The 61307-nt window shown below is 42.6% G+C and overlaps 1 protein-coding gene across 2 annotated transcripts; it reads left to right on the top strand.

Moving 5' to 3' along the window:
* Nucleotides 1-40676: 40676 nt before the first annotated feature.
* Sftpd (surfactant protein D) lies at nucleotides 40677-54684 on the top strand. 2 transcript variants are annotated; one of them, XM_051206826.1, is made up of 10 exons: nucleotides 40677-40861; nucleotides 41040-41116; nucleotides 42399-42541; nucleotides 45603-45801; nucleotides 49249-49365; nucleotides 49606-49722; nucleotides 49914-50030; nucleotides 50426-50542; nucleotides 51485-51568; nucleotides 53456-54684. In XM_051206826.1, the coding sequence occupies exons 4-10, from the start codon at nucleotides 45606-45608 to the stop codon at nucleotides 53830-53832; spliced, it is 1125 nt and encodes a 374-aa protein (XP_051062783.1). In that variant the 5' UTR covers nucleotides 40677-40861; nucleotides 41040-41116; nucleotides 42399-42541; nucleotides 45603-45605; the 3' UTR covers nucleotides 53833-54684. The 2 variants fall into 2 exon arrangements, with proteins under 2 accessions (XP_051062783.1, XP_051062784.1); XM_051206827.1 differs by lacking the exon at nucleotides 42399-42541 and having other exon boundaries at nucleotides 40678-40861.
* Nucleotides 54685-61307: the final 6623 nt, after the last annotated feature.

Here is a 61307-nt window from a genome sequence, read left to right on the forward strand (position 1 = left end):
TTGTAGTGACAAAAAAGGAACATTAAGCACGTCACCTGGTCTATGCAGTACTTCTCTAGCTTGGGTCCTACCTGTTCTCAGGTATGGTGAACCCTTCTGTTCTTTGGGGATCGAGAATGTGGGAGTAAGGCAAGGGAAGGTTAATCAGGGAAGTGGAGTGTGTATTGTAGAATGAAGCACAGTGATTGGGTAGTTCTCCTAAAATCCCACCAGCCCTAATTGAATAGCAATCTATACTTCAGAAGGGATTCATTTTCAGAGTGTGTACAGGGACACTGCAGTAAGTATGATGATGTGGATGGTTGTGCTGGCACAAAGGATGTAGGGACTGATCCAAGCAACAAGGACAGAGGTTTACAAGGTGTCACTTAAGGGAAGCGAACTTGTCTTTCCTGACAGGAGGCCAAACATTGGAGTAAGTGGAAGGCAATCAGGAATAGGGAAAATGGTGGGGCAGAGGAATGGTGGAGTGGAAAGAAATTGAATGGCATATTGGGTGTTTGATAACATAAAAGACAGCAAAGACCTTCCTGAGGCCAGCCATTTCATTCATCTGTAGTCCTTGTCCTGCTCTTAAGAAGGAGAAATTCACAGCCTTTCTGGCTTGAAATATAGAAGGTGGTATTGGGTTAATGGAGAGTTGGATTGTATGGGTTGAAGTCAAATGGAAGTCATGTGGCAATGGTTGTGATTGTGTCTGTGTCAGATGAAACTAGGCACTTGAGAATCCTAAAGACTGGTGCCAGCCTATGATTTTCCTGCAATGTCTTGATTTGTGCCCAGAGTGGATGTGAAGACATACAAGCACAGTAGGGAGAACAGATGGAGTAGACATATGGTGGAGGCAGATTTAGTCTATGACAACCCTACCTAGGAAATGGGAGGGTTTCATGTATAGAGGGCACTCTATTTCCTCAGCCTGTTTGACCTTCTGTTTGATAAACCTGGGCTGCAGCTTTGAGGGAAACACGATCACATTGGAAGGACATGATTAGAGAAGAAATGCTAGTGCTTTGGGTTCTTGGAAATATCCATTAGGAGGGGAAAGTCATGTACTCACCTATTAGCTGTTCTTGTGGTCCCTGTTTCTCTGGTGAATAAAACCTAAAAGGTTGGAGGCTGAACAAGGGCATGGGGCAGCTGTTCTTGGTCTTGGGGAGGGATTGGATGGTAAGGAATTTAAGTTCACAAATTTTCAAAGTAATTTGAGATTTCTTATTCTTGGGATAGAGTGAGGTAGGTAGGTTAGTTGCTTGGCATAGCAATTTTAGGGTGGTGAAAGGAGTAAATGGGAAACTTTCTGAACATTTTGTGGGAGGAGTATGCACTTAGCAGGCTGCCTGTCAATGGGAGCGCACGGACTTTGGTTAAGGAGTTATGGTAGTAGAAGGGATTCCTATTGATGGCTGAGTACTTGGAGATTCATAGATCAGTGCTCTCCCTACCATTTCTTGTATGACCATGGACATTTGCAGAATATGGATTTATGAGAGTGGACATTGCAGATTTGGAAGTCTCTTCTTAGTAAAGAACAGTGGGAAGAGGGTTTATGAAAGGAAACCAAGGGAGCCTGCAGGCTTCAATTTCATGTTGCAAACTTGCTTTCCATGATGTCATGGTCTGCAGATGAGAAAAACACAAGCCACCTGATTTTGCATCGTGGCACATTGAAAAGGGAGGGCTGGAATGGGAGGGATGTGATGGCCGCAAAAGGTTGGTTAGGAACCTCGTCTGAGCTGAGAGACTTCCCTATATGCAGGTTGTTCTATTCTTTTCAGGTCTGTTGAGACTTTCATGATGCTGGGGACCATTTAGGTGGGAGTAAGGAAGGGAATATTAATCAAGGAAAGGAAATGTGTATTGTGGAATATAGCCCAAAGATTGGGCTGTTCTACTTAGATCCCACCAGTGCCTTCTTTGAGTAGAAACCTACATCTGAGCAGTAATTGTAGTTTCAGAGCTGCTACAGGGACAATACAGGCAGACTGGGGATCTGGAAGGAAGTGCTGTCAATGGGAAGGGAATTGGGGAACTTAAACAAGGCAACAAGAATGGGGTTAGGGAGAGAGTCCTGGTAAAGGGGAATTTGGCTGGGTGGTTGGGGGACTGAGATTTTGGAGGGTTGGTTGGGGGTATGGCAGATTGGGAGGAAGTACGTGGTAGTAAGGGAATGTATAAAGAAAATGTTTTGTTATTTTTAGGGGATTACTCTGTAACTAAGAACGTTGTCTGTACATGGGAGGGCACAGACCTGGGAATATGTATATGATGGCAGACATGATTCCTGATGGGGGCTGTGTGCTGGGAGATCCATATCTTTGAGAGGATGGCTTTGGTGTTCTGACTCCCTGATTTTACTGACCATGGAGCTGCACATTAGAAGCTGGTGTCCATAGGAAGGAGTCTGGGGGTGAATATGGCAGAGAGGGCAGTGCAAACTTGGCAAAGGGTGGTGGGAATACGGTTTAGAGAAGGGAATCAAGGGAGTTGGAAAATTTTATTCTCAGGATTGAAACTGCTCTCCAGGTGTAATGTACTGCAATTCAACAGGACACATCCCACTTGAGTTTGGACACTGAAGAGGGATGCTTGGACAAGGAGAGTTATGCTGACAAATAAGGGACATTAGGAACCTCACCTGGTGTATGAGACACTTCCCTAGGTGGGTTTCCTGCCAGTTCTCAAGTCTAGTGAGCCCCTCTATTCTTTGGTGATCATGTATGTGGGCATGAATGAAGGAAGATTAATCGAAGCAGGGGGATGTGTTTTGGAATGTAGTCCAGTGATTAAAAAGTTCTTCTAAGATTCCACCAGCTCTAATTTGAGTAGAAATATGTAACAGAGAAGGGATTATATTTTAAGAGCTTGTAAAGGGACAAAACAATAAGGACAGAGGATGTGGATTGTTGTGCTGGCCCAAAGGATAGGAGAACTGAACCAAGGCAACATGGGTAGAGGTGTATGAGAGGATCACTGCTGGGAGGCACACCTGTCTTTCCTAATGAGAGGGCCTACATGGGAGCACTGATGGCCAGTCGGGAGTGGGGGAAGTGATAGGGTAGTAGGATTGTGGGATGGAGGGAAACTGAGTGATTTACAAGGTGTATGATAACCTAAAAAAGGGTAAAGCTAGCCATCCCATTTTTCTGTGCGTAATATTCTGCTCTTAAGAAGGAGAAACCTAGCTTTGTCCTGCTGGGCACACTGCTCTGGGTGTGCATTGGGCCAGAGTACATGTCCAACAACCCCTCCCCTGGGTCTGCTCTGAGCACACTAAACCTGCCTATCCAAGGAGGATCACCTTGAGGCTGCACTCTCCCGATCTTTGAACCCCTTCACCGGCCTTCTGTTGGAGGTGAGTCTGGGACCAGTTCAGACCAAATCCCCCCATATCCTTCCCTGGGAACCTCCTGAGTTAGCTCAGCACCTAACTTCCCCCTATATCCTGGCCCTAGTTAATACATCCCTGGTACTCTGCTAAATACACCACCCAGATCCTGCTTTCCCCTCACCCTTTGTCCTGCTGGCCCACTGCTCAGGGTGAACATTGTGCCACAGTGTGGATCCAACAACCCCTCTACATCCATGGAACCTCCTGGGTCTGCTCTGAGCACACTGGATCTACCTATCCATGGGGGGCCACCTTGAGGCCTCACTCACCTGATGTTTGGACCCCATCGCTGGCCCTCTGCTTGAGGTGATTCTGAGATAATTTCAGGCTGAATCTCCCCCACATCCTACCCAGGGAGCTCCCTGGGTTAGCTCCACATTCACTCCCCCCCCACCCCATATCCTGGCCCTGGATACTACAGTCCTGGTACTCTGCTCAATACACCACCCAGAGCCTGCCTTCCCCTCACCCTTTACCCTGCTGGGACCACTGCTCTGAGTGAGCATTGGGCCACAATGCGGGTCCAACAACCCCTCTACATCCCTGGAACCTCTTGGGTCTACTCTGAACACACTGGATCTGCCTATCCATGCGGAACCACCTTGAGGTTGCATTCACCTAATCTTTTGACCCCCATCGCTGGCTCTCTGCTGGAGGTGAGTCTAGGATAATTTCAGGCTGAATCCACCCCCCACATCCTTCCCTGGGAGCTCTCTGGGTTAGCTCCATATATTGCTCCCCCCATATCTTGGTCCTGGATAGTACCATCGTGGTACTCTTCTCCTTCCTTCCACTCAACATTTGTCTTGCTGGGTCCACTGCTCCAGGTGAGTTTGGGTACAACAACCTCTCTACCTCCATGGAACTTCCTGGGTCTGCTCTGAGCACACTGGATGGCCTGTCCATGCGGGATCTGCTCTGAGCACTCTGGATGGCCTGTCCATGCGGGACCACCTTGAGGCCACACTAGCCTGATCTTTGGATCCCATCGGCACCTGTACTCTACCAGAGGTGAGTCTGGGACAAGTTCAGGCTGAATCCCCTAATATCCCTCCCTGGGAACTCCCTAAGTTAGCTCTGCACCTTGCATCCCCCTGTATCCTGGTCTTAGATAGTACAGTTCTGATGCTGTGCTCCATACATGACCCAGAGCATGCCTTCCCCCCAACCATTTGTCATGCTGGCCTGCTGCTCTGGTTGAGAATTGGGCCTGAATACAAGTCCAACAACACCACACACACACACACACACACACACACACACACACAAACACACATCTCTGAAACTTCTTGGGTTTACTCTAGAAACACTGAAACTGCCTATCTGCGCAGGTCTACCTTGAGGCCCCACTCAACTGATCTTTGGACCCCATTTCCTGCAGGAGGAGAGACATCCAAGAGAACTTGGATCTTCCCCAGTTGCAGAAATCGAACTCCTGACCCAACTACACCCAACAGGAGATCAGGGCAGAGAAAGAGAGACTCCTACTTCACCTACTAGAAGAAGAAATGGGAAGATGGCAATACAAGAAAACACCCAATAATAATTAAAAAAAAAAAAAAAAACCTGTATGACACCACCAGAATCTAGGGACTCTACATCAACTAGACATGAAAATTCCAAAGCAGATGAAGCAGAAGAGAACAATCAAAGTTCTCAAAGATGAGAATATCCCTTAAAGAAATGTAAGAAAAAAAACAACCAAAAAATTGCAAGAAATGCAGGAAAAGACCAAGCAACAAATGCAAGAAATGAACAAATCTCTTTTAACAAAAGTAAGGAAAGCCAAGAAAAAATAGTCAAATAGATGAAGGAAACACTTCAAACAGTTCATGACCTAAAAACTGAAATAGAGACAATAAAGAAAACACAAACCAAGGGTATGCTGAGAATAGAAAAACTGGGTAAATGATCAGGAACTACAGATGTAAGCATAACCATCAGAATACAAGAGATCCAAGAGAGAATCTCAGGCACTGAAGATAAACTAGAGTAATCAACCAAAGAAAATCTTAAATCCAACAAATCCTTAAAACCAAACATCCAGGAAAAATGGGATGCCAAGAAAAGACCACACCTAAGAATAGTAGGCATAGAGGAAGGCAAAGAAACTCAGCTGAAAGGTGCAGAAAACATATTCAATAAAATTATTTAAAAAAAAGTTTCCCAATCTGAAGGACATGCCTATGAAAGTACAAGAAGCATACCAAACAACAAATAGACTCTACCCCCCCCAAAATAAAAAGATAAAGTCCCTCGCCACATCAAAACACCTAACATACAGAATAAAGAAAGACTATTAAGATCAGCAAAGGAAAATGGCCAGAGATCATGTAAAGGCATACCTATCAAAGTTACACATCACTTCACCATCAAAACTCTCAAGGCCAGAAGGTCCTGGATAGATGTTCTACAAATCCTAAAAGTCCATGGATGACAGCCCAATCTACTATAGCCAGCAAAACTCTCAATTACTATAGACGGAGAAAACAAGATACTCAATGCCAAAGCCAGGTATTCACAGTACATATTTACAAATCCAGCCTACAGAATGGTCTGGAAGGAAAACTCCACCCCAAGGAAGTTAACTACACTCTTTAATACATAGGCAATAGATAATGCCAATTTACCAGAACATAAAAGAAAAAGTGGGGCAAATATACTCACAATAACACCAACAACAACAAATCTAAAACAAACAAGGATTAACATTCAATTGTCCTTACTTTCCCTCAACGTTAATGCTCTTAACTTGCCTATAAAAAGACACAGGCTAACAGAATTGATACAAAGACAGAATCCATCCTTCTGCTGCGTACAAGAAATACATCTAAGCTTCAAAGACAGACATTTTCCTCAGAGTAAAGGGCTGGGAAAAGACCTTCCAATCAAATGAACCCAAAAGCAAGCAGGTGTAGCTATCCTAATATGTAACAAGTTATTTCAAACCAAAATCAATCAAAAGAGATGAAGAAGGTCATTTCATATCTGTGACAAAAGAAATCCATCAGTACAAGGTCTCCAAATTAAAAGGCACACACATTCATAAAATAGATTACTAAACATCAAAGCTCACATAAAACCTCACACACTCAAAGTGGGAGACTTCAACACCCCACTCTCAACACTAGACAAGACTGCCAGCAGAATCTAAACGATGAAACAAAAGAACTAAGAGAAGTTATGTCCCAATTGGGTTTAACAGACATCTATAGAACATTCCATCCAAACACAAAAGAATATGCCTTCTTCTTAGCTCCACATGGAACCTTCTCTTCTCTAAAATTGACCACATACTAGGAAACAACAAACCTCATGAGATACAAAAATAAATTTAGACTAGCCCCCTATATTTTATCAGGCCACCATGCTTTAAAGTTCAACAATAACACAAATTGCAGAAACCCTACAAATTCATGAAAACTGAATAATGCACAATTGTACCATTCCTGGGTCAAGGAATAAATAAATAAATTAAAGATTTCCTAGAATTCAATGAGAATGAAGACACAACACATCCGGACTTACGGGGCACTTTGAAAGCAGTTAAAGGAAAAGTTCATTGCACTATGTGCCTCTATGAATAAAACAGAGGATAGTCACATTAGAGAATTAACAGCAAAACTGAAAGCTCTAGAACAAAAGAAGCAAATTCACCCTGGAGGAGTATATGCCAGAAAATAATCAATTTGAGGGCTGAAATCAATAAAGCAGAAACTAGGAAAGCAATACAAAAAATCAATGTCACAAAAAGTTGGTTTTTTGAGAAAATCAACAGCATAGAAAAACCTTTACCCAAACTAACCAAAAACCAGAGAGAGAGAACATGGAAATCAACAAAATCAGAAATGAAAAGGGGGACATAACAACAGACACTGAGGAAATCCAGACAATTCTCGGGACATACATTGAAAACCTGTACTCCACAAAATTTAAAATTAATAGGAAATGAACAAATTTCTAGATAGCTATCACTTACCAAAATTAAATCAAGAACATGTATGCAACTTAAATAGACCTATAACCCCTAATGTAATAGAAGCAATCATCAAAAATCTCTCAACCAAAAAAAAAAAAAAATCCCACAGCCAGCCAGATGCCTACAGTGTAGAATATTACCAGAAATTCAAAGAAGAGCTAATACCAATATTCCTGAAATTGTTCCACACAATAGAAGCAGAAGCTTCATTACCAAAAGCTTTTTATGAGGCTATAACTACCTTGGTATCCAAGCTGCAAAAAGACACAGCTAAGAGAACATTAGACCAATATCCCTCATGAATGTTGATGCAAAAATATTCAATAAAATATTGACAAATCGAATCCAAGAACATATCAGAGAAATGATCTAGCATGACCAAGTAAGCTTCATCCCAGGGATGCAGGGATGTGTGTTCTACACACAAAAACCTATCAATGTGATCCACAATATAAACAAACTGAAAAAAAAAAAACATGATCATCTCACTAGATGCTGAAAAAGCCTTTGACAAAATCCAACACTACTTCATGATGAAGTTCTTGGAGGTATCAGGGATAACAGGTACAAACCTAAACTATAAAAGCAATATATAGTAATCCAACAACCAACATCAAACTGAATAGAGCTTAAGGCAATTCCTCTAAAATTAGGAACAAGTCAACGCTGCCCACTCTCTCCTCAACTCTTCAATATTGTACTTGAAGTTCTAGCTAAAGCAATAAGACAACAAAAGGAGATCAAGGGGGATACAAATTGGAAAGGAAGAAGTCAAACTGTGGCTATTGGCAGATGATATGATAGTTTACATAAGTGGCCCAAAAAAACTCTACCAGGGAACTCCTACAACTGATAAACATGTTCAGGATACAAGATTAACTCAAAAAGATCAGTAACCCTACTTTATACAGACTATAAAAGGGCTGAGAAAGAAATAAGAGAAACATAGCCCTTCACAATAGCCACAAACAACATAAAGTATTTTGGGGTAAGGATTACCAAACAAGTGAAAGACTTACATAGCAAAAACTTTGTGTATTTAAAAAAATAAGTTAAAGAAAATGGAAAGACCTCCCATGCTCTTAACAGGAAGGATGAACAGAGTAAAAATGGCACTCTTGCTAAAAGCAATCTACAGATTCAATGCAATCCTCATCAAAACCCCAGCACAATTTTTCACTGACCTTGAAAAGATAATATTCAACTTTATATGGAAAGACAAAAGACCCAGGATAGCCAAAACAACTCTGTCCAATAAAGGGACTTCAGGAGGCATCAACATCCCTGACTTCGATCTCTACTATAGAGGTATTCTCTTGAAAACAACTTGGTTTGGCACAAAAAATAGACAGGTAGACCAATGGAATCGAAGAGAAAATCCTGATAATAAGCCTCACACCTACAAACGCCTGATTTTTGACAGAACGGCTAATGCTATACAATGGAAGGAGGAAAGCATCTTCAGCAAATGGTGCTGGCACAATTGGATGATGTTATGTACAAGATTGGAGATAGACTCATGTTTGTTACCATGCACAAAACTTAAGTCCAAATGGATCAAAGACCTCAACATAAATCCAGCCACACTGAACCTCTTGGAAGAAAAAGTGGAAGGTACCCTTGAACAAATTAGTAAGAAGACTGTTTCCTGAACATTACTCCAGTAGCACAGACACTGAGATTAACAATTAATAAATGTGACCTCCTGAAACTGAGAAACTTCTGTAAGGCAAAGGATACAGTAGACAATATCAAACAGCAGCCCACAGAGTGGGAAAAGGTCTTCACCAACCCCATATCTGACAAAGGGCTGATCTCCAAAATATAAGAACTCATGAAACTAGTCACTAAAACACCAAATAACTCTATTTAAGAAGTGGGGTACTGAACTGAATAGATCATTCTCAATAGAGGAATGAAAAATTGCTGAAAGCCACTTAAGAAAATGATCAAAATCCTTAGCTATCAGGAAAAGGCAAATCAAAACAAATCTGAGATACCATCTTACTCCTGTCAGAATGGCTAAAATTAGAAACACCAATAACAGTTCATGTTGGAGAGGATGAGGAGAAAGGGGAACACTCCTCCCACTGCTGGTGAGAGTACAAACTTGTACAGCTATTTTGGGTATCAGTATGGAAGTTCTTCAGGAAAATGGGAATCAGTCTACCACAGGACCTGGCAATCCCCCTCTTAGGCATATACCCAAATTATCCACATCCATGCCACAAAGACATGTGCTCAACTATGGTCTTAGCAGCACTATTTGTAATAGAAAGAACCTGGAAGCAACCTAGATGCCCCTCAACTCAAGAATGGAGAAAGAAGATGTGGCACATGTACACAATGGAATACTACTCTGCATAAAAAAAAAAAAAAACAATGGAATCTTGAAATTCATAGGCAAATGGATGAAACTTGAAGAAACCAGCCTGAGTGAGGTAACCCAGTCACAAAAAGAGGAACATGGTATGTACTCACTCATACATGGATTTTAGCAAGGGATCACCAGCCTATAATTCACATTGCCAGAGAAACTAGGATACAAGGAGGAACCTAAGAGATTCATACAAGGCTCCTCACAGTAAGGGAAAGGAACATGATCTTCTGAGTATATTTGGAGAGGGGGGTGCAGTGAGTGGAGAGGGAGTAAAGAGAAATAGAAAGGGAGGAGAGGAGAACATGTGGGACTAGGAAGGTTGAGGGGGGGATGAATAGATGACAGCAAAAAATAAAAATAAAAATGTGATACCATAATAGAGGGAGCCATTATAGGTTGGAAGAGAAACTGACTCTAGAGAAATGTCCAGGGACCCCAACTAACAATCTGAGCAACAATGGAAAGGCTACCTTAAATGTCTTTCCCTGGTAATGAGATTGATAACTAACTTAAATGCCATCATAGAGCTCTCGTCTAGTAGCTGATGAAAGCAGAAGCAGACACCAACAGCTAAACACTGAGCCGAACTCCTGGAATCCTGTTGCAGAGAGGGAGGAATGATGAGCAAAGGGTTCAAGACCATGCAGGAGAAACCCACAGAAACAGCTGACATGACAAGGGGAAGCTCATGGACCCCAGACTGACAGCTTGGAAACCAGCATAGGAAGAAAGCAGGCTCCCTGCATGTGGATGTCAGTCAAGAGTCATGGACAGTCTATGGGAGCCATGGTAATGGGACAGCATTTATGCATACTGTACAAATGAATCTTAGTAGCCCATTCCCAATAGAGGGGTTGTCTTTAAGCCTAGACACATGGAGGAGTTCCTGATTCTTGCCCCAAATGATATGATAGACTTTGATGAAACCCCATAGAAGGCCTCACCCTTTCTATGGAAAGCAGAGGGATGGGGTGGGGGTCATGTTCTGTGAGCAGTGGTCTGCTCTTGAGTAAGAGACACCCACAGGCTCTCTGGCTTGGAGAGTAGCAAAGGGATGTTGTGTTGAGGGAGAGTTGGATTGCATGGGATTGAATCTCTTTGGAACTGAACATAGGGAATTGAAAATAACAGCATGGGTGGGTGTCTTACCTCTTCTTTCTTCTTGGGAGGCCTGCAAATGTTCACTGAGTATATCACTACAATGGACTGGACCTGTAATTTGTAGTAATGGGTGGCAGGTCCAGTTTGTGTTTGGGGAAAGAGTCAGTCAGAGGGAGCCCTCTGAGCTCCCTGGAGAGTCTAGTAACTCCTTGTATTAAGTGGCCTCAGGAGAGGGTGATGGCAATTGGAATGCATGTGGCAGTGATGGTGATTGGGACTTTGCATGTGAAAGCAAGTCACTGGGAGAGTAGTGCAGGCCTATGTTTTCTTTTGTAAGTCCTGAATCTGAGCAGGGGGTTTTTATCCAATGCAATGTAAAGACATGGTAGCATCACAGGGACAGGAGATGGGAAGAAAGTTGTGGCATGTGAGATCCAAACTTTGGTTTGTGGGAGGAGGGCTCTGGCTGGCTCCTTCTATTTCTTGGTCTTTATGGCCTTCTGTTAGCCAATTCTGGGCTGACCAGTACAGGGAGTAACCTGACCAGTAGGGAAGTACATCTTGAGGACAGTTTTGCTGCTTGATTTGATCTTTTATTACTAACCAAATGGAGGGCTAGAGTTCCACGGGATAGACAGCTGTTTCCTTAATACTGTATGTTTTACCCGCAAAGTATATATTTACTGATTGGAGTGGGGGCCATGGTGTGGGTCAGTTGACCTTGTGTAGGGAAGGAATGGAGGGCAGTGGATTCTGTTTGGGAAACATTCAAAAGGAGTGAGAGTTTGGGAAAGGTCACCTGTTTCTTTTGAGGGAGGAATCTGCACTTAAGATATTTTCCTTGGGAGGGCACAGACCATGGTATTGGGGGATTTGGTGGTGAAGTCATGGTGGTGGCTTGGTGCTTGGCTAATCACTGCTAAGGTTGGGAGGCATCTATCCCCAGCCCCCTCCCTTTCTTGTTTGATGAAGGAGCTGCACTTGAGCAAGTAATGTTGGCTGGGTATATGACACAGATAGTGGTTTGTACTTGACGCAGAGTAGTGAGACTGGGGTTGAGGGAAGGGAAACAAGGGAGCTGGAGAGTTTCACTCTTGGGATGTAAACTTGTTCTCCAGGATGTTACAGTATGCATTTGAACAGGACATATCACACCTGAATTTGGAGATTGGAACATTGAAATTGGAATGGTTGATCAGGATGGAAATGTTTGAAGCCAAAAGGGTTTTTAGGAACCTTACCTAGCATCTGGTAGACTTTCCTGAATGCATGCCCTACCTGTTCTCAGGGGCGAGGTATTTAAACTGCACTTTTCCCAGTACCCCTGGACTGGTTTCTCTCTACCTACTGGGACCCAGCTACTGCTTGTAAGGTAACCAATCAGATACTTAGTGAATATTTATACTTGTTTTGCCATGGCTTAGACTTATTGCTGAATAGCTCTGGCCCTCTTTTTCTTATAAATTAGTCCATTTCTACTAATTTGTGTATCACCACATGACTATGGCTTACTTGTGATGTCCTTGCATCTTGCCTCCTAAGAGGCTATATGGAGTCTCCTTCACCCCACCTTTTCTCACTCTATCTATCTCTGTTCTGATTTCCTATATGTATTTATACTGCTTAGCCATTGAACAAAACAAAGCAACACATACTTATAGCACACAGAAGGACATCCCACACCACCTCCATCTTTTCTAAGTAAAAATGGAATGTTTTGACTTAACATAGTAAAATTGCATATAATGGTTATCAAGCAAGAATTATAGTTACTATATTTAGTTCATTAATATTTGACAAAATTTACAGAAAGTACTCTATCATCTATCCTATTGTGTGAGTCTAAAGTTGTATATCTAATTTATCTTTCATTGTAACACAGGAAAACTGTAACTATATGTCTTCTACTTCATCAAAGACCCTAAAGTATATAATATTACCTGAGTAAACATGAATTGTATTGTAAGCAACTTTTAAAACTCTAGAAATGACAGGCACATCTCACTGCCTGGGCAGTCACCCAAAGTTCTTTTGTAACATTGGAGAATCCATCTTAGTCTATAGGACCATAGTATCTTGCAGACTTTTTAATGAAGCAGGAAATTTGAGGATGTGTTCTGCCTTGCACTGGCAGTTTGTCAGTTCTTTCTTTTATGTCCTATAGAATGTCTGTCAGGGTGTGTGTGTGTGTGTGTGTGTGTGTGTGTGTGTGTGTGTGCGCGCGTGTGAAACCCCAAAGGACCATCTTATCTTATCTTGGCAAGTTTAACAGTCAATTAGTCAATCTCCTGTGTGTCCTGTATGTCCAGTTCATATAGTACATCACTGAGAAATCCAGGCAAGAGCAGTTTCTTGCTCAAATGGCTAGCTCTGCTGCACTCAATAATGAGTTTCCTCAATACCCTTCATCTTCTTTGATGTAATTGGTTCTGCTGGGAGCAGAGATGATGGATGTCAACAAAATTCTAAGTTATTGAAACATATAAATGCCATAATTTATAGGTCTTTGAAGTATTGAAGATTATCTATCCATCCGAATATATCTCTGTATATCTAGAAAAACTAACAGGCATGTCTATCTTAATTACACATTACATTTTAAAATAAGCAGATAAACATGATACCTTAAACAAGAGTAGAAATTAAATTTGTATTACTATACCAAAATCTATGTCAATGCAAAATATCTTTTTATCCTATATTTGTATATTTCACTAAATATAACAATCATCTATAACCTACCAAATAACCAAAGGCCATCCATACCACCCCCCAATTCTTAGAAATGTGGACATTGTTTTCTCCAAACTGTGGATGAAGTATCTTTAGGGTTCACAGAAATCTTTTAGGGGGTCTTGCTTGATCAAACCACTTAGCCTGGAAGGAATTCATAGGTTCCCATCCTCTGTGGAAACAAAAGTAGAACTTCTTTTCCAAAGCAGCGTATCCTTAGACTCAAATTTTGAAGTCAGGATATTTTTATGTTGGTTTAGCTTAGCAGCTCCATAAGCTGAAGGGTCTCTTTGTAGTTAGTTCATAAAGTTAAAAAAAAATCAAAGAAAATACAGTAATAATATACATAATCCAGACTTATATGTATTTTCCAACTTCACATGGTCCATTATGATTTTTAAAACTTTATTTCTCCTTTAAGAATGTAAGTTTATTATTCTTAAAACCATGTGCATTTTTAAACTTACTGTGACTCATTTAGAGGCTCGCTTACCTGAATCTGTCCTATTATGTATTTGTAATATTGTTTTGAACAAGATAACTTTCTAAAATAAAATCAGGCACGGCTAGGACTAATGCTGAGGCTTTGCCCATTGGCTAACACCACCACCATCCAACATGGCAGATGTACATTTGCCACCACTTCTACAAGCAATGCTTACCCCACACACACCCATATCCAGTGATGCCATAGGTCCATACCACCATTAAGAAATTGCAGCATGCTGTTCACAAACCCCACTTACGGTCTCCAAAAAAGTATCTCCGGAAAGAGCCAGAGCCATTCCAGCCCCTAGAATGAACCAGGAAACTGTCTCTTAAAGGTACAGTTTTTGCTGCTAACTCTGAGTCATGAAGCAATCTCCTAAAGGAGCCACGCCTCTGCTAACCACCAGCAAGCAGAACCTATCTAAAAAAAGAAAAATGGTCACCAAGAAGCTATACTTGACTTTCAGTTTTATGGGTTTATAAGACCCTTTTAAAGCTTTCTCAGGCTTTATGTAGATGAACATGCACCACGTTTACACACCAGATGTAATTAGTAGCTTTTATGCATTTTGCCCCATCCCCCTGGACTAGTTCCTCTCCACCCACCAAGTCCCCACAGCCACTTATAAGATAACCACTCAGAGACTTAATATATGTCTATACTTGTTTGGCCAAAGGCTTAAGTTGATTGCTGGCTAGCTCTCTCTCTCTCTTATAAATTAACCCATTTCTACTAAATTGTATATCAGCATGTGACTGTGGCTTACCAGGGATGTTCTATCATCTTGCCCCCCTGGCAACTACATGGCATCTCCTCCACCCTGCCTTTTCTCACTATCTCTGTTAAGATTTCCTGCCTGGCTTTACTCTTCTTAGCCATTGGCCAAAACAGCTTTATTCATCAACCAATAAAAGCAACACATATTTGCAGTATACAGAAGGACATCCCACACCAGAGTGAATATGTGTCCTAAGATCAAAGGGAGGGATGTGTTGGGCAGTAAAACAAGGAAGAGGATTTGTGTTGAGGAATATAGCTCAGGGATTTGGTCGATATTTGGAAGTTCTCCTGGCATCCAAACAGCTGTTCTTTGAGAAGAGGCCTGCACCTGAGCAAGATATGTGTCTTCACCATTAGATGGGCTGGGAATAGAGAGGGAAGTGCTGGCAGCAGATAGGGATTTACAGAACTGAACCAAGGCAATGAGGGGCAGTTACTGCAAGTAGGAACACACCTGTCCCTTTGGATGGGATTGCCTGAACTTGAGCAAAGGATGGGCAGTCTGAAATGGGGGGTAGGGATAGAGCAATGGGGTTGTGCATATGGAAGGATACAGATATGAGAAACAGGATGTAAGGGAACAAAACAGGGGAAAGACCTTCTAAGGTCAGCCTATCTGTTCTTCTGTGGGCAATGGCCTGCTCTTGAGTAGGACAAACCCATAGGATTTCTGTGTTGGGTCCTGACAAATGGCTGTTGGGTTGAGGGGGAGGGAGTTGGGATAGAATCTTCTCTGTTAAAAAGCATAGACTATGAAAGCATATTGTAAAAGGAACCCTACCTCTTCATAAGTCTCAGGAGGCCTGCAAATGATCAGTGAATATCTCACTGCATTGGAGTGGAAACTGTAAGCTACAGTGATGGGTGGGGAAGGATTAGTGCAGCAGATTGGGCCTTTGTGAAGAGAAGAGTCAGTGAGAGGGAACTCTCTGAGATGCCCAAGTGGCAGTGGTGGTGTAGGGTCTTTGGAATTTGAAGCAAGGCACTGGTGCCAGCCTATGTTTTCCATGAAAAGTTCAAAACAAAAACAGAAATAAAAAAAAAAAAAAAAACAAGCACACTGAGAATAAAATAAATCAAATTAATCTTCCATCTTCTCTTTGGCAGAAAATATCACCAAAACAAGAAGTAAAGAATAAATATGAAAATATGACAGAGAATACCACATAACATCTCTTTGCAGAAGAGTGAGGAGTGGACCCAGCTGAGTGCATTCCAGTATGCCCCTGATACCATAGAAGGCTATGTGACTGTTTGGTGTCTTGGCCACTTCTGGGTCATGTTGGAGTCCAGGGACCATGTTGCTTCAGGTCCCTTGCCTGTCTGAGAGGCCTGCCATAGTGACATCTTGGCCCAAGCTGCTGCTCATGGCCATGCCTGTGTCTGTAGTCCTGCAGAAGCCGGGGTCTATATTTATATCCATGGACTGTGTTACCACAAGGACCCATGTAAGGCATGTGCTGAATCATGAAGTTTGAGGGTCATGCTGAGCTGACCCCACTCCTTACGGGCCTGAGGAGAGCCACCCTCACTGCTGCCCGCACCCCCAATACCAAATTGGTTACTCCATACCTTCCTGTCCCTGGGATAATGGACCCAGAGACCCTGATCTTAATGTGAATAGGAGAGTTACTTCCATCCCTGCACTTGGGAGACCTAACTACTCTCTTTCCTGAGGGGGATGCTGGCAATAGCCCAGACTGACAAGTTCATCTACCACACAGGCACATATCCAGGGCTTTAAGCTGGTGCTCCCCAACATCTACCCCAACTAAAACTTGCAGACAAATAGACAGAACTTAAAAAAAAATGTGAGTGAGGTAAACCAAAACCAGAAAGACAAATATAGTATGTACTCATAAGTGAATACCAGACATAAAGCAAAAGGTACCCAGCCTACAATCCACAACCCCAGCAAAGCTAGAACCCTTTTCAAGAAACAGATGGAAGCAGATGTAGAAATCTACAACTAACCAACAGGCCAACCTCCTAGAGAGCGATGGAAGTAAGGGAGGAGCAATAATATGAACTAAGGAGTGAAGACCATGATGGGGAAACCCACAGAATCAGCGGACCCGAGCTAATGAGAGATCACTGACTCAGATCTGACAAATAGAGAATCTGTATAAGACCAAACTAGACTCCCTTAATGTAGGTAACATTGGTGTTACTGGGACAATATATGAGGTCACTGGCAGTGGATCTAAGATGTACAAACTGACTTAGTGGAGCCTATTCTATACGGAGATAACTTGCTCATCCTAGACAAAGGGGTGTGGGGTGGGATGGAGAGGTGCCTTGTTCCTGCCTCAAGAGATGATGGAACAGACTTAGTAGACATCCTAGAGGATGCCTTACCCTCTCCAAGGAGCAGATGGGAGGTGGGAAGAGTGGGGAGTGGGAGGAAAGGAGCAGAATGGGGAACTGGGATTGGAATGTAAAAATAAATTTAAAAAGTAAAGAAAACATTTAAATACATAAAGTTTAGGAATTTGAATTCCAATTGACTCAAAAGTTTGGTTGATTGCAATGAAATTACACAATTACACTTTTGCTCCCAGATATATTTCAGTTTGCTCAAGAAAATACATCCTCTCATGTAAAGTTTTTCAAAGCTGATATCCGTCACATCTTCAAATCACATTAAGGCCAAACACGCATATATGTACTCCGCAATTCATCATTATTACCAAATATTTTCCAAATGTATTTTTCTTTACAAAATCCATATAAATAATTGTCTAAGTCTTGTTCCAATCACTCAGTCATTTATAGCTAGTAAAAATGGCATAAGTATGTATGTTAAAATATATATTTATAAACATGAATATATATTTATAGATATACATTCAAACTGATAGGCCCTGAGCACACAGGGCTTCTATTCCCACGTTCAGTTTGGTTGTTCGGTTTGGTAGTCATTAAATCAGAAAAATGAACTTAGTAGTCATCAGAATTCAGAGTAAACTATATATCTATAAATTTATGATATAAATAATTCAGTGCATTATGAAGCCTGCTTTAGGTAACTATAAAATTCTCAATCTCAAAATACTAATTCAAATATTACATAAAAAGCCATAAGCAATTTATTGCTTACAGTCAAATCAATTCACAACTTTATAACCTCTCTATGGACAGATACATTTTCATATAAGTTAAAACAATGACCATACAGCTGTTTTCTTGAACTTTGCTGTTTTAAGAGGTAAAAAAGAAGGATATGGTTCTACTTTGTCTCCAGTGTCAGTTTGAGACAACTTCTAGCGGGAGAACAGTAAACAGATTCAAGATGCACTGTCACGGAGAAGCTCTGGCCAGACCTGGTACAAACAGCATGGCAGTTGTCACTGCAACTAGGACTGCCAATATGGGCATCCAGGGCTAGCCTTTCTGCGTGAAAAGAGCCCAGGGTTCAATATCACACTATCCTGCTCTTTATCCCTACCTATTTAACCCTTGGTGAACTGAGTGTGGTGTACTTACAAGGCCTTGGGAAGCTCCTTGCATTGTAAGGGTAAGTTTAGAAGAAAGGAAAACGGGAGAACCACACTAGCAGGACAATCATGTGGAAGCAACTTCAGGTTGTCCTTACCCTGTTTGAGCTCATCTGTGATTGATTGCTTTTCCTGCTCAGTTATTTCAAACTTCAATTCTGAAACTACAGTCTGTGTCTTTTCATACTAAGAATGTACAGACTTATATGGGCTTATACTTCTAGTCTAGATATAACCCTGTTTAAAAACTTTTAACACCAAAGCCAAGTCTTTCTGTTTAAAGAAGGATAAGAGTCCCTGGCACACATAGTAAAAAATCTTCAATGGAGCATCAGGTCAACAGGTAAAACTACTATGGGCAGGCCATCTACCACTACTACCACACATTGGAGTCTGTAACCTAGAAGACCCATACCCCAAACCCACCCTCCTCTCCCCACTCCCACTCCCCCTCCCCTGCCAACCATCCTCCCTGGTATCAGCAACCCCAGAGGCACAGGCACCATCTGCACAGATTGGAAGAGGTGAGTGACTGATCTCTTTGATAGACTGCCTATAGTCCCTAGGCCCTTGGTCACATCCCATGCCCCTTCCCCTCCCATCTCAGCACCATCAGTCAGCCAGCAGGTGGGAGTTCTGAGAACAGGCCACTCCACCACTTGGGCCTCTGTAGTGGGATATTCACTTTGTCTCCTTCTGTGGCACTGACCACGCCCATTGGGGGGTGGAGCCATGGGCGGAAGTGACCTGTGGAAGGAGGTCGGAGGGGGCCAGGAAAGGCTCGCTCTCTCTGGCGTGACTCGGACAGGAGAGGATCGGGTTGAATTTCCTGGTGTTCATCTGTCTAGGTTGTAAGTTATTTCTCCCTGAATAAACATCTATTCGGCCTATTTGTTTATCCTGATCCTTATTTACCGCAATAGACCTCCAGGATCCACTCTGCTACCCAAACCCACCTAAGCCATCATCCATGCCCTACCGGGCCAACCCCACCTCAACATCAGCATCCGCTAAAGGCACAAGCACCACCTGCACCAACTGGAAGAAAAGCCTCCCCATGAGCAGCCCTCTCCAGCAATATCAGAAGACCCTGTAGAACAAGCACCACTCATACTAGTTGGAAGAACAAGCACAGGCAAAACCTACACTATCTACTGATCTGAATAACAGACTCCATAGGCACAGGTACAACCCACACCGGTTACAATCACAGACACCATAGGCACAAGTAAAGCCCACACCAGCCAGAACTGGATGATACGCTGGATCTAGGCACCTAAACCAGAGTGGAGCAAGGTCATAGCAAAATGCCTGAAGGCCTGGTCTCACCCCAGCACCGAAAAGTAAACTAGACTATGTGCAACAGTGGCAGCCCTGAAGGAGAAGGTGTCTACGACTGTGCCATCTTCCGCTCGGCTTTTGTTATTTTATGCATTTGCCAATTCACTGTATCTGTCATAGAGGTTTTATCTCTGTTTATAGTGTGTACATGTGGGTATGTGATGTGTGTGAAGGCCATAGGTCAACCTTGGATGCTGTTCCTCATGAGCCAGTGACCTTTATTTTGTAAATGATTTTATTAGCATGTGTTAGTTATTAATAACTTGGATTTCATTATGACCTTTTTACATGTGTATATGACTTTCTTTGGTCATACTCACCTCCTGTTAACCTTTGTTGCCCACTTCCCACTCCTACTCCTTCCGTTCCTCTTTCCAACTTGTCCTTCTGTTTACATGTCTTCTTTAGTTATCATTAGGGATACTTACAATAGCAGGGTGAGGGAGGGGTCATTTATAGAACATGGGCACCTTACCAGCGTTTATACCACTGAAAAAAAATATCTGTCCCTACATCCACCGACCACTTATGGGCTGTAAGTCCTCACTGAAAGGTAGGGCTTCATGAAGCACTTCCCCCATTGTGCTAAGATGTTGACAGAACTGGTCATGTGCATGTTTGTTACATTTCCTTGGCTGAAATTACCTAAACTATTTAGAGTTTTAGCTTCTTGAGCCATAGTAAAGGAGAAGCACTCACCTCTTTAAATTCTTTCTGTATTTAAAGACTCCATGCCCATGGTATCCACTGTCTCATTGTCAATGAGGATGTATTGGTAAACATCTTCATTTCGTGGTACCTTGAATTCCTGTTTTAGCTTATTTTACAGGTTCTCATGTCCAGATGCCTTCTGCTTTGGTTTGGAACATCCAAGAATGGCTTGAAACCCTTATTGCCATTTCTCCTAACACAGAATGAAGTCCTTGTCATTGCCACATTTGGTCTGGCCAAAGATAGAGAGTATTTTGTTGCTGGCCTGTTTTGAGAAGACAGCTGATCATTTCTTTGATGCTTCACACTTCAGACAGAACAATTCCTTACTGTTTGCATAGTCAAATTCCTAGTGCTTACAGTACCAATTTATCTCTTGTCTCCAGAGCCCAATAAAGGCACCCCCATCTATGAACTATTTTCATTGCAGACACTTTGAGTTCCAAGAAGAAAAGATGAATGATGAGCTAGCTAATGGTGGGCCTGTTATAAAGTGCAAGGAACCATGCGTGGGGGACCTTGGCAGATTCCATGGCGAGTGAGAGTGAGGTTGACCAAGGTGGAGGGACAAACGTGCCAGGTAGAGAGAGCTTAAGTGAGAAGTTTAATTAGAAAATGGAGGGAAGGGGTAAGGAAAGAGAAAGGAGGTAATGAGGCACAGAGATACAGAGAGGGGACAGGAGAGAAGAGGGAGACAGGAAAGGTCCTGTCTGCCCCAGGGGAACACCAGGAAAAAAAGGGGAAAGAAAGAGAAAAAAGAGAAGAAAGAGAGCGGGAAAGAGAGAGCAGAAAGAGAGTGTAAGTGGGCAGAGGTCTTTCTTTTAAAGGGGTCCTTTGAACCTGAGCTGACCAAGGTACTTCCAGAGTACATTTTGCCAGGGGCAGGCCAGCATAATGCCTGAATCCTTACAGAAAGAAGTTGGCTTTCTGTCGCAGCGTAAAGCAGCAAGAAATCATGGGGAAGGAACAGGGAGACCTGTGCAAGAGAGAAGGTTCCTCAAGAGGTGTGCTTGAGCTGGTTATTCCAGTAATGGGGGTCAGGAGCTAGGAGTCTCTACAACTCGACTTCCCTATTGGTCCTGTCTCCTGAAAATCAAGATTTCCAGAACATTAATTTGCCTGTCCCAGAAGACAGGAAATGATAAGGCCAAAACTATTGTGCTATGAGCGCTTGGCTTTCACTTTTACTGGGAGTTTGGGGCACAAACTGAGAAGAGCAGGAGGCAGAAAGAAATGAGTAAGGTGTCTCCAACACGATTCAGGGCATCAGTGTCACCACTAGTGGATTCCTTTACCTACGATGAATGTCTGACTCCAGTAACAGGGAGAGGAAAACCGCTCCTGGACAAGATGTTATGTTCTCAGACTTTGCTGCAGAACTGGCCGTGCTCCCTGAAAGTACCCCACTTAGTTTTCTGAGGCAGCATGCTAACCTATATTGATGGAAAAGATATAATACTCCCATGCTGACAGATTATGATGAGATCCAGTTGAGTATAAAGGAAAGCTATGTGGCAATCACTTATGGATTGTGTAACAGCACAACAACTAGACAATAACAGCAAACATGACCTCAGTGAACATGCTGAGCTTGTCACCTGCACTGAGCCTGCAGCTGATGAAGTGTTGGAGTAACATTAGGATGGTCAAAATATCAAGGTCAAAGAAAACTTCAGGTTTTCAGAACAATCAACATTGGCTGTATTTAGGGGAACACAGAGCCTAAGGACCCTACAAATTATTCACCATCACCATACAAATTCCAGTGGGAGGATCATGCTGAATATTATGTGGTTGATCCAAACTCCATATATGTCTACAAATGATATAATTTTGAAATGATGAGGTGTGCTAAGGAAACATGTTTGATAATGAGAAGATAAAAAGTTATATTTGAAGGTGTGTCCTGAATCATGGAGCATGAATTTACTCTGTACATATCTAAACACCCATACATATTTTCTAAAGATGTGTGTGCATGCTCTCCATTGTGTGTGCCATGCAGAATTTATCCAAGATATGATGTGTATCCTACACATTCAAGTTAAACACAATGTCATGGAGAGAAGTCAGGATACCTACTCCTCTCTTGATAAAGCCCTTGGCAATTGATGGCTGGTGATATTTTAGAGTTTCAGAGGAATGACCTGAAAAAAGCAACAGTACATCTCACTGCAAAAGAGCATTTCAGAGGCTTCTACTGCCTCAACATGGACCCCATGTGTCTATAGTTTCTCTAGTCTCGATATTGTAGAATTGGACTGGTTGGTGATTCCTTGAATAAAAGCTATGCACTTCCTGGACAAAACATAAGAGGAACATAGGCTGCTAGAAATGTTATGCTACAGTATTATTGTTGAACACTAAGAAGATGACACTTCATAACTTTTTTCTCCTTAAGAGTGGAAAGGTTTGAGCCTCATAGGATAAACATTAGAGGAAAGGAAATGCTGATTACAGCGATACATTTCCACACAGAGATGTTTGGGTTTCTCCTCTTGCTAAGATTGCACCAGAGAGAGCAGGGGAAGTGATAAAGCACATCCAGAACTGCTGGGCATCAAGGAGAAGGAGTCTCAGAGTGTAAATTAGGACTTGTCTTAATGGGCCATCAAGGATCTTTAGTGGAGATGAGTCAAGTGAATTCAAAAGATTTTGAGCCAAATCGTGTAACATGCCTCATCCTTTGCCTTGGCAAGGCGTTTGACCTACAAAGCCCTAAAATGGAATTCCTATGCTCATACTTCCCACAGTATGTCTCTCGATTCAGCAACAGGATGTAGTTAGTACCACAAATGTACAGCTAGAGAATACTATACAGCTTAATTTTTTGTTGTTTCTGGTTGTGGTTTTATTTCAGTTGAGATTTTTGTTTTCTTTGTTTTGGTTTCATTCTTTTTACTGTTTTGTTTTGCTCTTTGTATATTTATTTTACATCCCAGCTGGCCACTCAGTCCCTCTCCCCTATTCTGCCTCCTACTCCCATGTCTGTCTTTCTTCAGTCTCCATTCAGGAAAGGCAGGTCTCCTGTGAATATCAACAAAATGTGACATATCAAGTTTCAGTAAAACTAAGCACTTCCCGTGTGTGTGTGTGTGTGTGTGTGTGTGTGTGTGTGTGTGTGTGTTTATAAGAGTATGGAAATGTGTGCATGCATAATGAATCCCAAATTGCTAGAAACAATATAAAATAATTAAAGAGTAGATCTAAAGGTCACTGTGACAACTGCTGTTACTTTTAGCATGTGTATCTGCCAAACATGTTTTTCTGACTCCCTGGTATCTAGGACCCACTTTCTTTTAAGTACAAGTGGTGGGCTATTGGTGTTCCATTAAAATGATTTGATCAGGGTATGTGAACCATCTCTCCTTTTGGTATACTGTATTTATTGTCAGTGTAGAATGTCTCAAGAGACATCAAAGTAGTAAACTTACTTAGGATATGATTTAATGACATAAAGTTTCCTATTCCACATCAGATAAATTACTTCCAGAGACAATTTTTTTATTTTATTTATTTATTTATTTTATATAACCAAGTCCATTTAAATGAAAACAAACATTTATAGACAATATTTGGGAATTTGGGCGTTGTCCTTTCCAAACTCCTTCCTGCTGGTAAGCGGCGCTGTCATGGGGGATTTTAAGAAGATGCAGAAATCCTGGCTGTAGTCTGTAAGGCTGCTTTGTCCAGCTGTTTTGAATGTAGGATCACCTGGTACTCTATTTCACACAGTCTGGCTTGACCAAACCACATGAACCTGGAAGGAATCCACAGCTTTTCATTTTCTGTGGAAACAAAAATAGAAATCCTTTTCCCCAGTAACTTGTCCTTAAACTTAAATTTTGGAGTCAAAGCATTTTCTTTATTTAATTTATTATTTTACATGTCGATCCCAGTTCCCTCTTCCTCCCTCCTTCCCAACCTCCCTCCTTCCCTCCCTCCCTCCCTTTTACCCTCCCTCCCCTTTCACATGCACCCTAACCACCCACCCTCTCCTCCAATCCCCCATCCCAATTCCTTATGTAGGGGAGTGCCATCCAGTTGGGGTCATGTAGATCTGACAGGTCATGTGAAGTAGGGACTAGGGCTTCTCTCCTGTCTCTAGATTAAGGCAGTTATCCCTCCATGGGGGATGTGTTCGCAAAGACCTTTTGTTCTCCAGGGATACATCCTGGCTCCACTTTCTGAGGTCACTTAGACTTCTCAGTCCTCCAGGCTGAGACCCATATTCAGGGGGGCCTGAGTCAGTCCCATGCTGGCTTCCCACCTATCAGTCTGGTGGCCCATTAGCTCCTCCTTGTTCAGGTAAGCTGTCTCTATGTGTTTCTGCTGCCTGGTCTTGTCCTCTCCATCTGCATCTGGGTTCTACTTCGACTCAGTGTTTATGTATGGGTGTTTGCTCCTGTTTCCAACAGTCATTAGTTGAGGGCTCCATGAATAAGTTAGTTGTTGATCTCACTATCCGGCAAGGGCATTTTTGGTAGCCTTTACACAGAAGCTCAAATTGTTAGTTGGCAGCAGTCTTGTAGTTCTCCAGAGACAATTTTGAAGATGAAAAGGGATATAGAAGTGGTTAAAACAGGTTCCATTTATACTATGATTCATTATATAATACAACCATACTCACCTCTGCCTTCACCTCTCCATTTGAATTCTACATTCTGAATTTGAGAGACTATTCATTTCCTCTTTAAGGACTGCTCTAGTGTGTGAAAGTTGGTGCTAAGGTTGTTTTATCATACTTCAACTGTGTTTGAATATTCAGGGTTTGCTGTAGTTTGATAGCTGGACTCTGTTGGTGATGTATTTCTCTGGCTACTACTGTTTGTATGCCTACAATGGTATCTAGGCATCTGTGTTTGGGATGATGATTTCTGAGTTTATCTTTGTTGGATAGATGTTTTTGCTTTGGTTTCTGTTTCCTCTCTTTGTCTTCTAGCTGGAGTGGCCTATAGTTAAGTAAAGTGTCTCTACCTGAGTTGGAGGCTGGAGTGCTGGTTTGTGGTGTGGCCTCTTGTCCAGCAATGTGCTATCACTGTATTTGGGTGCTGGGATGTGATGATGAGAATGGGAGAGACAGTTAGGGGCTGGCTGGGCAAGCACTAAGAAAGTGATAATACCCTATCCAGAGTTCAAGGGCTGGCATGGGGTTGAGGGCTTCCACCAGAGTTATAGGCTGACATATAGCAGTTTGGGGTAGGTTGGGTGGGCACTGAGGAAGTGTTAGCCATCTGCAGGCAGGGGCTTACCTGGGGTTCTGGTTGCTGGCATGGCCTTGGGTATAATATAGTCCTTTGGCATAACATAGGCCTCTGGCTTTCTTGAAAGACAGCATCAGCAATAAATTTACTAGAGAGATTAATGCCCACCAAGACATGTGGTGGCTTGATAGAAAAAACAATGACCCCCCCCAAAGGAATAGGAGGTGTGACCTTGTTGAAGAAAGTGTGTCACTGTGGAGTGACAAAGTCACAGGCTTTGGGGTCCCTTTTGTACAAACTTCCCTTAGTGTGACTCCCAGTTGACTTCCTGTCGCCTGCAGAACTTAGGACTCTCAGCTCCTCCAGCACTATGTCTACCTGTATACTGACTGCCATGCTCTCCACCATGATAATAACTTCTAAGCTTGTAAGTAACCCCCCCTCCACACACACACACACACACACACACACACACACACTTAAAGAAAGAATTTCTGTGGTCATGGTGTCTCTTCACACAACAGTAACTCTAACTCAGACAGAACAGTAAGAGCTTCTATAACACTTCAAGCTGAAACACTAAGAAGCTTCACTATCGGCAGCTAACCTGAAAAAGCACAGATTTGAGAATGGACAAAGCTCTAAAAGCATGAGGCTCAACAACCCTTTCAGAGCCAAGAGACTAACACTATATCCAGACCAGCACTGCTATGTGCAAGATATGTCATAATTTTAAAAAAAAAAAAAACTATAAGCTTCCAGGACAGTGCATCAGGGACACTTAGGCTGCCAGAAATTGTACACTATAAAATTATTGGTGCACATCACAGAGATGGTTATCTCCTTAAGAGTGGAATGATTTGAGCTGAAGAAATGCCATGACCCAGATAGACACAGGAGGTGCATACCCACACAGAGCTTAGGATTCCCCTTTTGCTGATGTTGCTTCAGAATAGTGTTGAAGCTCATCCAGAGCTGCTTGGCATCCAGGAGGAGTCTGGGAGTATACATTACTGGTTCTCCTAATGGGCTTTCAAGGATTTTTAGTGGAGATGAGTCAAGTGAATTCAAAAGATTTTAACCAAAACCTGTACCATGTCTCATCCTCAGCCTTGACAAGCACTTGACCTACAAAGCCCCAAAGAAGCATGGCTATACTCCTCTTTAAAACGCTATTCTAGGTGGTGGTGCGTATCTTTAATCCCAGCACTCGGGAGGCAGAGGCAAGTGGATCTCTGTGAGTTCAAGGCCAGCCTAGTCTACAAAGCTACACAGAGAAACCCTGTCTTGAAAAATAAAAGAAAAGAAAAATGCTATTCTAATTTGTGACTGCCTTTCTACCATGTGTCCAAAGCCACACAGGGTAATTCAGTGCCACTATCTTGCAGCAAGAGAATACTGTTTAACTTATTTTTGTTGTTCTTGTTCTTGTTGCTCAATTTTTGGATTGGGTTTTGCTTGCTTTGTGTTTTGGGGGCTTTTTTGTTGGTTGGTTGATTGGTTGGTTTGGTTTCAAGTTTTGAATTTTTTTTCGTTATGTTGTTCTTGTCATTGTTTTGATATTGTATATACTGCCTGCCATTTTAAAGCCCCTATTAAGTAAAAGGACTGCATTTTATGAATAAAAAAATCCACTTTCGTGTCTTCACTCTTAAGCCTAGCTTTTTAAATCTGGTATGGTATCACATTCCTGTAACCTCAGGAGTAACAGGCAGAGATGGATCTCTGCAAGGTCCAGGCACCATGGGCAATACAGTGAGTTTCTAACTAGCCAGACTACACAGGGGTTTGGTTCCTAGGTGCGGATGTCATAGTTTACTCTGGGGATACTCACTTCATGATGGGAAACATATCATACTTGTCCTTACAATCATACATTTAGTTCCTCCTAAAATATGGTACTGTGTTCACATGTTCACAAAATAGCCATGAAGACCAAATTAATGAGAAACACAACTGCATTGCCATAATGCCTCTCAGTAAATGAAAATATTCATTCAGGGCATACAAAAGAAATCAGGACACCCGAAGCTAGATGCCCTTCCTTTCTTTGAAATATAGAATCATGATAACCACACAGAAGAGATAATGGCTTCCTAGACATGTTGAAACACAGCTTTATTTTTGGGCACCATTGGTTATGATATTCATTTGGTGCCTTTTTGTTTTTGTTTTGTTTTGTTTTCAGATTTATTTCTTTTATTTATATTGATGTGTGCTTTGCCACTAAATGTCTGTGCAGTACATGCATGCAGTTCCCCTTGAGGCCAGAAGAGGGCATCAGATTCCATCTAGAACTGTAGTAATGGAATTATCATCGTACTGTGGGTTCTCTAGTAGAGCAACAAATGCTCTTAATAATGTAGGAGCCATCTCTCCGGAACCTATACTTGTCTTTTGTCCTTCCAGCCTTGAGTGCTTTTTAGTTAAGTTGGATCACCTGTAACCAAAGAGGGAAGTTTCTGAAGAGAGCATGCTAACTTACTTAGGTCGCCAGGCATCCATGCAGGTCTCTCATAGGTTCAGGATCATAGCCCGTCATCATATTGTCAGGGTTGGAACAGACCTGTTACCTCTCATCTAGGACAACAATGTAGATTAGGCCCACTTGATGAAATGCAGAGTTGAGAAGAACCTCCTTGATGTTGAAAGACCCATGGAGGGCATGGACACTAACACCCCTACTCAGGAAAGGCGCCCCACCCCCAATTCACTCACAAGAAGCAGTTTTGATGCAAAAGCATGAGGTCTTTTATATTCCAGTGCACAGAGGTCTGCAGCCATACTCCACGTGGGGTAGAGGACTGGGAACCCTGGGTACAGGCTTCAGGCAGCTTTTATAGGGTTACAACAAAGCCCTTGCATTACAAACCAATCATCTTATAGCATCCAGTGTGGACTAATCAATTTGAACTATCCCAGCCTGCCCTTAGCCCAGGAAGTCTGCTTTTACTAGGGCTTCTGGATAGTGTGGCATGGCTCATTTCTGGTTTTTTTTTTTTTTTTTAATTGTATAGATGGCATAGTCACCTTTGTTTTTATTATTATTTACTTATTTTATATAACCAAGTCCATTTAAATGAAAACAAACATTTATAGACAACATTTGGGAATTTGGGCATTGTTCTTTCTAAACTCCTTCCTGCTGGTAAGCGGCGCTGTCATGGGAGATTCTAAGAAGACGCAGAAATCCTGGCTGTAGTCTGTAAGGCTGCTTTGTCCAGCTGTTTTGAATGTAGGATCACCTGGTACTTTGTTTCACACAGTTTGGCTTGATCAAACCACATGAACCTGGAAGGAATCCACAGCTTTTCATTTTCTGTGGAAACAAAAATAGAAATCCTTTTCCCCAGTAACTTGTCCTTAAACTTAAATTTACAGACCTGGCATGTGCATTGTTCTAGGTTCTAGGTTCTATCATAGCACTGTGGGGCCAAAGGGGAAGAAACATTAATTCCATTACATCTAGAGGTGTGGCATATAACAAAATGGGAGGTTCTGTAGAGGCTTGTAAAGTCCTCCAACTTCCTCACAGACTTCATTTCTTACCCTTAATTGAGGATGTATTTCTCCGAGGCAAACTTTCATTCTTGGGGTAAAAAGAATCTACTCTTAAAAGTAAAGGACAGATATATACAGAGAACACAAATATAGATACATAACTCATTAAATTTTGTGATGACTGTCTGGTGAGATGACTAAGTGGGTAAAGGTAATGTAGACAAGCCTATTGACCTGAGTTCCTTCCCAGGTTGAAAGAGAGAATGAACCTTCCACAAATTGTTCTCTGACCTTCATATAGGTAGGAGTGCCAGGGCTTTGGCCACAGAAGCTAAGACATCTGGTTTTCCATTCTTCACTCACCCTAGAATCTCTCCATTTGATACATTTATGCAATTATCCTACTATATGCTCCATTTGAGAGATGTGGGACTTTTGCTATTTTACTTTGCTACCCAGCAGCTATAGAAACTAAGAAAGCCATCAACAAGCATCAAATGAAACACAAGTTAAGGGGATATCATCATCTGGGATGTGTAACTGAGCTGAGAGCACTGTGAGGCCCAAAATGTTCTTAAAGGTCTTCTGTACATGCCTGGATTGCTGTGGTATGGTCTGGTGTGTGTGTGTGTGTGTGTGTGTGTGTGTGTGTGTGTGTGTGTGCGATTGTCTACCTCTGATTGTCTCAAAGAGACTGTACCTTGTCATGAAGCTCAAACCACTCTGTGACTTGTTGAAGACTTAACTAGAGCTTGGAACCCACTTCAGTGAGGATGGAAAGCATCTGCAACAAATGGTGCTGGCACAACTGGATGATGGTGTGTAGAAGATTGCAGATAGACCCATGTCTATCACCATGCACAAAACTCAAGTCCAAATGGATCAAAGACCTCAACATCAATCCAGCCACACTGAACCTCTTAGAAGAGAAAGTAGTAAGTACCATTTTTGTACAGGGTACAAAATTGTTACAGGAGACCGCTTCCTCCTGTAACTCCACTAGCACAGACACTAAAATGGACAATTAACAAATGGGACTCCTCAAACTTAGAAGTTTCTGTAAGGCAAAGGACACAGTTGACAAGACCAAGCAGCAGCCCACAGACTGGGAAAAGATCTTCACCAATCCTACATCTGACAAAGGGCTGATCTCCAAAATATACAAAGGACTCAAGAAACTAGTCAACAAAACACCAAATGATCCTATTAAAAATGGGGTACATAACTGAAGAAAGAAATATCTATAGAGGAAATCAAAAAGGCTGAAAGACACTCAAGAAAGTGCTCAACATCCTTAGCTATCAGAAAAATGCAAATCAAAACAACTTTGAGATACCATCTTACTCCTGCCAAAATGGCTAAAATTAGAAACACCAATGACAACTCATGCTGGAGGGGATGTGAAGAAAGGGGAACACTCCTCCACTGCTGATGGGAGTGCAAACTTGTACAGCCATTTTGGAGATCAGTATGGTGCAGTTCTTCAGGAAAATGGGTATCAGTCTACCATAGGACCTGGCAATCCCCCTCTTAGGCATATACCCAAATGATCCATATCCATGCAACAAAGACATCTGTTCAACTATGTCCATAGCAGCATTATTTGTAATAGCAAGAACCTGGAAGCAACCTAGATGCCCCTCAACTGAAGAATGGATAAAGAAGATGTGGCACATTTACACAATGGAATAATACTCTGCTGGGGGGGGGGGACGATGAAATCTTGAAATTCACAGGCAAGTGGATGGCACTTGAAGAAACCATCCTGAATGAGGTAACCCAGTCACAAAAAAAGAGGAAAATGGTGTGTACTCACTCATATATGAATTTTAGACATAGAGCAAAGGATCACCAGCCTATGATTCACACCACCAGAGAAACTAGGATACAAGGAGGATTCTAAGAGATTCATATATGGTCCCTCACAGAAAGGGAAAGGGACAAGATCTCCTGAGCTTATGGGGGGGGGGGCAGTGAGTGGAGAAGGAACTAGGAGAAAGAGAAGGGGAGGAGAGGAAAGCACATGGGACTAGGAAGACTGAGTCAGGGGAGGAATAGATGAGAGAAGAGATAGGGGAAGTAGGGGGAGAGACAGAGAGAGAGAGAGGGAGAGAGAGAGAGAGAGAGATACCATAAAAGAAAGCTGTTATAAGTTTGAAGAGAAAACTGAACCTAGAGAAATGTCTAGAGACCTATAAGACTGACCCCAACTAACAATTTGAGCAACAGTGAAAAGGCTACCATAAATGCCCTTCGCTGATAATGAGATCAACGACTAACTTATCCACCATTATGGAGCCCTCATCTAGTAGCTGATGGAAACAAAAGCAGACACCCACAACTAAACACTGTGCTGAACTGGAATCCAGATGCAGAGAGGGAGGACAAGCCCGGACTACAAAAACAGAGACAGCTGACCTGAACAAGGAGGAACTAATGGGCTCCCAGACTGATAGTTGGAAATCCAGCTCATGGGTCTCAGCTAGTAAGCCTGGGCAGTCTAAGGGTCCTCGGACAATGGAACCAGGACATATCCCTGGTGTACAAAAGGACTTTGGGAGCACATCCCCCATGGAGGGATACTCCCTTAACCTAGAAGGCCTAGTCCATACTCCAAATGACTTGACAGATTTAGATGACCCCTCCTGGAAGACATCACCCTACATGTGGAGTTGGGGAAGGAAGAAAAAAATGTGTTAGTCATAAGGAAATAACCCCACCCACCAGTCCCTATGTAGTGAGATGTGTAGCCCACACCTGCACATGGGCCATTGGGATGGCTCAGCACATGGATGCTTGCTGGTGTATCTAATGAACTGATCATGCTCCAAAGGGTGCATGTAGAAGGAAATGACTTCCCAAAGATGCCCAGCTACCGTCCCTACACACAGTAGCATGAATTCGTTTATGGTCACACATAAAAAAAAAAGAAAGAAAAGGTTGGGAAAAAATCTCTCCATTGTATTCAGACTTTGCAATCACTTTTTTTAAAAAATATGTGTGAATGAATATGTTACCAGCTTGTATTTCCATGCATCATATGTATATATCGTGTCTGGGAAGCCAGAAGGAGGCACCATATCCCCTGAAACTGGAGTGACAGACAGTTGTGACTTGCTATGCCAGTGCTGTGGAATGAGGCAAACTCTGGGAGAGCAGTCGGTGCTCTTACTCACTGAGCCATCCCTCCAACCCCCTTTTCAGTTTTTAGTTTTGGTCTGGTTTTTATTTGTTTGTTTGTTTGGTTGGTTGGTTGGTTGGTTGTTTGGTTGGTTGGTTGGTTTTTGTTCTGTTTTATTTTTTGTTTTTGTTTTGTTGTTATTTTGGTTTTTTGTTCTCGTTTTTGTACTGCCAGGGATCAAACCAAGGTCATTGGCTTGATTTGCAAGTGGTTAATGCCTGAAGTTCTCTCTCACACACTTTTTTTAACCACCATTCCCACCCAGATAACCAGCATCAGACATGAATAATACCTCCATCTTGGAAGACATGGATTCAGTTCCCAGCCCTTACGTGGTAGCGCATACATACTGTCTGTGACTCCAGTCCCAAGGGTTCTGATGCCATCTTCTGACCTCCTCAAGCACCAGTCCTGCCTATGGTTCACATATATACACCCTGGTAAAGCACACATATACATGAAATACTCATTATAAGGCTTGGAAGATGAATGAGAACAAAAGGCCAGCTGAGCATTGGAGAACATAACTGCAATTCCAGCCCCAGAGCAAGAGGACCAGGAATCGGCTCTCACCCTCACCTACACATGAAGCTTGAGGCCAGCTTGGGCTGTGTTTTAGCATGTTATGTGAAAAGAAAAATAGTGAAACAATATAAAAATATGGAAATGAAAAAATGAGAGAAAAGATTACAAAGTAAGCCACTCTAGAGGGGAATAAAAGCAGTTAATGTAGCAGAGAAGCTTGTGGTGGTACTAAATTCTTTGGCCCATGCTTGGACTTCCAGCACATGGGAGATGAAGGTAGGATCCGAATTCAGGATCATCCTTGGATACATAAGGAGCTTTAGGTCAGCCTTCACTACCTAAAGGGGTAACCAGGAAGGAGGACAGTACTAGAGGGGAGGGGAAGAGAGAGAAGACAGTGGAGAAAATGTCAAAGTAATACTTGAACAGAAAATCTCTCAAAGCCGAAGAATGTGCATTTTTTTTAATGTAAAGGGTCCAGTGAGGCTTGAGGTGTGGCTCAGTCAGAGCTTGTGACTAGTGTGAGCATGGCCTGGGTTCAATGCCTAGATACAGTAAATGAAAATGGTCTCATGTCTAGACAGATCATTAGATTTTAGGTTACTAAGTACAAAGGGAATATTCTACAAATCTGTAAAAGAAACAAGGAACATGCAAGGAATTGGAGCAGCCCAGATCTCTCCATAGACACAATGTGACCTACAAGAATAACAGTGTTTTCAAAATTCTGAAGATTATTATTATCATCATCATTATCATCATCCAAATGGAATTCATGTCAACTAAGATGGGAGCTGTCTATACAAGACACAGGAAAGGGACTGACTCTTCACAAAGAGACAGGCTTTGGGGATAGATAGATAGACAAGGTGCAGTTACTGTAACACTGTAGATCCTATGTAAATTTTTCTTGTCCCTTGTTGTCCTTTTCCTCTCTTGTAGTTCTTGCGGACTCATTCACGTTGTCACTCAGAGCTGGCACGTGTGAGTAATCCCACAGAGGCTTTCTTGAACTCCCCTGCTGGTGTTTGGAGCTTGAGTCAGACTGTTTTAAGAGTGTATCTGAGAGAAGCAATGGTCCATTACTTAGTTGAACTCTTCCTTTTTCCTTCAGACCAAGTCTCAGTAGCTCAGACTGGCCATTTGCTTGCTGATCATCTTGACTTCCCCATCCCAGAGTCCAGGTTTGGGCCACCACAGTCTGCCTGACAGTGCTGGATTTTGGTGCATAAGGGCTTATTTAGAGAGCCCTAGTTCTCAGGGGGCTCCAGGCTGACTGGTCCATAGCTTACCACACCTTTTCTAACAGCACAGTGGCTGGAATGATCTACTGAGGTATCTTGGTGAAATTTCACTACATATCTACTGTCACATCCCCAACACACACACACACACACACACACACACACACACACACACACACAGTGACAATCCTATGGATCTTCCTTGTTCCTCTATTGCTTATTCAATTTAGGAGACTGATCTTTCCTCCTCTTCTTTCATCTGGACCTAATTTGTCAGTAGCCCTTTTCCCACCTTGTCTTGTTGAAGAGGGAGATTTTAAGGAAGGGAAGAGCTATTCCAAGGCAGTATTTGGAAAGTGAGTTTTCAGTTCCCCACAGATAATGTAGTGAAATGTTTCTCATTGTTGAAATATCAGATTGCTGAGAATCACCCGGAAAGGTTGAGAACACAGGTTATTTGCACCTGTGGGTGCAACTGAGCTAATGCTTCAGTAGGCTGGGCCCCAGTCCAAAGTGCTTTACAGCATTTATAGGCTACTCATTGTTAACTTTTTGTCTTTCCAGTCCTTGATGCATTTGAATGTTAGCATATCTGACTGAGTATGATGAACGGGAGTTTCTCTTCAGCAAGCCTGTTTGTAGAAGTGGGAACAGTAAGGGTAGAACAGCTATTTTGCAAGTATACATTTCTCAAGATAAGAGAGGGGTTTTAACCGATGCAGGAAGTCGGCAGAAGTTCAAAACAGCTCAGCATGTTAGTTTTGGCTGTCACTGCAGCAGGAAATTTCACCCTATTTCATTCTTATCATGAAGAGGAGAAACAAGTCTTTTTCTTTGAACAGGAGGGATGCTGAAGAGCTGTCCATGTGTGTCCCAGGAACTGGTTCTGGAAAGGACAGCTTGGCTTCTGATGAACAGGGGCAAGCTAGTTAGTAGGGAGGGGAGGGAAGTTCCCTGTGACCTTACTGTTCCCTATGACCTTTTGTACCCTGGACAGCCAGACACCTTTTGTGATGTGACCGGTTTTGTGGGGATTCTTCTTCCTCTTGTAGCATTTGTTTCAATCACAGACATGTTGGCAAGATTCAGGTGTCTACTTGGGAGAGAGACTGGAGAGTATAGAAAAAGGCAGAAGGAAACTGGCCTTCTGTCATGGTGTAAAACAGTAAGAAATGAATGGTCTTGGGAAAGATTCACTTGATTCCTAGGCCGGCCATGGGGAGCTTCCTGAAGGGTGTGGGCTTGAGCTAGGCCTTCCAGGATTGGGGCTCGGGAACTGGGGGACCTCTGAGAGGCAACCTGACTTCTTCGCTTGTTTGGTTTCTGAAGTTAAAGATTCTAGAACATTAGTTTATGTGGCCCAAGAGGTAGTAACGGTCAATACTATAAATGCTCTGCCAGGTTCTCTGTTTTCACTCTGGGTGGTGGGTAGAAAAGAACAGGAGTCAGGCAGGGATGAAAGAAGTGTGTAAGCTAAGGGTATCACTGCTCCTCTCTCCCTTGTATTCTGGGGCTGTCTGACATAACAGGGGGAGAAAAACCCCACTGGAAAAGGCCCAAACTTATCAGACTTTATAACAGGAGCAGTCTGAAGAGACCAAAGTGCCACTTAGTTGCAGTGTCACTTGAGGCTGGTAAATGCTATGTGTTGGTGGTAAGTTTTCTAGTGCAGCTAAAGAAATCTAAGGTGCAGTAGTCCTCAGGGAGGACCTTGAGGAGGAAAGCAGAGAACAAGGTGGTTATGAAGGATAAAAGGGGATATTGGGGGAGAGGTTTAAGAGAGGAGAGTGATGGGAAGGTAAGGCATTACAAAGCCATATAAGAAAATGAAGTAGATTATAAACACCTCAAAAACACACATACACACCCCTATAAAATATGGTTAATGGTGTAACACAAAAAATAAAAGACCCAGAAATTGACACTGGAGTTCAAACTTCAATCTGAAGGTCAGAGAAGGAAAGCAGCTGGCCACTAGCTCTTTTCTCTATCTATGCTCAGACCAAATAGGTGATCCTAAGACTGCTCCCAACTTCACAGCTCCTCAGATTCGTTCAGACTGCTCTCAACATGGCTAGAGACTAATTCTGCAAAACTGACTTTGCTTCTTCCTTTTATACCTCTCAAATCCTGGGATTAAAGGCGAGTGACCCCAAGTACAGAGATCACCATTGTGTGACTGGCTCAATTTCATGAAGCTCAGTGTGGCCTTGAACTAACAAAGATCCACCTGCTTTGAGTCCTGGGATTAAAGGTGTGTGCCACCACCACCTAGCTCTATGGCTAGCTAGTACAGCTGTGTTGGGATTAAAGGTGTGTATCAATACTGCCTGGCTCTATGGCTTGTGACTGGCTTTGCTTTCTGTACCCTCACAAAAGCTTTAATAAATCATAAATAATATATCACCACATAATGGACTTAATGTGAGGATATTGCTACTCCTAGAAGCCATAGGTTACCAAATAAAAAGCCCAACACTAGGTGTGGGATTCTTCCTTCAAGCTGTTTGTCCAAGGGATCCAAGAGACCTCTAAAAACAAGACAGGCTATCGCCATTTTTATCAACTGACCACAGAAACTTATGGTAAAAACCTATTGCTGAAGCTGAATAGTGGTGGTGGCACATGGGAGGCAGAGGCAGGAAGGTCTCTTTGAGCTTGGGGCCAGCCTGGCCTACATAGCTAGCTCCAGGACATCCAGGGCTACACAGAGAAATTCTGTCTTGAAAATTAAAACAAACAAATAAAAGGACCTACTGCTGAGGACATCATATTTTGGTGACGTGACTTGAAGTAATGATGCTGGATGTGTAACAGAGCAGACAAAAAAATTATAAAGGGATATGCCTCATCATGAAGCACTAAGCTCCTTCAGCTGAGCATCGATAGGACAAGTAAACAGGCTGCTTGCAAAAAATAATCAACTGTCTTAGCCAGTTGTGAACCCTAGGAGTTGTAGCAACAACCAGCCTGGCAAGTATGCCCAAGGGTACAACAGTGGCATGAATCATGAATGTTGTGAGGCTAACTATCCCACCAGAGGAAATGCATGTCTGATACTGTAAACCCGGCCAAGAGCGTGTGGCTGGGTTTCTCATAGCATAGGCATGAAAGGCAAGCCTATTACTATTTTGCTAACAAACTTCCTCCTTTAAAAAAAAAAAGTGTGTGTGTGTGTGTGTGTGTGTGTGTGTGTGTGTGTGTGTGTGTGTAGAACCTGGAGTTACAGGGGGTTTCAAGCCATCTGACTTGGGTGCTTGGAAGGCTACTCAGGTCCTCTGAAGATCAACAAGAGTTTTTTACCACTGAGCTGTCTCTCTGGCCCCTAACTATGCTTTTAGACAAAGAGTTGGAGCTGCTGAACTAGGAAGATGGGCTTTGAAACAAGCCTCTCAGATGATACCATGATTTTATGAAATGAAGGTATAAAAAGTCTTATCTATTGTTCATTTTTAATCCTTTTTCAATGTTAAAAACCAAACCCAACACCCTGTGATGATAGGCAAATACTCTGTCACTCAGTACATCCTCAGCCCTTATAATTTTGAGACAGTCTTTCTATGTAGCCCAGGCTGCCTTCCCCCTTATGAACTTCCAGCCTCAGTCTTCTGAATGCTGGCATCTTAGGCATGTGCCACCGTGACTGACCTATGGTTAAGTTTTAAGCATCAATGCCACTGGGTATAATTCATATGCAAAAAAAATGCAACCACAATGCATGTATTGTTTGAAGAGAATTGACAAATATGCAACCATCTGTACATGAGACCTGAGAAGGCTTCTGTAACCATCATCACATTCCATCTGGATTTTCCATTCACAGTAGTATCCTCAAGCCACTGAGGCCTAAACCCACTGCTCTGTTAGTACAGAAGATTCTCTATTTCCAGAGCTTCACATCATTATACAGAATATCCTCTTTCTTTTTATTATTTTTAGTTATTAAAAAATAATGGATTCATTGTTTTGTGTCTTTTACTCAGCCTGTTTCTGAGATATTCATATTGCACCTGTCAGTAGTTTATCCCTCTGTCATTGCTAAGCAACATTCCATTGCTTCTATACATAAAAATTTATCCATTCATGCACTGTTTTGAGTTGTTTCCAAGATGGGCAATTAATACAGCTAAAAACATTCTATAATATATCTCAAGTTAATGCTCATGCACAGAAAATAAAAGTTGAGATGATTATGGGTTTTTTGCAGCCATTTCCCATGTAGTGTTCCAGAACCAATCACCGAAGTATCTTGCTACCTTTGAATAAGACCAAGTGAATGATACATATTTGGGATCTGTTTGGGGACTGTGTATTCCACCAACTGCATAGTTATCCCCAGAAAGCTCCCCACCCTAATTACTCAAGCTTTATAGCAAATCTCAAGATTAGGTTGTGTAAAGCAGAGCATGGGAGCTCAGACATGCACATGGAAGGCTGGGACAAGAGGCTCACAAGTTTGCAACCAGTTTTTGCTTGCACAGTGAATTCCAAGATAGCCTAAACTACACAGTAAGACCTTGTTTGTAAAAAAAAGGAATGAAGAGATGGAGCAAAAGAAGGAAGAAGGGAAAGAAAGAAAAAAAGAAAGAAGTTAGAAGGAAGGAAAAAAAGAAGGAAGAAAGGAAGGAAAAGGCCAACCAAAATACACTCATATATACTCAAACATTTTCTAAAGTATACATCTTCTAAAGTATGTTCTAGATTGTCTATACTTTCATATGAACTGTAGAGTCAGGTTAGTGCCTACACAAATTTTGTTAAGACATTGATAGCTGTTGCATTAAATCTGTAGATCAATTCAGGCAAAACTGAATTAGCAGTACCTGGTTAACATTTAAATAGTACCTATTTAACATTTAAATTTTGCATGGGGGTATGGGAGTTTTATAGGATTCCAGTATGCAGATCTTGAATATATCTAAAATTACTTAACAATAATACCTGTCTGACTACTGTTGTGCCATTGAATCCAAATGCATGGAACATGTGGAAATGTAATTGTCTTTTATATGTTGACCTTGCATCCTGTAACCTCTGGAAAACTATTAACAGAAGTTACCCTGTGCATATCCTTAGGACTCCCTCCTATACTCATACATCAATGACAAGCAAAGGCAGTTTCTTGCTAATCTGATGTGGTTTTCTATTTTCATGTCTTACTGTAGTGGCCAGGGCTTCAGTAGAATGATAAGTGGAGCTGATAACCAGTCTAAGAGAAGAGAGCATTTTTTCTTCAACATGGGGTCCATCTTACAACTACAGTACAATTACCTAATTCAGGAATATAACCTTGTTTCAGTGCTATTCAGGAACCCAAAGCCTTTATTCAAATTCTCTAATGTTATTTTTCTGGTCTGACCTATTTAGTCAATGGGTTTTCTTAGCATACTTTCACTTGGCACAGCTCATGACTTTGACCCAGGTAATGTATTATTTTGCATTGTTCCTCAACATGGGCTTGTCTGGAATTTTGTCACGATTAGACTGAGGTTATACAATTCCAGGAAAAGCACCACAAAAAAAAATCACTTTACATACCCTCTCAGTGTATCCTGTTAAGAGCACAGACATCAGTAAGTCAATACTGTGATGTCAACTTTTATTTTTCATGGCTTAAATTTTGATTTATCTGATATGGAAACATTGTCTATCCTACAAACTGTATCTACTGAAAGAATATATAAGTGAAGTGTATGCACTGTACAACACACATGCTAATAAATTATAAGAGGCAACAGATTAGGCAATAGGTGAAAAATGATGCTTCTGACCAGGTTCTCGAGATAAGAAAATTCCAGATTGAAACACCATTTGATACGAGGAGGCCAACACCATTCTGGAGAGTATTGAATAGCTTTCTGGTCTAAGCACAGCTCTTAAATTTGGAGGAAAAGGCTCTTGCTTTTACAGTGTGACTGTTTTGTGTAGAAGGCCTTCCCACCCAGCATGGAGTGCAGGGCCACTGGCCAGTTTCCCCAGAGTGACTGCAGAAGGGATTGGGTTAGTTAATTTCCACTGCCCACCCATTTCTACAATCAGGCACTTCAGAGAAGTACTAGTACTGTGAATATTGTCACCACTGTCTTCACTGTCAACTGCGCTGACTCCCTTTCCCTTTCAGAGAGCCTGTAGCCAGCAATAAATGGAGAGAGAGGGAGAGAGAGAGAGAGAGATTTGGAAAAGAATCTCAATTGTCAGAAATCTGGAAACAAAGATTATAACAATGACAGTAGAGTTGACAATTTCCCAATAGATCCTGGAAGCTAAAGGATTGTTACCACTGATAACAAATGTACAAGGCTTCTCTTTAATGACCAGGGCAATGTACAAGACAAATACTTGCTAGGAAGATAGAAGAAAAAGGACCAAAACTCCCTTCTGCTAAGGGTAAGTTCATACCATGGAGGATAAGTAATGAATGAACTCTTTGTATTCCAATGCTGTACACAAAACACTGCTTCTGAGCTGCAGCTGCCTGAACTACAGTCCCCATGGGTCACTGCCTTGCAGCCTCCTTATCTGCCCCACCCTTCGTGGTTATGCCAAGCAACTTCCAGATCTTTCTCAATATTTGGGCAATGCCTTTGAGATGAAGAGACGTAGACACAGCAGTGGATCCTACCTTTGGAGATATGCAAATATGAGGGTTTTCTTTTTCTTCAATCAATGTAGGCCATTGGGCAACATGATGGGCTCTGGACCTCGGGTTTCTGGACATCTCCAATACCCAGACAATTGGAATGCCTTCTTTCTCCCAGAGGATACAGAGGTCATGGGCCAACAGTGCATCGCTAAGGTGCCAGGTGTGCATAGTGTTAGGTATATCGGGGGCAGGTTTCCAGAATGTAGGTGGGGTAAGAGTGAATGAGTCAACAGGAAAAAAATTTTTGTGTGTGTGTGTGTGTGTGTGTGTGTGTGTGTGTGTGTGTGTGTGTGTGTTACTTTTCTCAGAAGACCAATGCTGGGCGGCTCTACTTACAGGGCAGGCATAAATAGTGGCTGACTGACAAACAGAGGTTCATTTCCCTGGAACTCCTGAGGCCTCGAGGAAGCAATCTGTAAGTGTCTCTGTTTCTCATTTCATTTTCCTATCTCCTGCAGACAGTCTTTTGTCTGGGCTGTTTAAACCACTCATTTTGAGAAAGGAGTTCTAGGTTCTGGATCAGGAGTTGTGGGAGGTAGAGGTGGAGGACATAGGGGGAAATATCCTCTGTCCCTATGCCACCTTCCCTGGCTCAGTGGAAGATTTGATTTCTGATTCAGGGTAGTGTGGATTAATGCTGTATAATGTGTCCTCAGACTTACATAGTATGAAGAATTTAGGTGGAATTTTGTCTTGGTTCCCAATTTCTTACAAAAGTTGGTAGAGGAAGAAATTCCCAGACTTCCTTTAAGTTGGGATTTTAAACTCATAGAAGCAAGGACAAACTGAGTTCTCCCTGAGCCTCATGTCTTTATTAAAAAATAAACTTAACTGCACAGGGTCTCTGAATTGCCACCCAACATCAGGAAGAACCATTATTCTCAGTGAACTCGTACTCTGAAAGCACAGCACAAACTGCTCTGGGCTGAGGTTCTGCACACTCCAGCCACTATCACTGCTAACTTGCCTGCCTCAACTTGAAGGCCTGTGGGTCTGCCCTCTGCAGGCTTATTTATTTATTTATTTATTTATTTATTTATTTATTTATTTTATATAACCAAGTCCATTTAAATGAAAACAAACATTTATAGACAATATTTGGGAATTTGAGCATCATTCTTTCCAAACTACTTCCTGCTGGTAAGGGGCGCTGTCATGGGGGATACTAAGAGGATTCAGAAATCCTGGCTGTAGTCTGTCAGGATGCTTTGTCCAGCTGTTTTGAATGTAGGATCATCTGGTACTCTGTTTCACACGGTCCGGCTTGATCAAACCACATTAGTTTGGAAGGAATCCACATCTTTTCATTTTCTGTGGAAACAAAAATAGAAATCTTTTTCCCCAGTAACTTGACCTTGAACTTAAATTTTGGAGTCAAAGCATTTTTTTTTAATTTAATTTATTATTGTACATGTCGATCCCAGTTCCCTCTCCCTCCCTCCTTCCCAACCTCCCTCACTCCCTCCCTTCCTACCTCCCTCCTTCCCTCCCTTTGCCCTCTCTGCCCTCTCACATGCACTCTAACCACCCTCCCATCCCCCCACCCCAATTCCATATGTAGGGGAATGCCATCCAGTAGGGGTCATGTAGGTCTGACAGGTCATGTGAAGTAGGGACTAGGGCTTCTCTCCTGTCTCTAGATTAAGGCATTTACCCCTCCATGGGGGATGTGTTCACAAAGACCTTTTGTTCTCCAGGGATACATCTTGGCTCCACTGTCTGAGGTCCCTTAGACTGCTCAGTCCTTCTGGCTGAGACCCATATTCAGGGGGACCTGAGTCAGTCCCATACTGGCTTCCCACCTATCAGTCTGGTGGCCTATTAGCTCCTCCTTGTTCAGGTAAGCTGTCTCTATGTGTTTCTGCCACCTGGTCTTGTCCTCTCCCTCTGCATCTGAGTTCTACTTCAATTCAGTGTTTAATGTATGGGTGTTTGCTCCTGTTTCCAACAGGCATTAGTTGAGGACTCCATGGAGAAGTTAGTTGTTGATCTCACTCTCCGGGAAGGGCATTTATGGTAGCCTTTACACAGAAGCTCAAATTGTTAGTTGGCAGCAGTCTTGTAGTTCTCTAGACCTTTCTTTGTGTTCAATTTTATCTTCAAACCAATATTGGCTCCCTCTTTTATGTTCTCTCTCTCTTTCCTATCTTCTATTCCTAACCAGGCTAAATCTTCCTGGTCGCACATGTTTTCCTTTCCTCCCCCTCATTTTCTCCTACTTCTCTCTCCATTCACCGCCTCCCCCCACTGCCCCTGAGCTCTGAGGGACTTGTCCCTTCCCAGTTCTGTGAGGGACTTTATATGAATCTCTTAGAATACACCTTGTATCCTAGTTCCTCTGGTGGTGTGAATTATAGGCTGGTGATCATTTGATCTAGGTCTAAAATCCATATATGAGTGAGTACATACTGTGTTCCTCTTTTTGTGACTGGGTTACCTCATTCAGGATGGTTTCTTCAAGTGCCATCCACTTGCCTGAGAATTTCAAGATACCATTATTTTTTTCTGCAGAGTAGTGTAGATGTGCCACATCTTCTTTAGCCATTCTTCAATTGAGGGGCATCTAGGTTGCTTCCAGGTTCTTGCTATTACAAATAGTGCTGCTATGAACATAGTTGAACAGATGTCTTTGTTGCATGGATGGGAATCCTTTGGGTATATGCCTAAGAGGGGGATTGCCGGGTCCTCTGGTAAACTAATTCCCATTTTCCTGAGGAACCGCCATACTGATCTCCAAAATGGCTGTAGGAGTTTGCACTCCCACCGGCAGTGGAGGAGTGTTCCCCTTTCTTCACATCCTCTCCAACATGAGTCATCATTGGTGTTTCTAATTTTAGCCATTCTGGCAGAAGTAAGATGGTATCTCAAAGTTGTTTTGATTTGCATTTTCCTGATAGCTAAGGATGTTGAGCACTTTCTTGAGTGTCTTTCAGCCTTTTTGATTTCCTCTATTGATATTTCTTTCTTCAGTTATGTACCCCATTTTTAATAGGGTATTTGGTGTTTTGTTTACTAGTTTCTTGAGTTCTTTGTATATTTTGGAGATCAGCCCTTTGTCGGATATAGGATTGGTGAAAATCTTTTCCCAGTCTGTGGGCTGCTGTTTGGTCTTGTCTACTGTGTCCTTTGCCTTACAGAAACTTCCCATGTCTGTCGCCATGCACAAAACTCAAGTCCAAATGGATCAAAGACCTCAACATCAATCCAGCCACATTAAACCTCTTAGAAGAGAAAGTAGGAGGTACCCTTGAACAAATTGGTATAGGAGACCGCTTCCTGAACATAATTCCAGGGGCACAGACACTGAGAGAAACAATTAATAAATGGGACCTCTTCAAACCTCTGCAGGCTTCTTTCGTGCTCAGGTGAACAGGTGGTAGAGCAGAAAGCCTGTTGCCTTGACTCTTCCCACGAAGGAGGCACAGCATGGTGTCCTAAAGTTAGGGTGGCTACAGGCCAAGTAACAGTGGCCTTGCTCTGACTTGAGCCTGTCTTTCAGTACTGATGATGGAACCTCTGCTAAAAAGATGGGTAATGAAGTAGCCTGTGAGTTCATTAAGGCATTTCGAGGGAGTCCATAGAGACCTGAGGAAACTGTGAATAAGAAATGGAAGGAAGCTTTAGCCCATAACCACCAGAAGGTGGAGAGGTACCTCTCTGGTCAGGAAACCTTGGCAATCTTGTACCCCACCCCTAGTTACAGTGAACCCCTTCATTGTACAGGCCCCTTTGCCATTGTTCCCAGCCACTGTGCTGACTACTGGCTCTTTCTTCTTTGAAAGTGAAGATATTATAGTTTGTATCTTGACTGCCCCGCCAGTTAAGACATGCATGGTTGCCAGCCTATGGCACTACTGACAAGTGCTTGTAGTGTTGGGAGTTTATGACTGTGAGGAAGGTGACACCGGCACCCTGTGTAGGGAGTGACCAAAGTCTTGCACGATGTGATCAAGTCTTAGTTGGAATAAGACCCTCTCAGACAGAGCCTGAATACCCAGCTAAATACCTTCTCTCTGTTCCTCCTCAAACCGGCTTCCATACTGAATGTCCACCTGGAATGTCCCCTACCCAAAGGCTTTCCTGGAGCCCTCTCAGATACTTCAGTACACTTCTGGATATCTCTAGGTCTCTCTCCAGCTGTTAACTTAATATCTGTGAATCTTAATTGTTGTTGGTTTGTTTTTTTTTTTTTTTTTTTTGGTTTTTTCGTTTGTTTGTTTGTTTCGTTTTGTTTGTTTGAGACTTGGTTTCTTTGTGTAGCCCTGGCTATCCTGTAACTAGTTCTATAGCCCAGTCTGGCCTGGAATTCACAGAGATCCACCTGCCTCTGCCTCCCAAGTGCTAGAATTAAAGGGGTGCACCACCATGCCTGTTTCTTCTGTGATCTTCCTCATGAACTAGGTTCCTGGTCCTAGAATGCTAAACTGCCTGGCAAGCTAGCAGCCACACTCCAGCTTGAGCTCAGTGCAAACATCTAGAAGCACTCAGCCCCAGGTGTATTTTGCACCAGTATTGTGAGCTGTTGGTGGTAATCCAGGTAGTAAGGGAGATGATTCAGACTTGGCCTCAATTGAGCCAGTGTCCTAGTACACAGACAGAAAGAAGGAGGACCAGGGATGAGGACAGTCATCAGTGAGGAACATTAGACCCAGCCACAGCTCTCATTAGAGGAGAGATAGACAGTACTGTCGATCCCTATCAGAGTGCTAGTCAGGTAACTCACCCCCTCAAAGGCCATAAGCTACTGTCCTCACCTCCAGAAACTACTTTTGGAGTCTTACTGCTCTGCACTCCCATCATGAAAGAAGATATGGGAATGGAGGCTTCTCATCTCCAGACTCAGCAGTCAATACCACATCCTAGAACCATCATCACCTTTTTTCCCTTTCTCTTCTCCACAGGCCATGCTGCACCTCCTATCCATGCTTGTCCTGCTTGTGCATCCCCTGGGAACCCATGGAGCAGAAGTGAAGAGCCTCTCACAGAGATCAGTAACCAACACCTGCACCCTAGTCATGTGTAGCCCCACAGAGAATGGCCTGCCTGGTCGTGATGGACGGGATGGGAGAGAGGGTCCAAGGGGTGAAAAGGGTGATCCAGGTAGAGATGGGACCAGGGGCTCATTCTGGAGGGTTGAGGGTAAAGTCAGAATGTGAACCAACCCAAACCCTTAGATGCACTGTGTTGAACTTGGTTGGATGTGAGCTTCTCCTTTCCAGGGAGTGAGTTTCCCCCTGGTGTCCATGCTAACTGCCAAACACATGTTTTATATGATGAACCCTGTGTTTTCTCCCATCACCCAGCTTACCTGATTCCTTGGGATCTCTGGATTCTTCATTTTCCAAGAATGAATAAACCATTAATACTGGGGATTAACCTACCTGGCCCTGTTTTAGCAGTTAGAAATTAAGTCTTCACTTAATTTTTAATATTTAAATTCATCACATATGTGGTGGGAAAGATGAGGCTCCAGAGTCCTATAAACATCTTATTGGCAGCACCTGCCTTCTTAGGAATGGAAGATTGGAATTCGTGTTTCTTTGTACAAATCTGTGCTTGGGAGGGTATCACTTGAAAATCCTTTTAATCCTTTCAAAACCCACAGGTAGCATACCAAACATTTTTAACAGGTAAAATGGGGGGGGGGGGGTGATAAAGTTCAATGAACACAGTCTTCTGCACTAAACAGATCTTAACTGTTAGCTGCCTTTGTGACTGTGACCCAGTATCACAAAGTCTCAGTTCGCATATCTCCCAGTGAGAATAATATTTGCCAAATAATCTTTGTCAAATGATAGAACCAAAGATGTTATTTTATATTGAGTCTTGTGGGTAGAGTTCAGTGTTTCTGCTGACCGATTTAGTGTAGTCTTCTGGTTTAGCAGAAGTACTAATAAGCAAAAGAACTGACCCTGGAAATATTGACCCTGAAGAGTCTTATTGGCAAGAGTGGGAAAGTCAATAAACCAGCAACACAAGTAGAGGGACACACCTCCCTGAGCTGAAGCTTTGATGGAGTCAAATACTATATTTCTGGCCCCAGTTTGCATTTTAGTTGGAAGGAAAACAATAACATTTAGGATAAATCTGTCTGTAGGGTCCATGGGATAAAGGGCAAGAAAATGTCTCAGGGAAGATGCAAAGTGGCTCCCTGTGTGAATGGAATGGGGCTTGAGAGCCATCTTGGAGAAAAACACAAAAGGAAAGGAACTCAGTGTAGCAGCTTGCTCTCTCAGAGATCCCTGTGGCTCTCTTGATTCCAAGGGACCTGTGGATTGAGGGTTGGGTGGTCCTTTCCCCAGTGGCTCTAGAACTGGCCTTACCCCTGTATTTTTCCTGGTCTTTGGTTGGGTCTTGAGCAGAAGAAGGGCTTAAGTGGGGGAATGGCTTTTTCTTTTTCTTTTCTTTTTTCTGGTTCCTCCATTCTAGTCACTTTTGATGACTAATGTATTTGCCAGATTTTGAAATCTGTTGGCCCCAGCATAGGTTAAAAAGATCAGTTGAGGTTTAAGAAGAGACAACCTTGAGGAGGTGATGTAGGAGGCAAGGAATAGATCTGGGGCCGCTGTGGTAAGACTTCAGGCTAAGAGATGCTTAGCCTGAATCTTAGTATGTCTGCCTCAGTCGGGTACATATGTGATGTGGCTCAGCCAAGTAAGCTTCTATGCTTCATCCATGGGAAGAATTGTAAAAGCCACAATCTTCTAGAAAATTCACAGACACCCTATCCCAACAGTAGTTCTTGCCCTTGGAAGGACTCTCTTGTCATAGAACAGTTTCAAACATGAGATTTCCTCTCTTTTCTGTCCAAAATAATCTACATAGAATTTAGTCTCTAAACCCCATCTAGTCCTGCCTCTTCTGAGGACTCAGTGTGCTGGGCAGTGCTCTGTGAGGAGAGAAACATATCCCACTTCCTCATCCTCAACAGTTGCCCTTGTCCCATAGTTTGAAGACCACACATGCAACAGTGCAAAGTGGTCAAACTTTTGTCAATTCCCCTCCTTCCCAATTGTTCTGACTAATCACTATTTTACATTATGACTCATGTATGTTTTAGAATCCACATAAAACAGAACATGGGACATTTCTCTTTCTATGTCTGGCTTTCACTTAATATGATTACTTCACATCCACCTATTTTTCTAAAAATAATAAGATTTTATTCTTCTCTATGCCTGGATAATATCTCACTGTGGATATATGCCACATTACCCATTCATCCATTAGTAGGCATCTAGGCTATTGGCATGTCTCAGCTACGGTGAATGATGCTTCACTAAACATGAGTGTGCAGGCATCTTTTTAGTTTGTTCATTGCATTTCAATTGGATGTATTCTGAGGCATAGTAGGATCATATGGTAATTATAGCTCTAGCTATTTTTTTTTTTTAGAAAGCCTAACACTATTTTCCATAGCAGCATACTAATTTATTTCCCTACATAAAGCTTCCCTTTTCTCCATATCATTGCTACCATTTGTTATCTCTGTGTGTAATACACACACATGCACACACATTTACATAAACACACACACACACACATATGGGGTTTTGAGATTTTGAGACAGTTTCTCACTGTAGCCCTGGCTGACGTGGAACTTGCCATGTAGACCAGGCTAGCATCCGAGATCTTCTTCCTGAGTGCTGGGGTTAAATGCATGTGCCACAATCCCTGGTTTATTTTGTTTTGTTTGGTTCAGTTATAGCCATTCTAACTGGGGAAAATGCAATTTCATAGTTTTGTTTGCATTTCTTTGATGGCTACTGAAATTGAGATTTTTTTTCAAGTACTTTCTAACTTTCTATTTCTTCTCCTGACCAGTCTCTTCAGATAATCTGCTCATTTTTAAATTAGATCATTTGCTTTTTATTGCTGTTTTTTTAATTCCTTAGATATTCTGGATATTAAAGTTTTGTTACATGAATGTTTGACTCATGGTTTCTGCCACCCGGTAGGTTGTCTCTTCTCTCTGCTGGGTATCTCATCTGTTGCACAGAGGCTCTTCAGTCTGCTACATTCTTTAAGATTTCACTCCTTGTGCTTCTAGGGCTCTTCACAAATAAACAATGATCAAGTAGATAAATAACAATAAGCAAGTTAGTATCTATGCAATGCAATTTCTGATTTAAAAAAATAGTTGGCTCTCCTGATGTACACTGCCAATACACTCACTCTAATATGCACACACAGCTATATACATGTACATATACTTGTGTACATATACATCTTCACACTTGTCCTGTAGTCGCTAATCAATCAATTAATGCTGACAGATTGCCTTCTGCTGACATGGTGGCCCTGGGGCAGGGGAAAGAGCACTGCACGGAAGGAAGCTCTTGGCTTGAACTCACCTCCAAGCCAAGGACATCTATTTCCTCTAAGTGGGGACACTGATTTTGTGGGTCACCACGGGACCAGTATGTGTGACTTTAGGCTGCCCATATTCTGAAGAACCATGAAGAAATGCCAGGGACTTCATCCAGTAGACATTGATCCCCCCTGAGCTGAGGACTTATTTTGGATCCGTTTCTTTTGTTTCTATAGGTTTGCCAGGACCTGTGGGGCTCCCAGGGATGCCTGGTCCTGCAGGTCCAGTTGGGCCCAAAGGGAACAATGGCTCTGCTGGAGAACCTGGACCAAAGGGAGACTCTGGACCAGTTGGTGAGCAATGGGTCATGGGATTCAGCTGGTGCCTCCAGCTGCTGCTTCTATCATTAGGGTATGTAAGTGGCAGGCACAGAACCTGTCTCAGGAAGGGGGAAGAAGGATGCTCTGAAGGACGCACTGGGTTGTTTCAGATTGGACTACTGCCTCTTCGACCTCTGCTTTGACAATCGCCTTGTACACTCCCACTACCAAAGAAGATTGGTGTGGCTGAATGGGCTGATCCTTTTCTGCCAGGACCTCCGGGACTTCCAGGTGCGCCTGGTCTAGCCGGGAAAGAAGGCCCCTCTGGCAAGCAAGGGAACATAGGACCTCAAGGCAAACCAGGTCCGAAAGGAGAGGCTGGGCCGAAAGGTAGGTGAAGGGTGTGACTAATCTGGGAGGGAGAAAGGAGGAACGACAGTGGAGGCCTTTGGTAGGATCTGTGGCATGGTCAGACTGCCAGGAGAAACCAAGGATAGTAACACTGTGAAGACTTTGGCATGCATACCTGTCTCACACCTCACCACGCTGACAGTATTTCTCCCTGTTTGTTCCTTTCTCAGGAGAAGTAGGTGCTCCAGGCATGCAGGGATCTGCAGGGGCAAAAGGTCCTGCAGGTCCCAAGGGAGAAAGAGGTGCCCCTGGTGAGCGAGGAGCCCCTGGGAATGCTGGGGCAGCAGGTAAATGATGAATCAATCTATGGGGGGTTAGATGGAGTTCCACAGTGCCCCCTGAGAGCTGCCAAGGCCTATATCCCTTCTTCAACTCACCCATTAACTCAAAGCTAGGCTGTGGGGGCAGACTGCTTCCAAGGAGGGTGAATGCAAACCTCTGGGATTGCTCGTCCACAGGGAGAGGGCTGTTTTAAGCAATATGGAGTCTCTTTGCAGGGAAGTTATATACAGACAAAGTTGTTTGCCAAGTGATAAGGAGCCATGCACAGAGCCAGCATGTGTCTGAGCATGAGTCTATATGTGAAGAAGGTACTTAGCTGGGGTTAGGATAGACTATGTCCAATGAGGTAAAAATGCTGGAAAATGGGCACAGAGCATAGCCAGTTCTTTTTGCATTCCAGGGCCTGCTGGAGCTGTGGGTCCACAGGGAGCTCCAGGTTCCAGAGGGCCCCCAGGACTCAAGGGGGACAGAGGTACTCCTGGAGACAAAGGAGCTAAAGGTGAAAGTGGGCTTCCAGGTAAGGCAGAAGTTTCAGGTGCTGGGACTCTCACTGGGATGCAGATAGGTAGGGGGGCAGTTCTGGCTTAACTAAGTCATTTGGGAAAAGAGGTAACAACACCTGTGTTCCTGGTTTATAGGTTAGCCTGTGCATCTAACAACCCAGTGGGTAAGAATTATACAAGGAATGTATATTTCTATTCTTCCTCTAAGGATGGGGATGTCTGTCATCTGGTTTGTCTGCCATCTTGTTCAGACTTGGTTGAAATTCTGGGGCTTATTTAGAGACCATAAGAAATACCTGAACAGATGCTGGGTGTCATGGATCATACTTGTCATCCTAGTACTTGAAAGGCTATGACAGGAGGATCACTGAGTTGAATGCCAGCCCAGACTACATTAGACCCTGTCTTGAAAACAAACAGACAAATACACACTGGGGAGATGGGTCAGTGGGTGAAATGTTTGCCACACAGACATGAGTTCCAGAATTCATATCCCCAAATGGTGGGTAACCATGGCAGTCTGCCAGTAACCTCAGCCCTGCAAGTACAGAGACGGCATCCCTGGAGCAAATTGGCTAGCTAGGCTAGCCAAATAATCAACAGGGGGCTCAAGTGAGAGACTCTACCTCAATATATAAGGTGGAAAGTGGAAGGTGGAAGGCGGTGGAGGAAGACACCTAATATCAATCTTGGATCACATATACATACACATGTAACACACATGTATACCACACACACCACATACATACAACCACCACCACCACTTCCACCCACACAATAATTCTTTGAAAAAAGAAAGGAGAAAGAAAGCTAGGCCTACATATGTAGAGCTTGATGGGAGTTAGCAAGCTCCCCACCTTGACCCTTCCCCTTTTATCCTGGGGCCCAGGCAGGTTATAGTGAGGCTTGCAGTGTAATCTTTACATAGCCATTTCTCTTCTTTCCCTCCTACATAGACAGCGCTGCACTGAAGCAGCAGGTAGAGGCCTTAAAAGGACAACTACAGCATCTAGAAGCTACCTTCTCTCGCTATAAAAAAGGTGAGTTCCTGAATCCAAACTAAATCTGGCAGTGATGAGTTCTGGACCTTGTTGAGCTAGGGTTCCTCATTTGGCTGAAGTTTGCTGAGTCTAGGATGGGAATGAGGAGGAACTAGGTTTAGGGCTAGACTTGTGACTGGAGCAACACATTGTGCATCCATCAACATACATGAATACGTGTGTGATATAAGCACACATAGACTGGCACAAACTTCAGGACAGATATTGGGTCCTTCTATGTGGTTTGGATGAGTGAGTGGGAGTATTCATGTAATACATGCAAGCTCACCCAGGATCATAAAGCCTGTGACAGCACATGAGTCCTGCACTACCTGTTTGGAGCTGCCCTAGGACCATCGTGAACCCATGGAGAATTTTCCCCGAGGTCGTTTTAAAGATACTCAGAGGAGAAGAGCAGTGAGTCAAGATGCAGCTTGATCTCTAAGCAGCCTCACGTTGTAGGGCCTCTCCAGGGTACAATCCCTCTCCAGAGACCTAAGAGACTAGTATCTTTTGTAGACTTCCATGCATAAGTATAAAACCACAGAGACTGGAGTGCATTGAATGAAAGAGGTGTGACATGCTACGCAGGTGTTGTTACATAACCCATCACTTCAGAGTCAGGGAAGTGAGTTTGTTTTGCCACAGATAGTCATTGCTTGGGTCTTAATAGCTGGTTTGTTCCCTTTTGGGTTTCACCATTAACCCTACTCCCAGTTTCCCTGAACACATGCACCTCTCAGAAGCACTTCTCTCCATCTCTCCGGCACTTCCAGGTCTAGGAGGCGGAGGCCAACCTGGGACGTGACCCAACTCTCAGATGCCCCACTCTTTCCTTGACTGTTTCCTAACCCCAGCACACAGCAAAGACCCTGACTGACCACTTGTATCTTCTGTACACTTGTACACTCAAAAGTAATTTCCATAGAAAAAGTTGTTTCAGTTGTACACAGCAACTGACATATCATGGGTCAAACAAGAAAAGTTGGAGTTTCCTTTTGAAGGCATATCTCTCTCTCTCTCTCTCTCTCTCTCTCTCTCTCTCTCTCTCTCTCTCTCTCTCTCTCTCTCTCTCTCCCTCATTCCCTCCCTCCTTCCTTTCCTGTGTAAGCTAAAGGTTGATGTCAGGTGTCCTTTACCACTTTATTGAGTTTTAATTTTGTTATGTGTGTATGTGCATGACTTATGTGGCCAAGTGTACCATGGTGCTCATGTGGAAGTCAGAGGACAACTTTGTGAAGGCAATTCTCTCCTCCTACTTTAAGTAGGTTCCAGAGATTCAACTCATGCTACCAGGCTATGCAGGAAGAGGCAAACATCTCTACCCTTGAGCCAACTTACCAGTCCTCCACCTTGTCTTTTTTGAGAGCAGATCTCTCAGTAAACCTGGTCCTTACTGTTTTTATAAAGTTGACTGGACAGTGAGGCTATCCATCCCACCTTAGGATCCATCTGTCTCCACTTCCAGTGCTGGGCTTCCATATTTGTACCCCTGTGTCCAGCTTTTAGATGGGTGTGGAAGATGCAGATTCAACTCATATATACACAGCAAATGCTTTACCGGTTGAGCCATCTCCCTGCCTGTGTTTGAGCTTTGGTGTCAGACTGCATGAGGACCCCACAATTATACCAGCTCAGGCCTTGTATTCAATTCTTTTTGGCTCAAGTGCACTTGCTTGTGAGTAGGGAGACATAGCTCCTCTCATAGAGTACACTGTGATACTAAGTCCTCTGAAATGGAGTGTCTTTGCTTCATTATCTCTGGTTTCCTATAACCCATCATAAGCTGACTGGGGGAAGTTCCCAGCTCCAACTCAAATTACTCACAGCCCCAGAACCCTAGCTAGGGACTGCTACCACTTCAGCCCACCTTTCTTCCTCTTCCAGCTGCACTCTTCCCTGATGGCCGAAGTGTTGGAGACAAGATCTTCAGGACAGGGGGCTCTGAAAAGCCTTTTGGGGATGCCCAGGAGATGTGCAGGCAGGCTGGAGGTCAGCTGGCCTCCCCACGTTCTGCAGCTGAGAATACTGCCATAGAGCAGCTGATCACACCTCACAATAAGGCTGCCTTTCTGAGCATGACTGACATGGACACAGAAGGCAAGTTCACTTACCCCACAGGAGAGCCCCTAGTCTACTCCAATTGGGCTCCAGGGGAGCCCAACAACAATGGTGGAGCAGAGGACTGTGTGGAGATCTTCACCAATGGCCAATGGAATGACAAGGTTTGTGAAGAGCAGCGCCTTGTCGTCTGTGAGTTCTGAGCCACTAGGGGTAGGAGACAGGACAGTGCTTGAGCCAGTGGTATGGCTCAGACCTGTGTGTTGCCAACACCCTAATAAAAGGTGACTACCTGTGTAGCTTGGGTTCTCTGAAAAAAACGGTCAAAGGCAGGGTTACCAGAGCACATCTATCAGAGTATTGTGCATGGCTGCCTTCCTATGCTGAAAACCTCTCAGGAGAAAGAGAGGCCCTGTTTTCTCCAGCATTATAGGGGATGAAAGTTCATCTCTATGACCTGTCACAGAATGCAATGTTTTCATCTTGGTCCTGAGGCTGATGGTATCCTCTTTAAACTTTCTCCTTTGGGCTTTCTCCACTCTTGCCTGAGGTTCCTGGCATCCTGGCTGCTCCTGGCCTTACATCTCTATTCTTCCCCTTCACCACCTAATGGCCACACACAGGCCCTAGCTCTCTGTTCTCATTCACTCCACGGTGTGATCACTGGCTTTATATTCCATATGTGGTCCTTTTGATGCCCCCAAACTAAAAAATGGTAAGCTATAGACCTCTAGCTGTCTGAAAGCCCAGCAGAATGACCAGGCAGGAAATGTCTGTTTCCCTACTCGATGTCATGGCTACACCTAGGAAATCATTCCTCAAAAGCCTTATCAGTGGAGCTGAGACAGGCCTTTGTACCAATGTAAACTCATCTGGAGTCTCAGGGAGGAAGGAGCAGAGGGGCTAGCCATGCTCTAAAGGATCCTAAGCCTTATGCTGCCAGATGGTTCTAGAGTAGTCTATCTCTTCTGCCTCAGAGATAATGCAGTTAATAATACTTATGTATTTTAAAATTTATTTTTATTCTATGTGTATAAATGTTTCACTGGAACGCATGTATGTGTACCATGTATGTGCCTGCTTATTCTCCAGAATGGAGATTATGAATGGTTATTAGACACCATATGGATGCTGAGACTTGAACCCAGGTCCTCTGCAAGAGCAACGAGTGCTGTTAACTGTTGAATAACCTTTGCAGCCTCATCCTCCTTCTCTTTCAAATGTGGAAAGTGAGGGGACTCAGACAAGGACCACTTGGGATGGTAGAGTTGGTTGGTGGGTCATGAACAAATTTTTCCTGACCTCAAAGCTAACAATTCTGTGTATTTGGTTGATTTTGACACATTCTTCCAAAATTTATTTTAATTATACCTGCATTCAAGAAATACAAAGGACACCTGGGTAGAACATATATGAATAAAAATGACACAAATACCCTTCTAGAGGCAGAAACCATCACTCTCCTGTCCCAGAGACCAGAGGGAATTGACCTTTCTGTATAGTCTCCCCCACCCAAATGGAACCCCTCTTCCAAGAAGCCATTCAGCATGACTCAGATAAGATATCCTGTTTTATGAGAAAAGCCCCACACTTCCAGACAGTGTGAAAACAACTCCCAACTTGGATTTTTTTTTTCCTTGTTACTGGGAAAGAAATGTCCTGGCACCTCCTGAAAAACAAGTCAGTTGCATAATAAAGAACAAATAATTCTTGGAGCAGAGGCCACACCTGTGCACTCAGGTGGAAGGAGCTTAGAGAGGCCCCTTTTATAGTTCAGGAACAGGAAGCAACTAGATCTTGTTTAAGACACAGAGGGAACTTACCTATAAATAGATGGCTCATGTGTGCCTAAGAAGCACTGAGGAACAGGCAGGGTCAGGCGGTCTCACTGGACCCTTCATGCCCACACGTCTCTCTCCTACTCATATCTTCCTGCTTCCTGTCTCTAGAGTATCAGTTCTCAATGTTTGGGCCAGGACCCTTGGGATCACATATCAGATATTTACATTGTGGCTCATTACAGTAAGAAAAATATAGTTATGAAGTAGCAACAAAACCACTTTATAGTTGGGGGGATCACCATGATGTGAGGAACTCTATTAAAGGGTCAAAGAATTAGGAAGGTTGCAAACCACTGCTCTAGACTGTGCAAGGACAAAAAACAGACATAGACATGGAGCACAGAAGTAAGAAGCACTTGCCCGCTACCAGCCCTCCTCAGCTCATTTCTTAACAACTGCAAGAAAAGAATAACAGAACTCTATGAAGAGGAAAACAGTCTCCTATCATGCTGAAGGTCTAGGATGTTGATATCCCAACCCCTATCAGAGGAGTCTTCAAATCCACTACACCACAGGCAAGGAGGGCTTGATTTTCTCTGAACACAGAAAACATATCAAGATTATCTGTAGACACAGCCTGATTAAGGATAACACTGAAATAAATATTTCCAAGGTTACAATTTTAAGTTTTATTGCACTTAGGTGCACACTGCTCAACACACATGTGAAGGCCAACATGGTTTAAAATGGTTCATTTGAACCAAGGCCCCTTTCTAACTAGCATAATTGAGAGATGAAGCTGGGCTTATGTAACTCTTAGACTCTCAGGAGATAAAATAATCTACGCACTGCCACTTGAGTCAAGAGATCGCTGACACCCATCCTTACATGTCTGCAGCAGGGTCCTCCACAGCAGATGCATTGGGAAGCCCTGCTTAGTTTAATAGTATTTTTAAGATGTTAATTTCTTATTTTCTTTTCTTTCTTTTCTTTCCTTTCTTTTGCATTTTTTGCTTTTTGAAACAGGGTCTTTCTATGCAGCCCAAACTCTCCACTCTCTTGCCCTCAGCTTGCAGAGTCTGGGATCACAGGTGTATATCACCATGGGCAGCTAGTTTAATGTGTATCCTCTAGACTCCTCCTGTTTCTCCATCCTCCTACCACTAAATCAGCCCACATCCCATAATGCATAGCCAGAGAGGAGCCCTCTTTAGGATCTCCTTCTTTAGGATCCTATTTTTGTTCTGAATCCTTTTGACACACACACCACAGACAGTTGAATGACTTGTTTGGGGAATTCTCAACCACTCTTACCATCTGGAAATCCTCCTTATTCAATCCCAAAGGTGTGTTTGAGAAACAAAACAACCCCACCCTCAAAACCCTACTAAGGAAAAACTGTTAGTTGAGATATCAAATACTTCTTCAGAGCTGGATACAAAGATGAAATGGCTGGCTGTGTGCTCTCAGATCCCTACAGAGGAAAAGAAGTAACCTGTAGGATTGAGTTGCAGCAGCAAGCAGTAGAGGTGCATGACAGTAGAGTAGAATGAATGCATGATCTGAGGGCATGATCACCAGCTATTGCCAAGCTTCTCAGAGACCAAGACTTTTCTCTGCCACAGGGCCTATCTGTGACTGGTAGGCTTCTGAGTGGCCTCTCATGGTAGATTTTCTGGGTTCCTCTAAAGTTTCAGTGACAGCCCTTATGAGACAGTCATTACTACCTCTAGATGGTCAGAATGATGTCTGTGCCCATTTCTCTCATGCCCCCTTTCTTATGACCATGTGATTGTGGAAGGAGTCGTGGGCATAAAATTGTACATTCATACATCCTGGGACAGTAAGCGTTTGCATGGAAAATAGCCACCTTGAGGATCGGCTGGTTCCACTTGGACTGTGAGTGAGAAATGGAGGTCCACAAGTGAACATTTTTCACGCATTAACATATTTCATCTACATTTACTTAGGAGCCTGTAGGCTGTGTTACCCAGCTTGTCTGAACCACTGTTGTGTCACAGAGGGTCTTGCCTGCATGAAGTGGTCCCTGCTATATTTGTTTAGTAAGAAGAGCAAATGGAATGAATGACCAAGGGAGCCAAGTGAACAAGACCCTTAATTCCTGCTTAAAGGGGCCGAATGAAGTGTTTCCAGATGCCATCAGTCCCTTTGATCTGAAGTTAGAGAGCAGTGACCTCACTGTTCATTCTTCTGCCCTAACACTTCAAGTATGAGTGGCTGAAATTTCAGAGGCAACTTCAGGAAAGCAGATACTGTCTGTGACCAGAGGGACAGAGTATGGGTCAGAGCAAGAAGGAGAAGAAAGCGGGTGGTAGGTTTTTAGCAAGCCTGACTCACTAGCTGGAGAGACGCTACAAGAGCAGAAGGAGGAAGAGGGAGTTCACGAATTCTTTGAGGGCTCTAGAAACTCCATGAATTTCCCATGATATGTTCCCCAGGCAGAAAAGGTAATTGAGAGTGGGAGGATCTCCTGAAATGACTCCAGGGTTCTTAGAAAAGAACAACTGCTAGCTGAGTGAGGAATAATAAGGAAAATAATGCAATTTGATAGGATTTGACACATTTTCTGTTAAAGGAATTTTTATAAAACTAGCAGGATAAAAATAATACACTAAACAAAATATGAATGGATAGGATAATGAAAAAATAAAGTCTAAAAATGAACCCAGGTTCATATACCATATATGCCTGATAAAAACAGGGTACCAAAATGACTTGTCAATTAATACTGTTCAGTTAAATTACCAAGCACTTAGGGGAAAAATATATATTTTAGTTACATATATAAAAAGGAAAACTGAGACTGGGGATATAGCTCAATGCTAGAATGATTGATTGTCTAGCATGTGTGAGTTCCTGGGCTCTACTTCCACCATAGCAACAAATAAATTAATTAATTGTTAATCTATTAATTAAAACTTAAAAGAAAATCAGAAGATCTGAGTATTGCATCCTATACACTTGGAGATGAAACGGATATCTAAAAATAACACTGCTGGGTAAATGATAATGCTGGTGTGTGTGACTACATGAAAAAATATATAAAACTGATGAATAACATACAACTAAAAGAAGAGTTCTGGGGCTCTACAGATTGCTCAATTGTTAAGAGAACTGGCTGCTCTTGCAGAGAATCCAGGTTCAATTCCCAAAAGCTACATGACAGTACCAACTGTAACTCTGTTTCCAGGGGATTTAACACCTTTTTCCGTCCTCCAGTGTCACTATGCAAGCATGTGGTACACAGACATACATGCAGGCAAAACACTCAAGCATATAAAATAAATCAGCGAATAAATAAAAACAAATTTTAAAAGGAGTGCTTGTGTATTTACAGTGTACATAACAATATATCAATATGAAAATGATAAATCACTAAGTAGAAAAAAATGATCTAAGATCAAGAAGAGGAAATTCATCAGTGTTTATCATCACTGAGACATGGAAAAATGCACAATGTTAGTAACAATTAACAAGAAAAAAAACAGTCTCCCCAAATCTACAGAGATTGTTTATGATGTCATACTAAGAAGTAAAAAACAAATTCAGGGGAAACTATGCATAGTGGCTCTGACCTGTAAAATCACCATTCCTCAGGCTGAGGCAGGAGGATTGCTACAAGTTCAAGGCAAACATGAGTTAAATAGCAAAATGTTTTCTCAACAAAATAAAATAAAAACATAAATGTTCATCTTGTGTTATGCACTGTGTGTGTGTGTGTGTGTGTGTGTGTGTGTGCAGGTGCAGTTGCCTGGGTGCACAAACGGAGCTCAAAATTATGTGCTGCCCTATTCCTTTCCACCTTATTGCATCAAGACAGTCTTTCAAAGAACATCCCACTGGGCTTTCTACATAGATGTTGGGAATCTGAACACAGATCCTCATGATTGCATAACAAGCACTATACCTACTGAGACATCTCCTCTTCATTTATTTTTTGAGATAGTGTCTCACTCTGTAGTCTAAACTGGACCGGAACCAGCTGTGCAAACCAGGCTGATCTTGAATTCATGTTAATCCCCTAGGCCCTACCTCCCAAATCCTGGGATAACAGATGTACTCTATCATGTCTCATTACTGATCATCTTTCTAAAGCAAATTTTCAGCTCCGTATGGTAATACACTTCTGCCTATAACCCCAGCATTTGGGAGCCAGAAGCAGAAGGATTAGACACCACTGTCATCTTTGCTGTATTAAAGAGTTAAACATCAGCATGCACCAAGGTTTTAAGCTCAGACCTATAGACACTCCTTGTCTAAAAAAGACAAACTGCACAAGCAATGATGACAAAAATCCTCCAAACATAAAAATGAAAACAAAAAATTTAAAATAATAACAAAAAATAAATATTAAAGCTAATTAAATATAAAAACAATAGAAATGATATATTAACTAAGAGACAAGAATTTTTTAAGGGTTTCTCTGCATAGCCCTGGATGTCCTGGAACTCACTCTGTAGAGCAGACTAGCTTCAAACTCAAAAGCTCTGCCTATCTCTGCCTCCTAAATGCTGTGATAAAAGACATGGGCCACCACACTTGGTTGAGCTCAGACTTTTTAAAAATTATGTTTGAAAGACTATATATATCCTGATAAATCTATAAAATATTTCACCAATATAGATAGATGCTTGTTGATTTACAACAAAATCATTTCCCCACAAATGCACTATAACTTAAAACCATCACAAATTGAAAATGCATTTATTTAAAAAAAAAGAAAAAAAGAAAAAAAAAAGCTAACCTATGGAAGGAACATCCTGGCTTAGCCCAGCTTGCTTTGGATCTAAGAGCCCTTATATCAGCCAATAGCTGGACAAAATTGTCTAACACAAAATTTAGTTTTTAGTAAAATGGTGACTGCCACATATACCCAAGCAGGTGTATTTTGTAATGAGATGTGAAAACACAAAACCCCCAAATATGCCAGTCTCACTTATGATCTTAAGTGTTAACAACTACAGCTCTCTGGTGCATTTTGAGAGAGAAACACACCCGAGTATTCCCACCCTGAGAAGGTCAACATCTCAAATATTATTTTTACACTGCTATAACATTGAAAATTAGAAGTCCAACCATTTAAAGTCAGGGACTATTGGAAGTAGCATCAAGAAAGTGCAGATACCTTCCAGGCCTGCCAGAACTGACCGAGGCAAGGATGAAAGGATCTTGGTTGGCCTCCTCCCCCATTCTTCTTTGCCTGTGGCCTCTGGCCTGAGCTCACCTTCTCCACCTCTTGCCCAGAAGCTCTGGGTGTTCTATAGTTCCCTGATATGCTGTGTTTTCTCTGTGTGGAAATGAAACTGTGACATGGGAAGGTACTTTCTGGGAATGTAAGGAATAATGGTCCTCCTACCAGTTGGGTAGAAGTTGCCAGAAAATAGGTGGGGAGCTGAGCATATCTCTCATGGCTACATGGTACCTGCCCAGAGTTCACTAATGACCCTCAAGATGAATTCTTTCTTTAGGCCCATCCCTTCCCTGGAGAAGGGCAGGGCCCTCTTGAGCAACCATAACCACATGTATGCCCATCTCCTTCATGAGATCAGTGACAGGCAAAGCTAACTAACCAACAGCAACATCAAAATCTCCATTTTTCTGAGTGATGTTCAAATACATATCACTTTTTTTTCAAATTATGGAATATATTTAATTTCTAATTTTAGTAAATAATTTACACATGTTAGTCACTGGACAGAGGAAGATTTGATTCTTGTATTTTATCCAAGTTCTGGAACACACAAAAAATTAGCTGTGAAAGACTTACATATGAGAAATGGGCAAGTGTCTTGGTTCACTTGCTTGGTTCACATACTGGATGCCCATGTATGTCAGTGTGTATCATTGGGTGACAAGAGGCACATGCAAGAGAGGGT

The sequence above is a fragment of the Phodopus roborovskii genome, unplaced genomic scaffold (genome assembly GCF_943737965.1).
Source record: "Phodopus roborovskii unplaced genomic scaffold, PHOROB, whole genome shotgun sequence".
In the NCBI taxonomy this organism is placed as follows: Eukaryota; Metazoa; Chordata; class Mammalia; order Rodentia; family Cricetidae; genus Phodopus; species Phodopus roborovskii.

Excerpts from the sequence above, each read along its gene's own strand:
- Sftpd (XM_051206826.1), top strand. The coding sequence starts at position 45,606 with ATGCTGCACCTCCTATCCATGCTTGTCCTGCTTGTGCATCCCCTGGGA. Across the intron at positions 49,723-49,913 it reads AGGAGAGGCTGGGCCGAAAG|GAGAAGTAGGTGCTCCAGGC; the intron begins GTAGGTGAAGGG and ends TTCCTTTCTCAG. Across the intron at positions 50,031-50,425 it reads TGGGAATGCTGGGGCAGCAG|GGCCTGCTGGAGCTGTGGGT; the intron begins GTAAATGATGAA and ends TTTGCATTCCAG.